Source organism: Danio rerio, chromosome 2 (genome assembly GCF_052040795.2).
Source record: "Danio rerio strain M-AB ecotype USA chromosome 2, GRCz13ab, whole genome shotgun sequence".
In the NCBI taxonomy this organism is placed as follows: domain Eukaryota; kingdom Metazoa; phylum Chordata; class Actinopteri; order Cypriniformes; family Danionidae; genus Danio; species Danio rerio.
This window is the reverse complement of record NC_141022.1, coordinates 8,210,616-8,282,704: the sequence shown is the minus strand read 5'-3', so window position 1 is coordinate 8,282,704 and position 72,089 is coordinate 8,210,616. Positions and strand designations below refer to the sequence as shown.

The 72,089-nt window shown below is 35.3% G+C and overlaps 2 protein-coding genes and 1 long non-coding RNA gene across 5 annotated transcripts in view; 1 reads left to right on the top strand and 2 right to left on the bottom strand.

The window, feature by feature from the left end:
- Nucleotides 1–1,139, top strand: part of LOC147846198 (uncharacterized) — a 5,348-nt gene extending 4,209 nt beyond the window's left edge. The window contains exon 2 of the long non-coding RNA XR_015478240.1: nt 1–1,139. This exon is cut by the window's left edge and continues 154 nt beyond it. This is a non-coding gene — a long non-coding RNA (uncharacterized LOC147846198).
- LOC100150834 (Y+L amino acid transporter 2) lies at nt 948–35,376 on the bottom strand. Of its 3 annotated transcripts, XM_087240449.1 has the most exons (10): nt 34,990–35,376; nt 31,693–32,213; nt 20,235–20,360; nt 19,282–19,426; nt 15,664–15,787; nt 15,452–15,555; nt 15,273–15,369; nt 10,754–10,903; nt 9,436–9,619; nt 948–1,696 (listed from the first exon to the last, which is right to left on the bottom strand). In XM_087240449.1, exons 2-10 carry the CDS (start codon nt 32,210–32,212, stop codon nt 1,602–1,604), a joined length of 1,545 nt encoding a protein of 514 aa, XP_087096575.1. In that variant the 5' UTR covers nt 32,213; nt 34,990–35,376; the 3' UTR covers nt 948–1,601. The 3 variants fall into 3 exon arrangements, with proteins under 3 accessions (XP_087096575.1, XP_087096577.1, XP_087096576.1); XM_087240451.1 differs by lacking the exon at nt 10,754–10,903 and having other exon boundaries at nt 34,990–35,327; XM_087240450.1 differs by lacking the exon at nt 34,990–35,376 and having other exon boundaries at nt 31,693–32,418.
- Nucleotides 35,377–41,795: 6,419 nt separating this feature from the next.
- ripk2 (receptor-interacting serine-threonine kinase 2) lies at nt 41,796–71,274 on the bottom strand. Its single transcript, NM_194411.3, is given in 11 exon segments — nt 41,796–45,420; nt 48,920–49,135; nt 51,630–51,723; nt 51,810–51,902; nt 52,896–52,981; nt 53,848–54,009; nt 58,144–58,193; nt 60,465–60,622; nt 66,023–66,178; nt 66,314–66,467; nt 70,656–71,274. Coding segments are annotated over 11 exon segments (1,755 nt in total). The 5' UTR covers nt 70,859–71,274; the 3' UTR covers nt 41,796–45,037.
- Between the last annotated feature and the right edge of the window lie 815 nt (nt 71,275–72,089).

The window sequence follows — 72,089 nt, the reverse complement described above, 5'->3', positions numbered from 1 at the left end:
AATTGCAAATGCTTTCGGACATGCATCAATTGTTTTCATACAACTCTCTGCTGTTTATAACATTATCATTTGCTTATGTCATGAACTAAACTAATAAATGCTGAATAGTCATACCATATAAAACTAACAGTCCTCAATTAATTACTTGAGTCATTACATACAGAAATGTTGAACGAGCTGTCAAAATCTGTCAAGCAAACTTTATAAAAAAAGAAACCTTAAAACTTTATTTTCCTGAAAATGTCTTTAAAATTGAACAATTTGATGAATGATTTACAGACCTGTGTATGTTGCATGTTCAGTTCCGATATGTACTGCAATATTGTGTACAGTTGTGCACAGCTCTACTCAAAGGAAGTTTCTGTTTGTTGTAAATAAGGGTGTGTTTATTCTTTTGCACAATGCTGTGAATAAATTAGGATTGTAAAGAGCAAATGCAGAGTAAAAATGTGAAACATACATATTCAGTGTCTTGTACTCAGATATCTCTCTAAATGCAGTGATGTCTAACTTTACTGTAGTTTTCAAATGGCTGTGCAAATAGTATATAGTGCTGTCTTGGGCTTTTTCAGGAAGTGTCACCAACATCTGACTTTTTTGCATTGAAATAATGTAAAGAGTAAACTCATAATGAAAACATGACTAAGCCATTTGACTATTTTGTTCATAAACAATGGTGTCAGGACTTTTCATTTTGATGATACTGACACTTTTATTGACATCAATACTTGCTTTTGAGGAATGAACTATACATTTTGAGCATGTGACGCGCTTTTGCAGGTTGTCGGCTATGTTTTGCAGTTTGTACTAATTGTTTTGAGAAATGCATTAACTGTTGTGCAGAAATGCTCTAGTGTTGTGAGAAATGCACCAAAGCGACTGAGAAAAACTGTAAGTCATGAAAGAAAGATTTAGAGAAAGATGGAAGAATGACTCAAATACTGGAGTTTTTGTCTAGTTTGATCTGCATTTCTGTGCATTTTTTATTCATTGTTTGACCTAATCTTAACTGAAAAATGAAGAGTCAAATCAAAATGACAGAATCAAAATGACTTATCTTTGAGTTTCACAATTCAATAACGAACTTTGTTCAGTTCTTTTTTATTGATTGACATTGATTGCTTTAGAAAAACTAACAAGATAGTCCCAAGAGTCTACATTAGAGTAGTTGGATGAGATGTCCAGTCTGGCGTTAAATTCCAGCTCTCTGGCCAAGTTTTTTTCTTCTTCTTCCAGGAATCAAACTGAAAAGCAGTTCCAATGACTCCAAGTATATTTAGGCTCAATCCTCTTCGGTCAGAGTCACACAAAGAGCTCTTCGTTTAGACCGTGACAGAACGGTGGACATGATTCATTTTGGTTCACAGTGCAATTAGTGATCCTTAAAATGATCAAAAACAGCAAATCAGTCGTGAAGCACTCCAGTATAATAAATCACACGCATTATTTACTGAGCAAAAACAGTCATCTCTGAGATCTCTATGAGATATTTGCTGGACGTTTTAGAAATCCATGAGGTATTTTGCTTTTTGCAGATACTTTCTCTCTTTTTTCTTGTTTGTGTAGCAGAGATGGAGTCCATGCTCCAGGCATGTAAACAGTTATTGAGTCTTCGGCTCTGCCAACTTCTCTGACTCCACATCCAAGTCAGTTAAACAGCAGTAACACATGATCTGAGTGTATTTGGTGACAGAATCTGACAGAGAGAGAGAGAGAGAGAGAGAGAGAGATTGAAGAAAAGAAGAGCAAAAAATAAAAAGATCAAAAATAAAAATGATAAATAAGTAGACACATAATAAAATACAACATAAAATAAAAGATCTTCCTGCCCTATTGGCATTTTATTTTTTATTTGTGAATTATTCATCTAAAAATATCTTATTTGATTTTAATTTAAAGGGATAGTTCACACAAAAATAAACATTTACTCACTACACTGCAAAAAAGCTTTACTTAAAGGGCACCTATGATGAAAATCAACATCTGTAAGCTGTTTGGATGAATAGTTTGTCCACAGTCTTATTGGAGTGATATTAACCCAACAAGTCTCTTTTTTACATTTCCTGACACTAAAATAGGATCCAAATCCCAGTGATTTTGAGGCCCACCGACGCATTCTCACAGTAATTCATAACTTTTTGATTTTGTGGCTAATTCGTAGGAATTTGTACGATCTAATTTGTAAAATTTAGTACGATTTGTGGGGGTGGGGTTGGCTGCCACTGTGAAAAGTAAACCACACTGAGCTGAACTAAACTGAACTTCGACTCTGAAAACTGAACTGACAAAGTTTCAATTTACTAGAATTTCTATGTTAAGCTGCTTTGACACAATCTACATTATAAAAGCGACATAGACATAAAGATGAATTGAACTGAATATATTTACGCTGTTGCAGTGGTGTAGTCCTAAAAAAAAAGTGATGTACTATTACACACCACCCAAATTTGAAATGAAAGTAGCCAAAGAAATGACGAAAGTTAATGTTTCTTTGATGCATTAGCTATATATATATATATATATATATATATATATATACATATATATATATATATATATATATATATATATATATATATATATATATATATATATAAAGATATATATATATATATATATATATATATATATATATATATATATATATATATATATATAGCTAATGCATCAAAGAAATATAAAATTACGTCAAATATATATATTTTATATATATTTATTTTATTTTTTTGACAATGATGATAATAATGACAATTTTCATATTTTAGTAAAACTATCTATTAAAAAGGAAAAACGATTTAAGTTTAGCTAATAGTGCCCCCCAGCAGACTCTGAGATTGGCTGTATGTATACAGTATGTAGCTTATTGAATCATTTTAATATTGAAAAGATAGTAACAACAATTTAGTTCACTTTTAATTAGATTAACTCAATAGGGCCTGTGCATACACGAAACAACAGCTTTTTAACTTATTTTCCTTTCTTAACTGGCTTATTACTTTACAATTAATAGGTTCCTTTAAACATCATTAAGCCATTATTTTTGATTGTCACATTCGTGCATGCTTGTTTTAAACCAAGCTATTAGGAGTGTGTCTTCTGTTGTCGCTATTATATACTAGTAGTTACCCTTTTAAATATATTGGTTTGCAATTTATGAGTAATCTTTGCCTCATCGTTTTTAGTGTTAAAGTGTCAATCCCTGTATCGGAAATACTGTTTACAGGGGCGATTTTAGGATTTTAATTTTAGGGCGGATCAGGATCAGATTTTGGGGTAAACAAAGAAAAATGTGGTGTTTATGTATATACATAGCTGTGGTTTGCTGATTAAATGGAAAACAAGCTGAAAACGGAGCGGTGGAAGTCTGCTGCCGTTTTCATATCAAATTTAATGGGGACCATGAGGCGGTCATTTAGTAGTGTACAGTTCATGAGCTAATTCGCAAAACTCATAAGGGGGCTGATAAGAAATATAGGAGGGCTAAAGAGCCCATGCTGTTTGGTCGTCAGGGGCGGGGAAGGGCACAATTTAAACAAAATTGCACCAATTGCAACAAATTAAGATGCAAGTTAAAAAAAACATTTGGTATACATTTAAAGAGGACTTGAATACACGTAAATTAGGGAAGCTTAGTCAGCAAAACAAGTGAGTATACCAAGGGTATACGCAATTATCGATCCTCAGAAGTGGTAATACCCAAACAGCTCATGGAAAAAAGTAAGCATATGGATATATGTGCGTATAGCAAGGACTACACCACTGCTCTTTTGAACATAAAAGAAGATATTTTGAAGAAAGCTGAAAAGCATTGAGTCAGATTATAGGGGAAAACAAATACTATGGAAGTTGATGGTTTTTCAGCTTTCTTCAAAATATCTTCTATTCAGTTCAACAGGAGAAAGACACTTTTAACGGTTGGAAACCAATAAAGGGTGAGTAAATGTTGACAGAATTTTAAGTTACTTTATTTAAAGGTAGATTTGGATTGCAGTCTAGAGTGCTCATTTCATAAAAGTGCCACACACACAAAAAACCTCACATAGTGACCACAACAAATGGACATGAAGGGCCCTATCATACACCCAGCACAATGTGGCGCAAGGCGCGACGCAATAGTTTATTTGCTAGTTTCAGCTTGGCGCAAGAGTCATTTTGAGGCGTTGCGCCACCCTGTTTAAATAGCCAATACATTTGCGCTCATATGTGCGCCCAGCGTTCTGGTCTAAAAAGGAAGGCATTCTGAGGCGTGTTGCTATTTTGAGAAACTACAATAGATTTTTCAATAGACCAAAACAAACCCGGTCTAAAGTCCAGCGCAGAGTTGCACCTCGCTTACGCACTGCTTAATACACACAATATGTAGAGCAATACGCAAATATCTTTACATATGAAAAAATTTTTATATCAAGGATATATATATAGGATATAATACGAATAGATATGGGATATAGATATAAATTATTAAAATATTACAAAACATATTATTTTCTAGCCTACATAAATATGAAAAATCACTGCTTTTATGTCTTCTTCATCTCGGGAGGCTTTTTTTTAGTTCATTCATAACATTTTGCTTTTGTTTAATGTTATTATTATTAGCAGTATTATTTATTATCTCCATATTTATATTTGTTTTATTAAAAACAAGCTTAGATTTGCCCACCTGCAGGTTTTAGACCATATGAAGCACAGCATGTTTTAGGATATAACTCAGGTTTTTGAACACATTTCGTTATTGTTGTTCATTTATTCATTTGCTGGAAATTAAAACTGAATTTAGAAATAGTTTTGAAACAAATATTTGGGCTTAACAAACAAAATTAATTATTCATAGGCTAATTGATTTCTGTGAGTAAAGAGCGAAAGTGAAAGTAGATCATTTATTTCTCATTGTCGCGCGGTAGATGCTCTGTTTAACTGTTGAGAGGCCTTATCTCTCATTCTTGCGTTGTTTAACTGTTTTCTTGCTTGTGAAATGCTTAATTTTTCCACTTACACTTACTTTAAGTCATGTAAATAACAAATGCGCTTATGGCGCGACGCAACTGGCTCTTAAAGGGAATGAGAGATGAGACTCTAATTGGTTTATTCTCAAAACACACCTATAACTCATTAAGAAAATAAACTCAACCCTTTTAGATCATGCGCCACGGCGCAAAGCATCCTTATATTAGTAAAAATGCATTCTCACACGCCCTGAAAGTGTTTGTACCTTGCGTTTTGCGCATGGACTGTCAAAATTGAGCCCAAAGACATACAACATAAATTGCACATGAATATATTTAAAATACTATCCCATAAACAATTAAAAAGATAAGAGCGAACACATAAAGCTTAAAATGTAACAACAAAGTTTTAAAAAACAAAAGACAAGGACTCTAGTCTCCCATGCCAAACTCTCCCTGCTGGTCGCTGCATGTCTTTTTACTGGAACTCATAGATATACATACTGTACATTCTGACTGAGAAAAGGTGTTTTGTACGGTGTGAGCGGTTCAGGACTGAAGTAAGAAGAGACTAGATGTGCAGCTCTAGCGTAAACATGAGACAGCATTTCAGTCACACAGCCCACTTCCCTCCTCCAGGCCAGAACTTCTTGTCATAGATCTGGTTGTGACTAACATTTACATAACTTTGTCTCTGGTAAAACATATCTGAGTCTTCTTGGCTTCCATTCAATTCATAGAAATGTATATACGGTTGAAGTCAGAATTATTAGCCCTTCTGTATATTTTGTTTCCCAATTTCTGTTTAATGGAAAGAAACACATTTTTTTAACACGATAGTTTTAATAACTCATCTCTAATAACTGATTTATTTTATATTTGCAATGATGACAGTACATCATATTTTACCTGATATTTTTAAGACACTTCTATACAGCTTAAAGTGAGATTTAAAGGCTTAACTAGGTTAATTAGGTTAATCAGGCAGGTTAGGGTAATTAGGAAAGTTATTGAATGATGTTTTTTTTCTGTAGACTATCCAAAAAATATAGCTTAAGGTGGCTAATAATATTGACCTTAAAATGGTCTTTAAAAATTTTTCTTCTTTTATTCTAGCTGAAATAAAACGAACAAGACTTTCTCCAGAAGAAAAAATTATATAAGAAAACTGTAAAAATTTCCTTGCTTTGTTAAAAATAATTTGGGAAACATTTCTAAAAGAAAATTCACAAGAGGGTTAATCATTTCAACTTAAACTGTGTGTCTAAATTAGGCAGAACTGTGAACTTCCATGGATGATAATCACATTTGTGGAGGTGAAATGCTTTGACCACATGACTATACATGGGTTGTGGACATGACACTGCATTTTCACTGTGGCATGTGTCAGAAATTCATATAATGAGCGTTGTCATCATTTAAAAGGCATTAAACGGTTCAATATAAATTCATATTCCATGGACATGTTATTAAGATGCTGCTACTAAAATAGCCAAATCTATGGTTAGATCGGTTTAAGCATAGTTTAATACATTTCAGCTCTTATAATTAAAATAAAAATCATTCATTTCCTTGTCGGCTTAGTCCCTTTATTACTCCAGGGTTGCCACAGTGGAATGAACCACCAACTTATCCAGCGAGTCTTTACGCAGCGGATGCCCTTCCAGCCGCAACCCATCTCTGGGGAAACTTCCACACACATTCACACATACACTCTTACACTACGGACAATTTAGCCTACCCAATTCACCTGTACTGCATGTCTTTGGACTGTGGGGGAAACCGGAGCACCCGGAGGAAACCCACGCGAATGCAGGGAGAACATGCAAACTCCACACAGAAACGCCAACTGAGCCGAGGTTTGACCCAGCGACCTTCTTGCTGTGAGGCGGCAGCACTACCTACTGCGCCACTGCCTCGCCAATAAAAATCGTTAAATCATTATTAAATACCTGAGGCCAAAAAACACTATAAAATGTAACTATGTAAAATGGCATAAAATAAAATGACAAAATAGAATAACATTTAAATAAATTAAAACACTGAAAAATAATGAATAAGCTGAAGGAAAGTGAGTGAAAATAAACATTTCAGTGAAATATTACCATTTTATATGGCAAAGGTCCTTTTATTTATGTTTTTATTTAGAGGTTTAGTATAGATTATTTTTGTGACCATTTAACTGTTTTGCTTTTAACTGTTTTTGTCACATTATTTCTTAAAACAAGACAATATGCTTTGCTTGTCTTGAGAATGCTTCTTGATTTAAGAGTTTTTTAGATATTTGGACTCGAAACAAGGCAAAATCTCCAATTAAAAAAAAAAAAAACTTTTTTTGCATTAATAAAGATCCGTTGAACTTGATCAGCCATTTCAAGTTTAGTTCAATCCACTCAATTCAATATCTAATATGATTATCCCTTATCTTAAGAAGTAATATATCAAAATAATCTTGTTTTTCCTTTTGATGCAGGATTGTTTTGCTGACCCCATTGGCAGATTATTTTGCATATTTTAAGGAAAAACAAGACAAAGATTTTTACTTTTTGCTAAAAAATCGCATTTTGATTTAAGAATATTTAGATTTCTGGACTAGAAACAAGACAAAATCTCTAAGAATTTTTTTTTTTACTATTAAAGTTTTGTTTAACTTGATCAGCCTATCCAAGTTTAGTTGGCTCCACTCAATTTAATATATAACATGATTATCCCTTGTTTCAGGAAGTAATACATCAAACTGGAGTCAGTTTATCCTTAAAACAAGCAAAACAATTGTATTTTTCCTTTTGACAAAAAAAAAAAAAAGCTTGCCCCATTGGCACCTTATTTAGCTTGTGTTAAGAAAAAGTCACTTAATTTTGACATATTACTTCATAAAACAAGCCAACATGTTTTACTTGTCTAGAAAATGCTTCTTAATTTAAGAACTTGAAGATATTTGGAGTAGAAACAAGAAAAAATCTCTAAGAAAAGCATTTTGTGCACTATTACAATCGATTTAAATTGATCAGTCTAGCCAAGTTTAGTTTGATCAACTCAATTTACTATGTAACATGATTATCTCTTATTTTAAGAAGTAATACATCAAAATGAAGTGAGTTTATCCTTAAAACAAGCAAAATTATAGTATTTTTCCTTTTGACAAAATAACAATTTTGCTTACACCATTGGCACATTATTTAGCTTGTTTTAAGGAAAAACTCACGTCATTCTGACATATTATGCCTTAAAACAAGACAATATGTTTTACTTGTCTAGAAAATGCTTCTTTATTTAAGAATTTTTAGACATTTGGACTAGAAACAAGACAAAATATCCAAGTAAGAAAATCATTTTTTGCACTATTAAAGATCCATTTAAAGGTGCAGTATGTAAGTTTGACACTCAGTGGTTGAACTAGGTATTGCACACCTGATTCAAAGCATACGCAAGAGCAGGTTGCCAGATTGATGAAATCGGCAGAAGTGTGCCTAACCATCAAACCTAAAGGCTGATTTACACAATTTTCTAAATAAAAGCAATGGCACGTGATAGAAGGAATATTTTCTATAATAAAAAAGTTTTTGTCCAAACCAACACCTGGAATTTATATTTTAGAAACGGCTTCTATTTCTTGCAACAGGATAAACTAACAGTGATCATCTCAGAAACACCTCATGTGCTTTATTCAGTTTTAAGTGCTAATAATGTGAGTCTGAACGCCTTTTTACATGACATTTATTACCACACCACTGAAAGCAGCAGGAGATAGTTCACCTCTGTGACTCAGCGCAAGCCAACACATATCAGTGATTCAGGATGTACTTTTTAGAATATTAAAGAGGTTTCATTTGCATTAATTTGATTATAAACCTCACCATTTCGTTGGAGTGCAGTAAGTGCACTATTCAGTGCTTCTGAAAGGCTTTGTTTAAATTTCTGTCGTGTTTCGTCTGGTGCAAACAGACCAATTTCTTATCACTTCAGATCTTCTCACATGTTGTCAGGACACGGGGGTTACAATATACAACCTTCTCTCCTTACATAACGTTTGTATATTTATGTTATTAGCTAATTAATAACCACTTCAAAAGTTCATGTGGAACTCTGAATCTGCGTCACATTTATGAGTCTGCTACTGTCCACCAGAGGTCACATTGGGTCACGGACGCACACTTTAAGAGCCTTCCTGACTGAATGATTGAAATACGCTGTTTTCTACCAAAGCAACCCGGGGTGCCTGGCATCGGGCAGGTTGAATGACCAAAACAAAGACCGATGTTCCGGCATGTAACGCATATTTTCAAAGCAGAATATCTGAATTAGGCATTGTTATTTAGATAAACAAGAATGTTCACTTAGCATATTTCTTAAATATCTGCAAACATATTAAGGTATTTTCTATGCTTTAGCAGAGTCAAACACTTACATACAGCACCTTTAACTTGATCAGCCTATCCAAGTTAAGTTCAATCCTCTCAGTTGAATATGTAACACGATTATCCCTTACCATTTAGTTTCCCGATCCATTTCGGCCTTTTCTCTTTGGGCAGGTAGACGCACAGGTAATAAACAGGCACTCCGGACAGTGCGATGGCGATTCCTATGAGAGAGTTGATGGTGTCGCTGTACAGGGGAACGATCACCAGGAACACGCTGCACAGGCAGTAGACGAATGGGAAAAACAAGCTGAGCTGATGGAGGAAAAAGAAACATGTAAGAATGGCAGATGGTTTGGATTCTAACAAATTAGCAGATATGAATACAGACCCTTTTCACAAAACTGGTATTATGCGTTTAAAGGTCATCAGCATTTTAAATCCTTGAAAGTTTTTAATAAAAAAAAACAACAACATATGAGCATTCATATGTATTTACCAGTGTTGGGGAGGTTACTCTGGAAATGTAATAGATTACAGATTACAAATGACCCTATTTAAAATGTGATAAGTTACACTACTTTTCGATTACTTTATAAAAGTAAAGTAACGAATTACATTTGATTACTTTTTGATCACTTTTAAGTTTCTAATGTACATTTTCAACTAAATCATTTTCAAGCATTTATACGGAGGACATGTTCCCTCCGGGATTTATGCCTGTGGGTGCGCCGCAAATCAAAAGCATCAGAATAGCAGCGCTTTAATAAATGGCCTTAGCATAAGGCCTCGTGCATATCAAAAACAGGCAAAGCAACAGATTAATATTCAACATATCCCAGATTTTTAAAGAAAATTTTTAGAATGTAACCCATTTGTAATCGTAAACATTTTCACAAGTAACTGTAATTTAACATTGTTTCTCAGTAACTGTAACGAATTACTGTTACTTTTATTTTGTAATTAAATTACGTAACGCCGTTACATGTAACTAGTTACTCCCCAACACTGGTATTTACATATGTATTATATCATTCTTGCACCAAATTACAAAAAACGAATTAACGCTTAAAGGGTTTCTAATGCAGTTTAACAGTAAATTTGTCGTTGTTTTCTCTCCTGGTTGCCGTTATCAGTCTTGCACAATTTTTTTTCCTTTCTCTGACGCTCTTGATAACACCATCCTGGAGTTTTTCTTCTATTATTTCAGCAAATAGGATTGTAAAAAATATACATTTGTTGTACTCTCCCATTCACTGCGCTCTGCACTGTAAAATATATCGGTAACACTTTACAATAAGGTTCATGTTAAGGTTCATTATTTGATAAGTACTTAACCTAAAATCTTTTTGTTTTATTTTTCATTTATTTACAGATATTGTTATTGAAAATAAAATATTGATAAACCCGAAAATGTGAAACGGGTCCATTGATGGCTGGAGGAGTCACCTTGACGGGTCTGTGTCTGTCAGGCTGTGTGATGCGTAGGTAAATGAGTCCGGCCACTGACAGACCCACAAACAGCCAGTAACTGAAGCTGAAGTAGTTGATGAGTTGAAACACGTCCTCCACACACAGGAAGACCAGACCCATCACACACTGCAGCACAAACACATACAAACACAATTTCTGTGTATGTAAGTCTTACGATGACAAAATGAGATCTTTAATCTTAAAAGAAAATATGTCTATGCCTTGTGTTTTTTTTTTTACTGGAACAATATCTTCAATAATGTAAACTGGACTGAAGGTCATTACCTCAAAGATTTTAGGCTAAAGAGATGTTTTTTTCAATGCTTTAATAAAACTATTTCTAATTAATTTTGAGTTAAGTTTTGCTAATATAATCTGCATTTTTGGATTAATGTTGAACCTTTGATTGCTCATATTATTTTAAAAACCTTTTCCTTCTCTTATAAACCTGATTATGTTAAGGATCGATCTTTAAAAGTTGCTGGTTTCAGTATAAACTTTATGCTATGATTATGTACATTTCACATACTCAAATACAAGTTTGCTCTCTTCATAGTGCTAGAAAAAAAGAGATTTTTTTTTCATTTAGTTTTTCATTGCAGTTTCCAAATTCACATACAGATCTGGTTTTCCACAATGTATTCACAAAACAATCAAAGATTGGATTCCCAAAATTGTAGAAATAAATAAAATGATAAAATACAAAAAATTCAATTAATGAAAATGGAAGTTACATTAATGATTTAAGGACATTATAAGAAACAAGAAAATCAATACACTTAATTGTTTTGTATATCATCAAAAAGAAACAGATAAAATTAACTTGTTGCCTTTCAATTGTGTACTTTTTTGTCATATTGTAGCACCCAGTTTTTTTAATTACCTAAACTATGTACATATGGAACTACGACGATGCTACTTTTAGGATCTTAAATGTATAATATTTAAAATAGCTAGTGTTCTTCTTTCTATCTTTCTGTTATGTTTTCTTTTATTACTAGAAATAATACACAAAATAAACAAAATAAATTTCACGTCTTTCTAACTATTCATTCATTCTATAATAAATCTGGTCTTAATGGCAGAATAAATTCTACCCATTTTCTCCATGTCTCATTAAACACCTCAGTCTGTAAACGATGGTTCATTGTTAGCCTCTCCATCTTACAGATTTCATAAATTATGTCAAACCAGTCACTAATTTGAGGTATTTCAAGCTGTAACCATTTTTTTGGTTATAGCTTTTTTACAGGCTATCAGCAAAATTTTCAGCAGTTTTTTTTTTTTTGTCAGATTTTTCTTGTAACATAGGATTTTTTAGGCCTAAGTATAGAGTTGAGAAAGAAAAATTGATGGGGATATGGAATATATTTTCTAAACATTTAGGAATTTCAAAATGCCTGAATTTTTAAACATTTCCAGAAAATATGTGAATAGAAAAAAAAGAGATTTAAATGTTTATAAAATATAATATTTCTGTACTAAGAGTCCATTTAATAACTTTTGTTAATATCTCAATTAAAAAAGATACATATTTGTATGTATATTGATAATAATGTCCCCTCTCCTCCTTTTTATTATTATTAAGGAATGTGTTGAGTTTGTTGTTTAACCCTTTAACTGCCCCACCAAGAAAACTAATGTTAACTAACTAAAAATCCCAGTGTCACTACTTTCACTTTTTTTTGTCAACACATCCAAAAATTACTAAAATATCAACCTCTACCAAATGGTTGAGATGTCAGTTTATGGTAAAAGTACAGAAATAAATACATTTACTATAAAAAAAAAATCTGAAAATATGTAGTGTAAGACCAATTTATTTAAAAACATAATCAAAATTAAACATTTTTAAACACTAATATATGCCATGTGATGTAATGTAATGTGTATTTATATAGCGCATTTATTGTGTATGGCCATACACCCAAAGCGCTTCACAATCAGGAGGGGGGTTTCCCCACACCACCAGTGACAGTGATAGAGCCAATTCAGCAGATAGGGATGATTGGGAGGCCATGATGGTTAAAGGCAGAGAGGGAATTTGTCCAGGACACCAGGGTTACAACCCTCCTCTTTACGAGAAATGCCTTCGGTGATTCTCATTTAACATGTTTTCTTTTTTTCTTAAGTTTACAATAAAACCAAAATAAAAGTTATTATTGTTATTCTTTGTAAACCAACAAGGCTGTGTGTAAACCATTAATTAAAACTGTCATTCTTTAAATGACTTTAACAGTCACTAATAAAAACAGTTAAAACATGGTCCAACTATTAGCTAGAGCGGGCAGTCAAAGAGTTAATGAAGCTGTACATGATGGTTCTTGTTAAAGCAAAAAACAAAACAAACATACAAACACTGTTTATCATCTGACCTGACGAGGGCGCAGTTGCACATTTAATGCGCCTGAAGGGTAGCCGGTTCTAACTTGGAGTGAGAATTTATGCCCCGCCCCTATTTATTTACAAATATATATATTAATATATTATTATTATTATTATTATTATTATTATTATTATTATTATAAATAACAGAAATCGATTTTGAATGAAACGGGAAAACACTTTAAAAACAGCTGGAGGGATATGCTAAGATCATTTACAAAAATCATTATACAACAAACTCACTTCATGTTCCTTAACAAGAATTCAAAGAGAAAAGAACATTTAAATTAAAGATAATATAATAATAAAAAAGAGGTTGGGACATATATCATATACTGTACATACAATTATATATATATATATATATATATATATATATATATATATATATATATATATATATATATATATATATATATATATATATATATATATATATAAACAAAAGTTATTAGACGCACTTTTAGTACAGAAAAATCCATGTATACTAACATTTTATGCAATAATGTTAAAGAAGGAGCATGTATTAACTGTCTTAGTCATCACTTTTATAATTTTAATCTCTGACTGTTTGGCTAATGACTGTTTTAATTAATAATTTACACACGCAGCGTTGTTGTTGATTTACAAAATGATCAAACAAATATAATCCTGTTGCAATACTACACTTGATTTTGGTTTTATTGTAAAATGAAACAAGAAAACATGTTAAATGAGAATATGGCATATATAAGTTTTCAAAAATGTTTTATTTTGATTATGTTTTGGTCTTACACTTCATATTTTCAGATTTTTCATAGTATATGTATTAATTCCGGTGCTTTTACCGACATATCAAACATTTGCAGAGGCTGATATTTTAGAAATTAGAGGATGTTTTGAAACAAAAATGCAATGAGTGTGTTAACTAGTGACATTAGGAGTTGAGAAATGCAATCCAAACATTTTTTTATTGGTGGTGCAGTTAAAAGGGTTAAACAAAAAAACTCACTTGTTTATATTTATACACATTTATATTCATGTGCAGTTTCATTACACAAGAAACTCACTTCACATTCCTTAACAAGAAGAGAAAGACAAAGAGAAAAGAAAAATTAAATAAATAAAAACAATAAAAAGCAGAGGTGACATTATTATTAATATACATAAAAATATATTATACTTTTTTCTAATTTAGTTATTAACAAAATAATTTTTTTTAATAACTTTAAATTAATTATTTTTATCTCTTTTTTTCTAGCACCATGAAGAGAGTGTATTTGTGTATGTAAAATGTACATAATAATAGCATAAAGTTTATAAACGCAAAAGTTTTTAAAATATTATGAGCAATCAAACTTCAACATTAATCCAAAAGTGCAGATTATATTAGCGAGACCAAAATAAATGTGAAATAATATCGTTAAGACTTATTTTTTTATGAAAACATTTTGAGGTAATGACCTTAAGTCCGGTTCACATTATTAAAGACACTGTGAAGATAGTGTTTATTGATTTATTTATTTATTTATTGTTATTCATCAAATACAGCTGGGAAGAAATATTTTGTAGGGCTGATTTTTCTGCGTGAGAAAATGGACGTGTGGTGTGAGAGCGTGAGAATACACAACTGTGTGACTCTCACGCATGGCAGACCTGTATAAAAATGACCTCATCATTTCCACACACTCATGTGAACTCACACATTCATTTCTTTTTTTTTATCTTCTATTGAACAGCACAAAACAAGATATTCTGAAGAATGTTTACATCCATAGCACACTTACAAAAAGTATTTTGCTGTTTGTTCAAACTGCTCAAAAAATAAAGGGAACACTTAAACAACACAATGTAATTCCAAGTGTTCCTGTTATTTTATTAGAAACATATTTCTGATAATAGTATCTTTTAAAAGGGTGGTCCACCATGATATCATATTTTAAACTTAAGTTGATGTGTATAAACAACATCTCTGAATGTAATATGCTCAAAGTTCAATGCAAAGGGAGACTTCGACGGTCCATGCGCAAACACCATGTCATGCTAACACCATGTCATGCTAACTCTACCAACTATTTGTATCATCGTGGATAATATAAACCAATTACAACTCTTTAAAAAAGACACTTACATTGAAAAGGAGTGCTGGTACAGGAGTGTACCGCTCAGTGTGGATCAGACTTAAGCTGATGGGAAGGTGGCCTTCTCTCGCCCCAACAAAAAACAACCTAACACCCAGATTAGAACATACAAGACGCAAATATCAACATTTGAAAGCCTTCATCGATTAAAACTGAACCAGAACATTACCTGGAGGCGGCAATGATGGAAGCGTTGAGTCCTCCATAGCAAGACATGGCCACGGCGATTGGGACGATCCAATTTATAGGCCCAAGCACTTGATTTCCAAATGTCTACAGATTGGGACACAAGCTGAAGGTTTAATTAAATGGCTGTGCAGTAAATACACTGAACGCATACAGAATAAACACTGCATATTTGATACTCTGAAAGACTCTTACTACAGCCACTGCATCACTACCCATGAAAGAAGGCATGTCCAGAACTGCGTAGTACGCCACATTGGTCAGCAGGTAGATGATGGTCACGATTGGCATGGAGACGGCTATAGCGATGGGGAGATTCCTGTCAATGATCAAGGAGAACATTTAAAGAATAGCTCACCCAAAAACTACAATTCTGTCATCATTTGCTCACCATTGATCTGTCAATTTGAGTTTTAACAAAAGATTATATTTTTGAATATGTTGAATATGTTGATAACATGTAACCGTTGACATGAATAGACGGGGAAACAAATTCTATGAAAGTCAATGCCTAGTGGTAGAGGTCTGCATTCCTGCGGCTGTCCCGCGGGCGTCGCGGGACCCGACCAGATTTCTGCGGCACGGGAATAAATTTCCAAATAAATCGCGGGAGCGGTCGGTAACGGGTTTAATTTGGGACGGGAGCGGGCTGTCTAGCAATATCGCTGCTGACTCCCGAGCGAGCACGCGTATGTATGTGTGTAAATGAAATATTGTGTGATATTGTGTTTAGCTTGTTTTTTGCTGTGTGTGTGTGTGTGTGTGTGTGTGTGTGTGTGTGTGTGTGTGTGCACGCGCGAATGAGAGAGAGAGCTTTGCCTGTGTGTGTGCGCTTGGTGCTTATGTGTGTGTGTGTTAGTGCGCGCGCGAATGAGAGAGAGAGAGCTTTGTCTGTGTGTGTGTGCTTGGTGCTGTGTGTGTTTGTGTTTGTACAGACAGCTTGTTATAGGCTGTCTGGACTGTATAGCTGGGTGATTTTCGGTTTTGTCCCCCCCCCTTTAGCGGGATCAGGTGCGGCGGGTAGAAAACGAGGAGGGTCGGGCAGCCGGACAACAAATGGTTAATATATGCGTGGGTGGCGGGGTTCGGGCTAAAACCTGGTGGGTGCGGGCAGGAGCGGGATTCAAAATTTAGTCCCGCGCAGATCTCTACCTAGTGGTTTCCAACATTCTTATATATCTACATATCTTATATATCATATCTTACATATCTACTTATATGTTTGGCGAAGTAGCACTTTAAAAACTAGAGTATTTGGAAAGTCCTGTCAGCTAAGTAAATAGATAAATATGTAAACGCAGAGGAAGAAATAAGCTTAAGAATGTTGCTATTCGCTTTAGCTATTGTAAAAATGTTATGTGTCCCTAATATGCCATCACAGAATTTAATAATAATAATAATAAATAATGATAATAATAATAATAATAATAATAATAATAATAATAATAATAATAATAATAATAATAATGGGGAGACGCGGTGGCGCAGTAGGTAGTGAAGGTCTCTGGTTCGAGCCTCGGCAGGGTCAGTTGGCATTTCTGTGTAGAGTTTGCATGTTCTCCCTGCGTTCGTGTGGGTTTCCTCCGGGTGCTCCGGTTTCCCCCACAATTTCGAAGACATGCGGTACAGGTGAATTGGGTAAGCTAAAATTGTCCGCAGTACAGCATAAGTGTGTGAATGAGAGTGTATGGGTGTTTCCCTGTGATGGGTTGCAGCTGGAAGGGCATCCGCTGCGTAAAACATATGCTGGATAAGTTGGCGGTTCATTCAGCTGTGCCGACCCCAGATTAATAAAGGGACTAAGCTGAAAAACTGGCGACGCAGTGGCGCAGTAGGTAGTGCTGTCGCCTCACAGCAAGAAGGTTGTTGGTTCAAGCCTCGGCTGGGTCAGTTGGTGTTTCTGTGTAGAGTTAGCATGTTCTCCCTGTGTTCGCGTGGGTTTCCTCCGGGTGCTCCGGTTTCCCCCACAGTCCAAAAGACATTCGGTACAGGTTAATTGGGGAGGCTAAATTGTCCGTAGTGTATGAGTGTGAATGTGTGTATGGATGTTTCCCAGAGATGAGTTGCAGCTGGAAGGGCATCCGTTGCATAAAACATATGCTGGATAAGTTGGCGGTTCATTCTGCTGTGGCGACCCAGGATTATTAAAGGGACGAAGCCGAAAAGAAAATGAATGAATAATAATAATAATTTAGTATAATAACGTTGCCATACTTTGAAAGATTTGAAAAGATTCAATAATCAAAATGGAGTAAAAATGGAGTTGCTGTTTTTTATAAGAAAGAATTGATTCAAAGCAGCTTGAAGCAAGGTAATTCCTTACTTCTTAATTCATGCACAAACCTGTCAAGGTTTTGAATGAATTTGCAAAATGCCAGACTGTGGTCTTGGCATTCCCTAATCAATGCCTACTGTTGTGAACCGATCCTCTGAGGAATTAACACACGTCCACCTTCATGTAAAGATTGTACTTTATAAACAGCGCACTTGTTAACCGGAACATGCTATAACATACAACCTCGTGGTATGTTCCTCATGCATAACTAATGAGGAGTGCATTCTTAAAGGAGCCAACACATTAAAGTGCAACACTTTAGAAACACATAAATCACTTATATTTATAAGACAGATCATCTGTCACAATGATCTACACCTACTTTGACCCTTAAATACCGTAGTTGTAGCTGATGACTGAAAGAACTTGACTTGCGTTGTTGCTACTGTAGATGCTACTGTATTGTCTGTGCTATGAAAGCACATACAGTACAACCACTAGTCAAAGCTGGATTTTCTATATAGTGCTCAGCATAAATCAGTACACTGTCTTTTGAAATTAAATATTTTTTTAATCTATTTCACAGTGAATATAGCCAAAAATATGGGGTGCATTTAAACAGTTTTATTAAACCAATATATATATATATATATATATATATATATATATATATATATATATATATATATATATATATATATATATATATATATATATATATATATATAGATTAATATAACAGTTTGGTCACCAAAGACCTTAGTTAATGAAAAAAAAAAATGACAAACTACACAGTTTCAACTAAATGTGATAGTTTTTATGCTTTTCTTGATTTTTCCAATTTATTCCAATGTAATTACCCCCCCTCCCCATTCATCACTGATTCATCAGTTCAAATCACTGATGATTAATGATTTAACACACACAAAAAAAGAGTTTGTTAAAAAAATGAAGAGTTCACATGCAAAATCCTCGTGCTGTCTTAAATTTTCTTTTAAAATTAGCATTTTTCTCAGCCTCCAATATTTTTGTTCAGCTATTTCACTTTAAAGGCAATGCAAAAAACTTATTTATTGACATAAAAGTGGATTTACTGAACATACACACAGGAGCTTGAGAAAAATCCTCACTTTAGAATAAAATTCAGATGGCATTTAGAGTTTTTTTGCATCTGAACTCTTCAAATGTTTTTATATGCTAATGTGACAATATCCAGTAAAAATGGATAATTCTCCCAAAATTTTAACTTTTGCCACCATTTACTTATTCCCTTGATTTCTTTACAAATCAGTTTGAGTTGTTTGTTCTGTTGAACAAAAAAATGTATGTTGAAGAGTGTTGAACCATTGACCAAAGTATTTGTTTTTCCTACTTTAGAAATGAACAGTTCCCAGCATTCTTCAAAGTATCTTCTTTTGTGTTCAATGGAAGAAAACAATTCTAACTGATTTGAATCAAATCAAGGATAAGTAAACAATGAAATAATTTTCATTATTGGGTCAAAATTCCCTTAAAGCATGAAAATGTAAAAATGGCACCTCTCAGGATTCTTGATCTCCTCTGTAACAAAGTTGAGCGTGTCCCAGCCTGAGTAGGAGAACAGCGCTGAATAAAGAGCCAGAGCAATGCTGCCCGCCTCAGTCGAGGAGCCCTCGAATGCATTATTTAAGTTTTTTGTTTCTCCTGTTGTGCACATGAAAAAAGAGGGAAAATTACACAACTCAGCAGAAGAAACAACCTGAGATCATTTAGGTATTAGTCTATACAAACATCAAAAGCTTTTTAGGTGCAACCTGAGCAATGATTGAGAAGTACTTCCTTGTTCATGCAATCCCAATGTCATTTACTGTAACAAATCTGCCTGAATATGATCAGTGTTAAGCAATTAAATGCAAATGTAAAACTTTCCATGACAAAAAAAAAGTAAATTTTCACCATAATAATGAAAGCCTTTTACGTTTTTTTTGTGTAGGCTTGTGTTTTACAGTACTAAAAAACTCAGAAATGTCTTTGCCGATATTTTCAAACTATTTGATTTACCAAAGTCACACAAGTGCCAATGTCACACCTGTCACTGAGAGGAGAGGTGTCAAATCCATGACAGAGAAGTGTAACATTCATAACAAAGCTTTTTCCTCATTAACGTAAAAAAAATAAAATCATTTTTGGTCTATAGTGAGCTAACTCTTATCCTTTTCATTAGCATTAATTCTTTTGGATTGCTCAGTTTAATTCACAGAATTTCTACAAAGTATGTTGTATACTATAAACTCGCTAGCTTTTTAGGTCTCATCTATAACGCATGGTTATTATCCTCATTTAAAGTATAAAAAAAAGTTTACATATTGATATATCTCTGATCCAATAACTTAGTGGGTTTGGAAAATATGATCAGATGTTTCAATATAATGTTAACATAGACTTTCTATGTGAGTTTCTGTTGTAAGATTGTGCAAATGTTACATCCATGACATTGGAGTTGCTTTGTTACCGTTAATGATCTTAATGATGCCCACAGTGATGACGAGGAGCAGAGACATGATTTTGGCGTATGTGAAAACATCCTGAACCAAAGTGCCCCACTTTACGTAAGCACAGTTTATGAAGATCAGAATACCTGTGGAAAGAGGAGGAACAGATTAAGCACATTTTAAAATGAGCCGAAGGAGTGTAAACAAATTTGACAATACACTGTAAAAAATGCCGGGTTCTGTCTGGTTCTCAAATCTGATTGGCTGATAGCTGTGATATATTTAAGTAATATCAGCACCCGTACAGCCTCTTTACCCTTTGTGTATTACTCCACCCACATACAGCCAGCAGAAAGCAGACACTACATATCTAAAGTTTAAAAGATGCTTGCTCAGCTGTTTAACTGTCAGCTTATGATTTGAATCCAACGCGGAAGAAAGTAGTTCCTCAAAAGGGTTTTTGAGACTTTCCATATTTGATTTTGTTTTTATATACACTATTATGCCATCAAACTGTTGTATAAACGCAGTGCTATATGGCTGTATATCGGCACTGGTGGGGCCACTAAGGCACTCAGCTTGTGGCCTCCTGCCAACGCACGCCTCCCACCAGTGCCGATATACAGCCATATCGCACTGCTACTTGTGTGATTTTGCTCATTTATATATATATATATATATATATATATATATATATATATATATATATATATATATATATATATATATATATATATATATATATATATATATGTGTGTGTATATATGTGTGTGTGTGTGTGTGTGTGTGTGTGAATTAATTACACTGTAAATAATTTTGGGTTCCACACAATTGATTTGTTTTGAGACAACAGGAATTAATGGTGCTGTTTGGAAGTTTTTGTCTCTTCTAAAGCACAGAAATGCCATGTGTTGCAGATATTGAAGAAACATGCCAAGTGAACATTCTTGATTTTCTGAAAAACAATACTGAAGTCAGATATTCTGCTTTAAAAATGCCAAAACGTCTGTCTTTGTTTTGGTTCTTTTAAACTACCGAATGCTAGCTTAGCTATTATATTTCATCCCACAATTGTATTTCAGCCCAAACTCTGGGTTGCGTTGGTGGAAAACCGAGTATTTCATTTATTCAGTCAGGAAGGATCTCAAAGTGTGCATCGCAACCGAAATGCAACCGAAATGGAACCTCTAGAGTTCAACATGAGGTTTTTAATTAGCAAATAATATAAATATTACGAGCGTAAACATTAGGTGAACAGGTTACATTGTAACCCTGTGTCCTGACAACACGCTACGTGATGAGATTTGCAGTGATAAGCAATTTGGCTGTTTGCACCAAACAAAACACCACAAAAATTTAAATACAGCCATTCAGAAGCACAAAATAGAGCACTCACTGCACACCGACAAAATGATAAAGTTTATAATCTAATTAATACATATTAAACCTCTTTAACATTATTAAATGTAGATGCTGAATCACTGATATGTGTTGGCTTGCACTGAGTCACAGATCTAAAGTTCAATTTCAAACGGTTTATTTTATTTCCAAGATCTGAGGTGAACTATCTGCTGCTGCTTTCAGTAGTATGGCAATAAATGTCATGTATAATGGCATTCAAACTCGAATGATTAGCTTTTAACACTGAGTCAAGCACATAAGGTGTACCTGAGGTAAGGTAGGTTTTCTGTTCAGCTGCAAGAAATAGAAGCCGTCTCTAATATATCAATTTCAGCTTAGAACAAAAACTCCTTTTAATATGTGAAATATTGGCATTTCTGTGTGGAGTTTGCATGTTCTCCCTGCTTTTGGGCTTCCTCCGGGTGATTGAGTGATTGAGTGTGTATGAATGTTTCCCAGAGATGGGTTGCAGCTGGAAGGGCATCCGCTGCATTAAACATGTGCTGGATAAGTTGGTGGTTCATTCTGCTGTGGCGACCCCAGATTAAAAAAGGTACTAAGCCAAAAAGAAAATAAATGAATGAATTCCTTTGTGTGTTGTTGCTTTTATTTAGTAAACAATTGAAATCTGCCTTGATAGTAAGGCACAGTTCTGTTGATGTCATCAATCTACAGTAGTAACCTGTGCTTGGGAGACCAATTGATGTCAAACATACATACTGAAACTTTAAGTTAGCTTATTGGTTCTCATGAATTTAAGTAGATTGAACATAAAACAACTAAGTTGTCTGGGAAAAAAACAACAATTGTGTTGTTTCAGCTTATTTAAAAGTAATATAAAATATTCAGCTCATAAAAAAGTAATTTGAACAAACAGCAAACATATTTTTTTGAGTGTATACAGTTCGTTAGATAAAAGTATTATACTGTGTAAGATTAAAAGTAGGTCATTCAATATGAATCAAGTGTCTTTTTATTCTATCATTGGTGGTTTTGGTCTCATAGATATTTGTAATGATGAAAATAATCACTTTTTGTACTAAGGTTTTATATTCTTGGAAAGAGCCAGGGTTAATCTTAGGTTTGTGTGTGTTTTTACAGACTGTCCTCATGCAGTTAGATCATGTCCCTGCTTTCTGAGAACACATTTAGCTCTGTCTGGAAACTGTGTGAAAGCAACAGCTGCTTAGAAGGAAAGGGAAAGAAAAAAACATCTCCTGTGTCTCGTCTGTTGGAGCAGTGAAATCTGGGCAAATCAGAAAAATAAGTGCCACATTCACCTGTTTCACTTTCATTTTGATCAAACTTAGTTTGGTTGAGCAAGGGATATGAACCAGTCTTTTTTCTATGTAAAAACAAATGTAATTATGCTATAGAAATATGTTTTTTTTTTTATTGTTGTAGTATGCTTTACAAAAAAAAAGAAATGTTTAACTACAATTCCATGTTTATTCAATGTGTTATTTCAAAACAATCTCACTTCAATTCTTAACCTATTGATTTAGTGGCTAATTAATGTTATTTTTATGGATACATTTTAGTATAAATTGTGGTAGGGTTAGGGTTTGAGAATACATCTCTTTTTAAAAAGTTAGTTTTCTTATGAATGAAATCATATGAATTTGTACAAATTGGCCACTCTTCTGTGCGTAAAAGTAGGTAAAACAGTTACGTTGCAATGGAGAGATTAGAGAAGCTGGATGTACAACATGTTACTTCATTAATGTCTCCTAATTACGTGAAAGAAAGTGGTTGTTTAACTGAAAGAAAAGAATAGAATAAACATTCTAGTATTCTAAACAGTGCGTATCTAATGTAAATAAAGCACATTTTCAATTGACACGCCTCCTTTTAAAAATCATATTTTTCCTTTCGAATTAAAAGGTATAAATTTGTACCAATTAGCCACTTTTCTGAATGTAAAAGTATGTAAAATAGTTATGTTTCCTTGTTGCCAGAATGAAAGTGAAAGAACCAAACCAAAGTCGACAAATTAATAATGAAACACCCGAAATTACATGAAACTCCAGAGGTGTAAAAAAATTTAAAAGTTTGATAAAAAAAGTGTTAAACATTTATACGCTAGAAATTGTATTTTTATGCGAAAATGTAACTGATTTTCTTTTTGGCCTCTTTAAATACGAGATCAATGTAGCGAATTTTGACGGCAGAGCAATACAGGCAGACAGCATTGTCACCAGGGCGGCCGGAGCGAACTTTGACGGTCTTGCCATCTTCGGTGTGATCGCACAGTTAGATAGGACTGGTTTCCATTCATTGTAATTACTTAAGAACTTAAGTAAGAACTTAAGCTAACAATTCTGAATGACAATTATTTCTACACCCATTTTGTTTAATGTGATGTTTACCCAGCAAGAGCCACCAACAAAATACACTATCACGGTTTTTGTACATGTATAAAAATGGTATGCTTTAAAATATAACATGTACTGGCAATCTTTTCATTACCATTGTATTGCCCTGAGAGTACATGTCATGTGTAAGACGCATGTTGCTGATCTTTCACCCAGATACGAGTGTCTGCAACAGTCAAGCCAGCTGAGTCACAAAAAATATTTGTGCGCAACAAAAATAGTTTGGTCTGGATCTTAAAGCGCCACAACAACGAGCAGCAACACGCAGCAGTTTAAAAATATATATCGTGGATGCCTGGACTTGGACTTGCTGAGATATGTGCTCAGAATATGTGCTCAAATAGGCAGATCATAAATAGTGGCCTACAGATATTTTATGCAATACAGATCATATGTGGTTTTCTGTGTTTCCAACACTATTATGAGGCAATTTGTAACTTTTTGATTTAGTTGCGTAATTTGTATACATTTGTAGGATTTATTTACTCTTACTATTTAATCCAGCAATGACGGTTGGGTTTAAGGGTGGGGTTATCGACTTATCTTCGTTTTAAAATCATATTTTTAAAAATCAAAACAAATTAACTCGTATAAAATAGCCACCTTTTTGACAATATATAAAATAGTTATGTTTCTCTGTGAAATTAGACTGGTTTTTCATCCATTTTCCAGGGACAGTTTACACAAAAGTGAAAATATATTTATCCACACTCAAGTGGTTCTCAACTTTTATGAACACAAAACAAGATATTCTGAAGAATAATGAAAAAAACAGCCCTTGACATTCAAACAAGAACCAAAAGTACCAATGGACATCAATTTTAGCACGATTTATTTACTCATCCCCCAATGATGTTTGTGTTAAGGGCTGAGGTTTGGGGACGCGCCTCGAATCAAATGAAATCATATGAAATGTTATTTGACTATACTACAAAAATAGTTTGTATTTTTCTTCGTGAAATTGGCCTGGTTTTTCTTTGATCTTAAAGACATAATTCATCCCAAAAGTGAAAATATACTCAGTATTATTTCACACTCTAGTGCACAGGTGTCAAACTCAGTTCCAAAAGGGCCGCAGCTCTGCACAGTTTAGTTCCAACCCTAATTAAACACACCTGATCAAACTAATTGAGTCCTTCAGGCTTGTTTGAAACCTACAGGTAACCTGTTGGGCTTCGGCCCTTTTGGAACTAAGTTTGACACCCCTGCTCTAGTGGTTTCAAACTTTTATAAACAAAAAACAAGATATTCTAACGAATGTTGGAAAAAACAGCCATTGGCATCCAAAGAGGAACCAAAATACCATGAGCATCAATGGGAGATTTTCCTACACAATCTCACGGCAGTTTGTAACAGTGATTTAGTTACGTGTCATATTTGTACGATCTCTTTTGTACATTTTAATATGATTTATTTACTTATCCCTCAATGATTGTTGGGTTAAGGGCTGAGGTTTGGAGAAATGCCTCGAATCAAATGAAACCATATGAAATTCACCTTATTCTTTGCAAATGAGCGGGCGCAGCCATTTTAATTTTTTTGGCTTGAGACAGCCGGTCTCATTCACTTCCATTCATTTTTAGAAGTTAAAAACAGCTTGTTTTGCTGCTTGATGTTGAAAACTGATTTTTTTTATATTATATTACTTTGTCTGTATAGTCAAGGACACACTTGTTTGTAGAGGAAGCAGTTTGACTGTTTTCCTCCATTTATTATTAGTAATTTAGGGAGCTGAATCATAAGTTCTAAAACAATTGGAAAAACGACACACTTCCACATTGAATACAATAGTTTCTACTTGTCCTTGTGAAATTGGCCTGGTTTTTCTTCCATCTTAAAGGAATAATTAATTCCAACAGAGAAAATATACTCTGTATTTATTCACACTCAAGTGGTTTCAAACTTTTATGAACACAAAACAAGATATTCTGAAGAATGTTGGAAAAAACAGCCATTGGCATCCAAAGAGGAACCAAAAATGTCATGGACATCAATGGGAGATTTTTCAACGCAATTACACAGCAATTTGTAACTTTTTGATTTAGTTGCGTAATTTGTATACATTTGTACAATCTCTTTTGTACATTTTAGCGTGATTTATTTACTAATCCCCCAATAATGGTTGTGTTTAGGGCTGAGGTTTGGGGACACGCATCGAATCAAATTAAATAGTATTTAATAGCCAATTTTTTGACTATACTACAAAAATAGTTTGTATTTTTCCTTGTGAAATTGGCCTGGTTTTTCTTCCATCTTAAAGGCATAATTCATCCCAAATGTGAAAATATACTCAGCAATTATTCACACTTAAGTGGTTTCAAACTTTTATGAACACAAAACAAGATACTCTGAAGAATGTTGGAAAAAACAGCCATTGGCATCCAAAGAGGAACCAAAAACACCATGGACATCAATGGGAGTTTTTTCAACGCAATCACACAGCAATCTGTAACTTGGCGATTTAGTTTCGTTTGTCATATTTATTTGTATGGTCTCTTTTGTACATTTGAATATGATTTATTTACTCGTTCCCGAATGATGGTTTGGTTTAGGGCTGAGGTTTGGGGACATGTCTCCTTTTAAAAATCATTAAATCAAATTAAATCGTATGAAATACAATACCACTTTTTCTTTTTGTTTATATTTTTCCTCACAAAATCGGCCTGGCTTTTCTTTTATCTTAAAGGCATAATACATCCCAACAGTGAAAATATGCTCAGTATTTATTCACACTCAAGTGTTTCTAAACATTTATGAACACAAAACAAGATATTCTGAAGATTGTTGTAGGAATCCATAGTAGGAACCAAAAATACTATGACCTTCAATTTTTCTGACACATTTCGGTAGATCTTCCTTTGTATTTAACAGAAAAAGAAACTCACAAAGAAACAGGAATGAAACAGGTTTGAGGTAAATAAAGGGAGAAAAAATTTCGTTTTCCCTTTAGCACATATGCAGTATACAGTCCCTCTTGCTTAATCATGAAAGTAACTGTCATGTCCAAACTGAATGAAAACAAAACTTCATCAGGGGTCATGTGAAAATCTCTTGGGAAACTTCATGCTTTAAGGAAGTGTATGCCAACTAGAACCACAAAACAGAAATTAGCGCTTGAACCTAGTCTTAATGCGCATGATTCATCGGTGCTCATATTCAGACAAGATTTTCACAATGTATGTGTTCTTAAATCAATTCAAAATGGTTAGACTTGCTTTTGAAACAACTTTTCTTTTCTTGTTGATGCTACTTACACCAAAACAGAAGAATGGACTTTAAGATGATGTACTTATTTAAAAACATTACTAATATTAAAGGTCCTCTCATTTTTTTTATTCAGTGTAATCTCAAATGAAACATAAAGACAGGGCAGGCCAAACATTAGCTCCTCCCCTTACAAAAAACAGCCAATAGCGTTTGGCATTTCTGCATTTACGCTTTACCATTGCACACACTGTAAAATTTCATTCATCAAGTTTAGGAGTCTCTTTAACACTTATGTTTATGTTACTATAAAGAGATCAGCTATTTTGTTTACATAATTTTGTTTTTGACTATTAAAACTATTTGCCTTGGTAATGTTGGTAATCCTAATATTAATCCTAATATTCCTAAATGTGTTGTAAAAAAATATTCAGTAATTATGATATGAAACACGATAGCGTGATAATTATTTTTGCAGTATTGCTCAGCCTTAGACTGACTAATCATGTTGTCAAGTTATATAAATGTCATAAACTAGACCAGTGTTTCTCAACTTGTGGGTCGAAACCCACTTAACATTTTCAGTGGGTGAAAATGTAACATTTTTGAGTGTGTGGTCAAAAAAAACAACGAAAGTAAAATGTTTTACTTATTTTGCTTATACCGGACTTTTATTTTAAAATGCATGCGCGACAACCCTACCGTTTGACATGTGAAATTTAATTTAATTATTTCAACAAATTTGTCGAAGTGCAAGTACGACTCCGTATATGTAAAGTATGGATTTATATATTGACGACAAAAAAGACTTAAAGCCTCAGTTTCATATGTGAGGTGCACTCATAAGAGAGCATGAAACCTTCTAAATTAAAACAACATTTAGAAACCAGAAAATGCGTTTTATTAACAGTTTATTATTAACAGTATTTGCCGTTTTTACTTTGTAATATTTCTATAATTTGATCCATTTTGTTAAAAGACAGCAATAAAATATTGTTTATTTGTAAGTCTTGGTGAATTTCATATGATGTATCTGTCACTACTTGTTTATGTTAACAAATAAATACAAATTAATTATAATTCCTAAAATTGTATTATAGTTCCTAAAAATTTGGGTCGCGGCTTGATGACCATGTAAAAATGTGGGTCCCATGGCCCAACTAGTTGAGAACCCCTGAACTAGACTGTTTATAGTGCATAATACATAGTGTAGAACTGATTATTTCTGCCTAGTATCCACAATCTAATTTGTTTTACCACATAAGATTATGGAGGTGTATGTATATGATGATTTTTTTTTGTTTTTCTGTAGAAACTAAAAAATTATATTCTGGATAATGCTGAAAGAAAACATTAAATATTTTATTACAAAGAAAACAGGGAAATCTTAATATTAAAAACCTAATATGGTCTTCTGTGTTTAACAGAATATCATCATATTATATCATCATATCAAAGTTAAGTTTATCTGTTAGAGTTAATTTGTTATATGAAGAAAATTAAATGCTTGATATATATAAATGAAAGGATTTCTGTAATATAATGTATGTAAATAAAAAAAAAAAAAAACTTCTTCATAGCTAAAGAAAAATATACCATAAAGGGATTTCTGCCATTTCTATACAGGTCACACATATAAAGCTGTTTGGACACAAAGTCTTACAACATGGAGCTAGAAAAATACAGTTAAATCAAACAAAAAGGAAAGTTATTTCAGAGGTTTTTATTTTCAAAAGTTATGAAGCGGATGGTTTACCTAAACTGAAAATTCTGTCATGATTTTCTCACCCTATAATACCTGTTTTAGTTTCTTTTGAAAACTGTGACCATTGACTTCCAAATTTTTTTTTATATTTTAATATTTAATATTTTTTTTATATTAGAAGTCAATGGTTACTGGTTTCTAACATTCTTAAAAATATCTTCTTTTGTGTTAAAGAGTTACTTAGATATTTAAATTGATAAAGAATTTGTATCGTATACACATTGCATATATCTATAAATAAACATTTGCTCAAATATGTATGTCTGTGTGTATTTGGATATGCATAATAATGCCAGCTATTTTTATTTTTTTGCAAATTATATTACATCACAGCAATGTTTAATAAAAATAATACAAAAATAAATATATACAGTTGAAGTCAGATATATTAGCCCCCTATTTATTTTTTCCTCAATTTCTGTTTAACCGACAGAAGATTTTTTTCAACACATTTCTAAACATAATAATTTTAATAAATCATTTCTAATAACCGATTTATTTTATCTTTACCATGATGTCTGTAAATAATATTTTACTAGATATTTTTCAAGACACTTCTATACAGCTTAAAGTGACATTTAAAGGCTTAACTAGGTTAATTTAGGCAGGTTAGGGTAATTAGGCAAGTTATTGTATAACGATGGTTTGTTCTGTAGACTATCGAAAATATATAGCTTAAAGGGGCTAATAATTTTGTACCTAAAATGGTTCATAAAAAATTCAAAACTGCTTTTATTCTAGCCAAAATAAAACAGATAAGACTTTCTCCAGAAGAAAAAATATTATCAGACATAGTGTGAAAATGTCCTTGCTCTGTTAAACATCATTTAGAAAATATTTAAAAAAGAAGAAGAAAAAAAATCGAAGGGGGCTAATAATTCTGACTTCAACCGTGTGTATATATCAAAGTCAAAGTCAAAGTCAGCTTTATTGTCAATTCAGCCACATGTACAAGACATACAGAGAATCGAAATTGCGTTACTCTCAGACCCAAGGTGCTTAACATTAATATAAAATATATATATAAAAAATAGTAGGGTTTAAGAAAAAAAGAAAATTTAGAAAATTTACAGTATATACACATTGCACATAAATGTAGTCTAAGAAATATACATATGTAATAAAAAAATTGTAAACAATACAGTGACATTAAGGGCATATAGCAATGAGTGCAAAGTAAACCAGAGTTGTGCAGATAAAAAACAGTATAGTGCAAAAGAACTTGTAAACATGATCATTGTGATAAAGTGACAGTGACATATTGGGAGGTAGTATATGTGTCTGCATAAAGTGACCAGTGCAGATGAGTGTGTGTGTGTGTGTGTGTGTGTCAGAGTCCAGAGGTGCGAGGGGAGGAGGTGCGTGGGGAGGGAGCGGGGAGCAGAGCTGGGAGAGAGTTCAGCTTCCTGACAGCCTGATGGATGAAGCTGTCTTTCAGTCTGTTGGTCCTGGCCTGGAGACTGCGCAGTCTCCTCCCTGATGGCAGCAGACTGAAGAAGCTGTGCATTGGGTGGGTGGCATCTGCTGTTATGCAGAGGGCTTTACGGGTAAGACGTGTGCTGTAAATGTCCTGAAGGGAGGGGAGAGAGACACCAATGATCTTCTCAGCTGTTCTCACTATGCGTTGAAGTGTTTTCCTGCAGGATGCATTGCAGGTTCCAAACCACACAGTGATGCAGCTGGTCAGGATGCTCTCAATAGTGCCTCTGTAGAAGGTGTACATGATTGGGGCTGGTGCTCTTGCTCTTTTGAGTTTGCGGAGGAAGTAGAGACGCTGCTGTGATTTTTTGGCCAGTGCAGTGGAGTTTTTGGTCCAGGAGAGATCCTCAGTGATGTGTACACCCAGGAACTTGGTGCTGCTCACACGCTCCACAGTCGCACCGTTGATGGTCAGGGGAGCATGGAGAGTGTGCTCTTTCCTGAAGTCAACAACAATCTCTTTCGTCTTCTCCACATTCAAAAAGAGATTGTTGTCTCTGCACCACTCGGCCAGACGGCTCACCTCACTTCTGTAGTTTTCCTCATCGTTTTTGTTGATGAGACCCACCACAGTTGTGTCATCCGCAAACTTGATGAACAGATTGGAGTTGTGTGATGGTGCACAGTCATGAGTGAGCAGGGTGAAGAGGATAGGGCTCAGAACACATCCCTGAGGGGCCCCAGTGTTTAAAGTGATGGTGCTCGATGTGTTACTGCCGGCCCGTACTGCTTGTGGTCTTCCAGTGAGAAAATCCAGCAGCCAGTTACACAGAGAGGTGTTTAGCCCCAGCTGGAGCAGTTTTTGAGAGAGCTGTTGGGGGATGATAGTGTTGAATGCTGAACTGAAGTCTATGAACATATATATATATATATATATATATATATATATATATACTAATTTTATAATAAATTAATAAATTATTTTCACTAGTTTTATTAGTATTTGTATTTAATGCATTGAAAAATAAGTTAAATCTTTGTAGACCATAAATATATATGTACTATATGTCATTTATTTAAATATGTGGCCAACAAATTATAGATTCTTTTTATTAAAAAATTATTATGTTATTCTTATTTTTTAATTCAACTATAGGGATGCGGCCAGGAAGGGGGCCTTACAAGATAATGTGCCCAGGGGCCCCTGAGTTCTCAATCTGGGCCTGTTAAGAAGCCTTGTATTATTTTCATAATAACTCATTTGAAAGGAAATTACGTTTTAGAAATCAATAACTGACACACTGTGGACTCACAGAGACAGGCGGCCGCTATCAGCCTCACAGCGTCGTACGGAGGCTGACAGGTGGGATAGAGAGCCTCCACCAGGTAGTTGGCGAATGTGAGCGAGATGACCGCCTGACTGGCCGGCTCCACCAGCAGGATGGATGTCCACAGGCGGATGAAGGCGAGGAAACCCCCGAAGGCCTCCAGGATGTACACGTAACTCGCGCCAGATTTAGGAATGGTGGTTCCAAGTTCTGCGTAACAAAGCGCGCCAAACACGGAGAATATGCCGCCGAGAGCCCAGATGACCAGTGACAGGCCGTATGAAGCGCTGTATATCAGCACCCCCTTGGGCGACACGAAAATGCCCGAGCCAATCATGTTGCCCACGATCAAGCAGATGCCGTTGGTGAGAGAGATCTCCCTCCGCATGACCATCATCTCCTCCTGCGGCTCTGCGCCATTGCAGGCTCCAGACGGTTTCTTCAGGTCCAGGTCTTCCTCTGACCCCGGACACAGTTTCTGGCCTAAAGACATCAGTTTTTTCATGCTGAGGGAAAACAAAGGGGAGAAAGCCGGTACAGCTTGTTAATTCTTATGACAATTGTGGGTTATTCAGCTTTGATGTGGATGGAGAACACAAAATGGGGGGGTGGGGGGGTAATTAACTCAACCCTTCTTTTGGCACTAGTTTTTCTGCTGTAAAACACAAAAGAAGTTAATTCATTCATTTTCTTGTCAGCTTAGTCCCTTTATTAATCTGGGGTCACCACGGCGGAATGAACCGCCAACTTATCCAGCAAGTTTTTATGCAGCGGATGCCCTTCCAGCCGCAACCCATCTCTGGGAAACATCCACACACACACACACTCATACACTACGGACAATTTAGCCTACCCAATTCACCTGTACCACATGTCTTTGGACAGTGGGGGAAACGGGAGTACCCGGAGGAAACCCACGCTAACACAGGGAAAACATGCAAACTCCACACAGAAATGCCAACTGAGCCGAGGATCGAACCAGCGACCCAGCGACTTTCTTGCTGTGAGGCGAACGTACTACCCACTGTGCCACTGCGCCGCCACAAAAGAAATTATTTTTAAAAAATATATGAAAACCATCAACATTGACTTCCATATTTGTTTTTCCGACGATGACAGTCAATGATGTGTATATGCACAGCTAACGTTAGTGTTTTCAGCCGATGATAAACCTCAGGTGAGCGCCTAATGTGACTTCTTTTAACTTCATAAGGTTATTTTTACAGCATCGATGTTGTAATGTAATTACAATACATTCAGTATAATAGACTTAAGCATTAGTTGTTCAAGCTTAATGAAGAAAGACATTTTAACCTGCTAACTTAGCGTGTTCAGGATCAGCAAGCGAGCACAGAAACTCCATTGAAAATACTGGGATAAAATCCGTTTAATCATTCATTATCTTTTAGGCTTAGTCCCTTTATTAGTCCGGGGTCGCCACAGCAGAATAAACCGCCAACATATCCAGCAAATGTTTTACACAGCGGATGCCCTTCCAGCTACAACCTATCACTGGGAAACCCTCACACACTCTGTCACACACATACGCTACGGACAATTTTTTTCAAATTCATAGGATCCAATGTTTGGGTGAGTATATGAACCTCGGAAAGTATATTGGGGGGGCGGAATGAACTGCCAACTCATCTAGCAATTGTTTTATGCAAAGGATGCCCTTCCAGCGGGAAACATCCATACCAGGGGTCATCAACCCTGTTCCTGGAGAGCTACCTTCCTGCAGATTTTAGTTGCAACCCTGACCAAACACACCTGTTTGTAATTATCAAGTGCTGCTTTAGGTACTATTAATTGGTTCAGGTGTGTTTGATCAGGGTTGGGACTGAATTCTGCAGCAAGGTAGCTCTCCAGGAACAGGGTTGGTGACCCCTGATCCATAATCACTCATTTACACTTATACACTATGGACAATTTAGCCTACCCAATTCACCACATGAGTTTGGACTGTGGGGAGAACCGGAGAAAAACCCACGCGAACACGGGGAGAACATGCAAACTCCACACAGAAACGCCAACTGACCAGCCAAGGCTTCTTGCTGTGAGGGGACAGCATTGCCTCTCCCACTTTGTATAACCCAATTTAACCAATACCCATTTATACAGGTGAAGACAAAATTATTGGCCATCTTGAGAATCTTTTTATTGTTCTTCAAATATTTCCCAATTGATGTTTGACAGAGCAAGGACGGACATGCTAACAGGTATTTTCTTTTACATTTTTCTTTCTACTTATTTCTTTTAGTTTGGCTGGAATAAAAGGAATTTAGGCTAAATATAATTAAAAGAGCTGTAATCCCTGGTAAAACTTGTTTAACAAGACTTTGACTATTGTGAATGCAGCATTAACATCTCAGACAACAGAGTATAAACAATTAGCTGAGCTCAACATTACTTTCATTCACATTTCTGTAACAAGCAAGCTTTAAAAAATGGCAAGAGTTCGGTCTATATAAATGTTCAGTTTATATAGATGTAACAAATTTGTGATTACAAGGAAATGGTACATCATACAAAAAATTAAAAATAAATAAATAATAAAATTAATAATAAAAAACTATAATTATATCTAGCAAGACTTCACAGTAAGGTACAGTTGTTAATATTATAATAAACTATAGATCCAAATGGGTTTTCAAAGTGCTATTGCAACAAAACGTTTCAGACACAACTTTACAAAGGATGTTTTTTTATGTATTTAAAGGAATTACTAATAATTAAAATACCATCTCCTATGATAAATGTTATATAAAAGGAGTTTTTAATGTTATATCAACCACAGATGCAACAAAGAAACTTAACTTTTAGTAATAAACAACATCAGCTCTTAATAGTAATTCTTCATTAGTAGTCTATGTTAGCCAAGTTGCAATAAATATTAGGAACAATGTATTAATAAATGCTAAAAGTAACATGAAGATTAATAAATGCTTTGGGTATTTTTCAATGTTACAATTACAACCTTATTTTATCATACTGTATTTACATATTAGCTTTAGAAAATAGTTTATACTATAAGACTAATTTAAAAAAAAAAAAAAGTAAACAGTTTGAATTTAATTCCGTTGTTGATTCATTTGGTAAAACAAGCTAAAAATTAATCAAGCGATCACTTCAAATTATAATTTCACAGATAAGCAATGCCCTCACTAACCCTGGCAAATATCCTCAAATCAAATTAAGTGAGGCTAATAGTTATGGGGTTCATTTAACATTAGCATAGTGTCAAAAAATAAAAGCAAAACTCACAAAATAAAAGTACTTTACCTTTAATCATGTGAGGAGCAATGCTGTGAAAAAAACTAACAAACAAACAAATGAAATGATGGCGCAAGATAAATGATGCTAATTTCCAGAGTGATGGTGATCGTGGTCAGAATGAAGAAAGCGAGTCTGTCAGGGTGGAATGGGTCAACAGGATGAGCCCTGTCGCAATCCTGGACCGCAGAGAGCTGTTTTTCCACCACGGGCGAAATGGCTTCTTGAGTTGCCCTGTCTATTTTAAGAGGTCTGTACTCAGAGATATAGTGAGAGAGAAAGAGAGAGGGAGAGAGAGAGACAGAATGCTTGCCCTCCACTATTGATGGTAAAAGTAGCTCAGTAATACCCTGACGCAGGAAAGCATGTATTTGTTACCTGATCTGCTCTGGCTCTAGAATTCAGGTTAGAAGGAACACCTCTTTTTTTTGGAAATAGACTTTTTACAAGTCCCCTAGAATTAAACAGTTTAGTTTTGCCATTTTTTGAATCCTTTCAGTCAATCTCCAGGTCTGGCGGGAGCACTTTAGCTTAGCTTAGCATAAACCATTAAATTGGATTAGACAATTAGCATCTCGCTCACAAAAAAATTAGAATTTTGATAATTTTCCTATTTAAAGCTTGACTCCTCTGTTTTTACATCATGTACTAAGACCGATGGAAATTAAAAGTTTCTATTTAATAGGTCAAAATAACTAATGTACTATACTCTCATTTTTTCGTAATAATCAAGGAACTTTGCTGCTGTTCCATGGCTGCAGCAGGCGCAATGATATTTGGCCTAGTTTCTAAGCTGGGGACTATTTTCAGCTGCTGCATAATAGCATTGCTTTTTAAATAGGAAAATCATTTAAGACGTTTTTAAACGAGATGCTAATGGTTTAATCCACTTCAATTATCTATGCTAAGCTAAGCTAAATAGAATAGAATATATAAATGTTTTTGCTACATGTACTAAGACTGACAGGAGAGGAAAAGTTGATATTTTGATATTTCCGCAAAATTATTGCAAACAATTTATGTTGAATTTAAACAAATTAAATTTGGAATGTTCAACTTAATCTGTTTGTTTAAATTCAGCCCAAATAAATGGTTAAAAAAAAACTTAACGTGAAAAAAGTGCTCCCACCAGACAGAGATTGACTGAATGGATTTAAAATTAGTAAAACTCATCTGTTTTACTCTATGGGAGTTGTAAAATGAGCCTATTTTAACAGCAAGTGGAGTTTATTTTCCTATTTGGAGCTTGACTCCTCTGTTTTGACATCATGTACTAAGACTGGAAATGAAAAGTTGCTATTTTCTAGGTCATAATCAAGGAACTTTGCTGCTGTACCAAGGCTGCAGCAGGCGCAACGATATTAGGCCTAGTTTCTTAACAGGACTGTTTCCAGCTGCTGCGTAATAGCATTGCTTTTTAAATAGGAAAATCATTTAAGTCATTTTTTTTTAAACGAGATGCTAATGGTCTAATCCATTTCAATAATTTATGCTAAGCTAAGCTAAACAGAATAGAATATATAATTAGATGAATAATTTTTTTAAAATAATTTTCCTATTTAAAGCTAGACTTCTGTTTTTGCTACATGTACTAAGACTGACAGGAGAGGAAAAGCTGATATTTTGATATTTCTGCAAAATTGTTTCAAACAATTTGTTGAATTTAAACGAATTAAATTTGGAATGTTCAACCTAATTTGTGTTTAAATTCAGCCCAAATAAATGGTTCACAACAACTTAACGTGAAAAAAAGTGCTCCCACCAGACAGAGATTGACTGAATGGATTCAAAATGAGTAAAACTCAACTGTTTTACTCTATGGGAGTTGTAAAATGAGCCTATTTCAACAGCAAGTGGAGTTTATTTTCCTATTTGGAGCTTGACTCCTCTGTTTTGACATCATTGTACTAAGACTGGAAATGAAAAGTTGCTATTTTCTAGGTCATAATCAAGGAACTTTGCTGCTGTACCATAGCTGCAGCAGGCGCAATGATATTAGGCCTAGTTTCTTAACAGGACTGTTTTCAGCTGCTGCGTAATAGCATTGCTTTTTAAATAGGAAAATCATTTAAGACATTTTTTAAACGAGATGCTAATGGTCTAATCCATTTCAATAATTTATGCTAAGCTAAGCTAAATAGAATAGAATATATAATTAGATTATTTAATTTTTTAAAATAACTTTCCTATTTAAAGCTAGACTTCTGTTTTTGCTACATGTACTAAGACTGACAGGAGAGGAAAAGTTGATATTTTGATATTTCCGCAAAATTGTTGCAAACAATTTGTTGAATTTAAACGAATTAAATTTGGAATGTTCAACCTAATTTGTTTGTTTAAATTCAGCCCAAATAAATGGTTCACAACAACTTAACGTGAAAAAAAGTGCTCCCACCAGACAGAGATTGACTGAATGGATTCAAAACTAGTAAAACTCAACTGTTTTACTCTATGGGAGTTTTAAAATGAGCCTATTTCAACAGTAAGTGGAGTTCTTTCCTATTTAGAGCTTGACTCCTCTGTTTTGACATCATGTACTAAGACTTGAAACGAAAAGTTGCTATTTTCTAGGTCATAATCAAGGAACGTTGCTGCTCTACCATGGCTGTAGCAGGCGCAACGATATTAGGCCTAGTTTCTTAGCAGGGGACTATTTTCAGCAGCTGTGTAATAGCATTGCTTTTTAAATAGGAAATTTATTTCAAACATTTTTTGACCGAGATGCTAATGGTCTAATCCATTTCAATTATCTATGCTAAGCCAAGCTAAAAGTGCTCCTGCCAGACCCAGAGATTGGCTGAATGCATTCAAAACTGGTAAAACTAATCAGTTTAACTCAAGGGGAGTTGAAAAAAAAGAGTCTGTTTCCACATTAAGTTGAGTGTTCCTTTTAAGACTGCAATCCTTCCCCATTATTAGAGGTGTTTGCTAAGCAGCAGCATAATTACTATTGTATATTGTATCTGCTCATTTTGAACCCTTTGCCCCATGTATTACATTTTGTGCAACTTGTTCTGCACTGCTTATACAACATACATGAATGACACCTCAGCTTGTGCATTTTGCTGAGAGCTCGAACTTCACAAGGGACATTTTTGTCAGGCAGAACAAAACACTTTACTTAATGAGGGTGTTCATAAGACATAATAATCATGTCATGACACATTCTGAATATAAAGGAGATTTTATGCATGGTTGTGTGAACTAAAGAAGTTGTTAAAGAAGACCTATCATGCAAAAATCCCTTTTATTAGGAGTTTAAACACAGTTTTGTGGCAACTGTCTGCAAATATAACCAGCTTCTAATGATAAAAATAAAATTTTCATAATCACACTTCATAGAAGCCCCGCCCATTAGCAATGATCTCTTCCTCATTAGCAAAGAACTTTAGTCTTGTTTTTGAATCTGCCACTATGCTGACACACAGGCATTTGTAGCTCCGCCCTATTTTGAAAAGAGCACAGTCTCATTTAAATTTAAAGCGACAGTCACCAAAACGCCACAATTAGGATCACAGCCTAAAAAGGGCTTCAAACAGCTGTAAAACATTATTTGTGTGGTATTTTGAGCTGAAACTTTATAGACACCCTCTAGGGACATCATAGACTTATTTTACATCTTGTAAAATGGGGCATAATAGGTACCCTTTAAGTGTTGTTCACTCAGTTATGTCATTTTAAATGCAAAGCTGAGATTGAGATTCATTTTCTTTTCGGTTTAGTCCCTTAATTAATCTGGGGTTGCCACAGCGGAATGAACCGCCAACTTATCCAGCACATTTTTTACGCAGCGGATGCCCTTCCAGCCGCAACCTATCTCTGGGAAATGAGATTGAGATGTCTTTTCGTATTTCTATAAGAAAACAAATGCAATTACTTTGAGAACTGCTTATTTATTGACAGCATGTAAGGGAAGTGTAAGTAACGGTAATTACCTAAACATTAGCAGTAATCCCTTGGATTTACTTTTTTAACAGTTAAATTTAATAACGAATTTATTTGTAGCTCATTACACCCAACAATGATCCAAATAAACACATTGGGTTAACAGTTCTGGCATAGAAGGGCTCAGGGGTTCGTTCTTCATACCTCATTTACATAATCTAAAATGATTTGGCAGATGCTGGATCTTTTAATCATGATAACTGATCTCTGGCTTCTTTGGGTCTTTAAAGACAAGCAGATTAAAATATCTGGATGTATTGATTTAAGATCACTGCATACATACACTACCTGACAAAAGTCTTGCCGTCGATCCCAGTTGTAAGAGCAACAAATGGACTTCTAGTTGATCATTTGGGGCAGAAGGTAGTTTCTGTTCTCAATCATCACAAATACTGCAAAAGACCCAAGATTCTTACAGAAATCAGTCAAGTTTGGTGATGGTAAAATCATGGTTTGGGGTTACATTTAGCATGGAGGCATGCGGGAGATCTGCAGAGTGGATGGCAACATCAACAGCCTGGGGTATCAAGACATTTCTGCTGCCCATTACATTACAAACCACAGGAGAGGGCAAATTCTTCAGCCATATAGCACAGCTTCTCATACTTCAGCCTCCACTTTAAAGTTTCTAAAAGCAAAGAAGGTCAAGGTGCTCTAGTGTTGGATGGGCGACAAGACTTTTGTCAGGTAGTGTACGTTTAGTGTCATTTTCAAATTATAAATAACACACGCACGCACACACACACACACAAAGAAACGAGAAAACCCACACATTCAGGAAACTCTACACATTTTATTAACACTTCAAAAAATGATTGTTTTTGTGGAAGTTCCTCACATAGTGCCAGAGCACAGATATATGCTACTTGTACACTGCTACATACGCTATACATTATTGTCATTTGTATTTGATGACATTTAAATCTTGACTCTACAGAGCTCCAAGTCAAACAAATGAACACTGACATATCAGTATGAGCCATTTTGAATTCTAAATAACATTTTTAACTGTGACATGAATGCAAATGCATATTTAGCATTCCAAACAATCCATTAGGCAATTCAGTATTCGGCTGACATATTGCTGAGACGTGTGCTAAAGACTATTCAGCCTCTGGATAATCTAAAAAGATGTACTGTTGAAGTCTGAATTATTAGACCCGTTTATTTTTTTTCCTTAATTTATGTTTCACAGGTTTATTTTTTTTATTTATGTTTTTCATCACATTTCTAAACATAATAGTTTTAATAACTCATTTCTAATAACTTTTAAAATAACTTTTTTAACTTCTAATAATTTATTTTATCTTTGCCATCATGACAGTAAATGATATTTTATTAGATATTTTCAAGAAACTTCAATACAGCTCAAAGTGACATTGAAAAGCTTAACTGGGTTAATTATGGTTAACTAGGCAGGTTAGGGTAATTAGGCAAGTTGTTGTATAACGATGGTTTGTCATGTAGTCTATCAATATATATATATATATAGCTTAAAAGGAGCTAATAAATTTGTCCTTAAAATGTTTTTAAAAAAAATTAAAATTGTTTTTATTCTAGCCAAAATTAAACAAATAAGACTTTCTCCAGTAGAAAAAATATTATCAGACATACTGTGAAAATGTCCTTGCTCTGTTAAACATCATTTGGAAAATATTTAAAAAATAAATAAAATTCAAAGGGGGGCTAATAATTCTGACTTCAACTTTATCACTGGATTGGCAAAGCAAAACTAGTAACAACACATTATAAACAAACCACTTAAGATGCATGGAAAATTTATACTTCATAAATAAATACAAAACAAAAGCGGACCATGCTCTTCATACTGTCATAGTGACTCAATATGGTCCCGAATCCAGAAGTCAAAATATATCTGAAAAAAAAAAACCAAACAAACTGAAATAGTACCTACAAAATCTCATTTCTGCTTTGAAACAAGTCAATAACATCAAACCCCAACTTTTCAAGACGGGTTTTGTGCTTTGACTCGATTTCCACTCAGCATTCATAAGCAAAGTATTTACATCCACTTAAAAACCAAAGCATGACAGAGTTAGAAAAGGAGAAATAAAAAACAAACAATTTTAGGGAATAAAAAAATGAATCGGGGAAAACACCTCCACAACAATAAGGCCTCTAAAACAACGCCGGTTTCCACAGAAGGGAAGTTTACAGTGCAGACGCATGCAAAACCCAACGCCACAGATATCTAATGCCTGATAACACTGATGAAAATAAAATGCTTCTTATGTCAATCAAATTGAATTCGATCGCCACAAATTGAATTCAGCAATTTGTGTTCTGCTTTAGTCTATATTTACAGTGCTATGTCAGAATTGCCTTTGATTTGGTTTTTAAATATCTTCAAATTTACAACAATTCATCAAATTTTCCTTCATGCTTTAAATCCTGTTTGTCTAAACTGGCAATGGTTGCATTAACAGTAGTCAATTGGATAAGATTTGTTCTTGGAAAAGCATCTATCCAGGATATTTATTACAGTTGTTTCCTATTCGAGTCTGTTTTATGTATTTAAAAAAAACAAAAAAGCATTCTGCTTCTGCTACATCTGGAGTCAACAATAAGTTGTATAAGCAGTATAAACTAGGCTACATACTTACTAAGAAGTAGCTTTTACTGAAAACTAAATGTGAACGACTTTTTGGCGCATGTGGTCAGGTCAAGTAGGCCACTGATTATCTAATATTTGAAAACAACCAAACATAATGGAGACAAAATGCATGTAATCCGTCATTAAGGACTCCAGAGTACCACCCCAATCGAAAAACCCATCATCCAAAATTTTGAGTAGTATTGCTTGTGAACAGAATGCTACAGTACTCACTATACAAATCAAAGACGCAGGGGAAGAATGACACATGTTTAATGGCTGATGGAAAACCAGTCTGGTAAGAAGCGCGGCTTGTTTGGTTTGTCGTTGGCATCTGCATGAAAGAACAAATCAAGTGTACAAATTCCTCATAAGACCACAGACATGTGAACATGTCGAAGCAGATTTCTCTTGGCACTCAGGATTGTTTTAAAAGAATTGTACACCCAAAAAAAATAATTAAACTCTCTCTCACGTCCTTCCAGACTTTTATGACTGACTTTGTGCGAAAAAAATACTATTGAAAGAATCCGAGAGCGCATACAGTGAAATTTAGTGGAGTTAGATGGTTTTGTTTTGGACCCAATTGCCTTTATTACATGAATGTTGGTTGCCATTTAATCAGAAACTCATACAGATTTCGAAGGACCTTGAGGGTGAGTAAACGATGGGTGAATGAACTCTTAAGGACTGTGCACACTGAGACTTTTTTGCTTGCGTTTTCCTTATTGCACTGGTAAACATTAATCATTTCTTCATCGCTAGAGCTGGAGCTGCTGCTTGAACCATCCATGCTTGTTCGAGTCACCAGTAACTTTAACAACAAGCGTGTCAACTTCCTCTCCTACCCTTCTTCTGTGTCATAAGTGTGTGTCAGAAGCTTAAAGTTGCGTAGCGCCATCTAACGTTTTAACGATTTTGCATTCTTTTCTGCTCGACGCCAGTAAAAAAAAAAAATCGCTTGGCTTTAAATACGGAAAAACGTCTCGTAAAACGCTGACGTTAAACGCAAACGAAAAGCGTCCCGGTGTGTAGGAGCCTTTAGTTAATTAAAAACTGACAATGTGGTTATTAATTAGTCACCCTGGTGTCATTCCAGCCACCAGAGACCTTCAATTATCTTTTGGAACACTAATAATAATTGAGATATTTTAGATGAAATCCAAGAGCTCTCTGACCTTCCATATACAGCAAAGGTCGCAAGATGTTCGAGTATACACTTGTCAAAACATTCCATAAGACTTAAGTGGTTCAACTTTAATCATACGAAGCTCCAAGAACACATTTGTACACCAAACAAAAATAAAAATAGTTAATATTTATATGTACAATGTAAAACCCAACAGTCAACTTCATCAAATGAAATGAGTGTAGTTAACTCAAAATTGACTAAAACTTAATTCTACTTATTTGAAAAGAGTTATGAACTTAGTGTTGAAGGTAATGAGTTCATTTAAGATGAAGTAATGAGGTATTTAATTAAGTTCACAGTACTCATATACATTCGTTTTTTTTTTTTTTAAACTCAAATGGTTTCTAGAAATTGGTGAGTTGCCTCAACTTTTGGGGTTTTACAGTACTCAGTTGGTTTGAGTTTTCTTCATTTGTTGGGTTTTACTGTGCTCAAATTGCTTCATTTACTCAATGGATTAAGTTCACAGTACACATGAGGATAAGATTTTGAACTTAAATGGTTTGTTGCAATCGGTTTCCTCAAACGGTTTGAGTTACCTTAACTTTTTGGGTTTTAAGTGTATATGTAAATATGACTTTTTTGCCTACAGGTAAACATTTAAAAGATGATGTAAGTGGGTCATCACTTCAGAATAGACCATCAAGATCTCCAGTGTAAATGCAGGCAAAATGTGTTTTAACAACAGATATTTTTTGTGTTACTTTGAGTAATTTTAATCAGTTAATCAGGTTTCAACTAAATATTTTTATTTACATAAAGTTTTACTTAATATTTTTAATCAGTTTGACTGATGTTGAGATGACTAGAAAAAGTTCATTTGATTTAACTAAAAAATTTTGGGCAGCAAGACTTTTTTACTATTATTTTTTTTACAGCACATTGTGTTTCCCGTATTAAACACACACTTATATGAAGTGGGAAAACTTAGGCAAACAAAGTTGTTTTGGGCATTCTGTCTATGGAGAATGAGAGAGCTCTCTGATTACATCTAAAATATCTTCATTTGTGTCCTCAGTATGAATAAAGGTCTCAGAGGTTTAGAATGACGTGATGACGAATGGTTAGTAAGAAAAAAACAATCATTTTAGGGTTAATTAATCTTTTAAAAATCAAACCATTACACAGCTGATGTGTTAAGTGGACATCCTAAATGTAACAGAAAAAGCTTTAAGGTATGTAATATTTATGATCAAACTCAACGGGGTATGATCAAAAAGTTGTACCGCCATAAGTGTACAGATCATGTCTAATCTTAACACAGATATGAACACTATACCATCAAATTTCAGCTCTGTGAAATGGTCAACCCTTACTAAGGTCTACACAAATGGTGTCAAATTCAATTTCTGGGGCCGCAGCACTGCGTAGTTTGTCTCCAACCACCTCCAACTCACACCTGCCTTATAGTCTCTAGTAGTCTTGAACACCTTGATTAGTTGGATCAGCTGTGTTTGATTAGGGTTGGAGCAAAACTGTGCAGAGCTGTGGCCCTCCAGGCATCAAGTTTGAGACCGATGCTCTAAACCAGGGATCACCAAACTTGTTCCCGGAGGTCCGGTGTCCTGCAGATTATAGCTCCAACCCTAATCAAACACACCTCAACAAGCTAATCAAGGTCTTACTAGGTATACTTGAAACACTCGGGCAGTTGTGTTGAGGCAAGTTGGAGCTAAACCCTGCAGGGGCAGACTAACCCTGACCTAGCATTAAACATAACACAATCAGCAGATCCAGTTTTGAGTGCCACTATGGAAATAAAGCAGAAAAAAAACAAGTCATGATGCTTTATAAAAAGGAAGACCGAAAATGCTGATCCACACAAAACTTCATCAAATCCGGAACCGTGACTTTGCACTAATGTGGACATAAAGCATATTTTATTAAGTTTTTTAGAACTTCAGCTCATTCAAGTCTTCAGTTTTAATGAATTTGCTGGGATGGAAAGTGCAAATGATAACAAGACAGGACTGATTGCTTAGAAGCTTCACAGCTCTCCATGTAGAAACATCCAGATTCGTGAAATGTCTAGAATAAACGTTTAAACATGACGTGCTGATACCACTCTACTGGCTTCACTTATTAACATAAATGTTACTCTTCGGATTCAACAACCACCATAGTTGCTATAAGTCATTATATCCTAGGGGTTTGATCAAAGTTGGCCTTGTTTAATGCATGTAACAACTGTTGATGGTTCAACCGCCGAGTGAAAGCACAAATGTAAAAGCGCATGAACCATCCGTAACTGTAAAAAGGACTCACAGAGCTCTGATTGGAGAGCAGTGATTGGAGATCGGGAACGCTTAGAAGTTTCTGGTGTTGTTGAAGGAGTTGGAGAGGAAGGGGGCGCTGGGGGCTACGTATGGCGGAGGTGGCGAGCTGGTGGTGCTGAGGTCTGGGTAAGGCTGCAGACCCATCTGTTTGTTGTCCTGAAGTTTCCTCACCACCACACGACAGAACTCCTCGCTGTGCCGCTCGCATGTGTCCAGGAGCTTCCGCACTTTGGCGGTACGTGTGGTTTGGTTCACGACCAACTCGTAGTCTTCACGCATCAGGAGCTCACGAGACAATAAAGCGTCTAAACTCTGATTGAGACACGCCTCGGTCATCTGGCGCACTACTTCCTCCCTTCGGGCAGCGATCCAGCGGGCAGCTGGACCTTGATCGTCAAACGCCGTGACAAAATCTGTCAAGACATAGAAAAAGGATGAGGTGGACATTAATGCTTTTTTTATTTATTTGACAATTAAGTATGGCTACACAAAATAATTCACGATAATTAGTGTTGTTAGTTCAGTATAGTGTTGGGCGATGTTGACCAATTTGGCCAACATCGTGGGCCAAATTGGGCATCGATGTCTAATGTAAAACATCGCAATGGATGAGGCATCGTTGTCGTAGGTGGCGTTGAATTAATTATTTATGAATAATTATTTAAATTATAATAAATTAATAATTTTTAGCCTACCATTTTAACTACCTGACCTGGATGGTCTGTTTTTTACCCATAACCAAATCATAAATAAAGATAACTTATACACAAATTACCACCTGTCAATCACTTTTTTCATGGGACTCTGGCATGAATAGGCAGAGTGATCGGTGTCGTTATAATGGCGTCGACAAACTTGGTTGGTAAAAAAGGTACACAACCAACTAAATTGCTCACTAAAATTACAAAGTACAAGCGTGAAAGCGAAAGATTAAAGCAGTGTACAGACGCTGTGACACGTTACCTGATAGATTCAAAAGACCGAAGAGTCACCCGCTATCTACTGGAGCTCAGACACATGCATACACTGCAGCGCATGCCTGTGTGTGTATGTGGTCATGTGATGTGCGTTTTCAGCGGTGTAGTGGACTTTTCAGAAATGCTAGGTCAAACACCAGTGTGGATGTGGATCGTTTTAGTCCTAAAATGTCATTTTAAAACGAAGACATATCAGTGTAAACGGGACCTTGTGTCTTTTAGCGAGTGGGTTGCTTCTGCGGTGGGGATGGGGCTGAGGATAGCGATGCCAGCTCAGCATCGTAATGTCTATTGGTCAACGGCGATGGACGATGGATCTATGGACCCAACCCTAGGTCAGTAGTAATTTTAGAAACGCCTATTTCACGCTTAATATTTTAGCGCAATCTTAAACACCACTGATTGGTCATCATGTTCACATGCTCAATGCTCAACAGAAATGACTGTGATTAGCTCTGAAGGTCTTGCTTCCATTGAAAGATGCAAAATAAATTTAAGCACAGAACTGGAATTTCACATAAAAGATCTGCTTATAAAGCAGCATTTCCATCCAACGAGTCAAAGAGACCAAAATAGTCACTCCCTGATTTACTGGCACTAAATATGAGAAGTGAAAATGGAATTCTAGCTGCGTTAATCTTTTCCTTATTTAATAAATTATTGGTGTCTCGGAAGACAACGCTCACGCGCAATGAACGTGGTGATATGTTTGAAGGTGTGAGACAGGGAGCATAGACGCTCTTGACAGCTCTGGAGGTCATTAATAATATAATAACACTAATACTGAAACGCCCAAGCGTTTTAGAATGACCAAAACAACATTTCAGATGTTTTACAATGTGCACAGCCTGCTGGTTTATCCATTCGCACACACCTTTATCATTACATAATCTCTTATAAATCGCATGACTTTTTTTAATGCGCATACTGGAATTTGTTCTGTAAAAGTGTTTCCATCGTAGTCTTACCTAACAAAAAGTGTTCCACTTCGTTATGCGCTTATGTTTTTTTAATACGCCTTTTCAAAATATATGTGCATCTTGGCATTTCCATAAACCGTTTTTTATGCGCATATCTAAAATGTGCATTAAAATTAGTGGACAGAATCAAAAATACAGCTGTTCACCGAGTGCAAACACAAATAAACGGACACTGGAGCATTTTAAAGTCGCGTAGATCAGCTGATATGTCTATGAACTGACATATGAACAATCCGCTGATGGATCGACTGATCCACATGGTTTTGAACTGCTAATACTTTTATAATTTTTCATTTTATAACTGGTAATATTTTTCAGAATTTTTTAAACACCATTAGGGGAAGCACAGACACATGAATAACCGCATTGTGAGAAAGTTGTAGTATTTTTTTTAAGTTTATGTAGGACCTGTAATCAATATTTTTTAAAAAGTGTTTTCTATTTTATTAATATTTTATTTTTCCACATTTGATCAAACATCTGCCATGAAGTTCTAAATAAAGCAATAAATATGATCGCATATGAATGAATACATACATACATACATATATATATATATATATATATATATATATATATATATATATATATATATATATATATATATATATATATATATATATAGTGTTTACCTTGTGGGTATATATATATATATATATATATATATATATATATATATATATATATATATATATATATATATATATATATATACACTAGAAGTCTGCATTCCCGCGGGTGCCGTGGGATCCGACCAGATTTCTACGGCGCGGGTATAAATTTCCGAATAAATCATGGGAGCGGTCGGTAACGAGTTTAATTTGGGACGGGAGCGGGCTGTCTAGCAATATTGCTCCCAACTCCCGAGTGAGCACGCGTATGTATGTGTGTAAATGAAATAGCGCGATGCTGTGTTTAGCTTGTTTGTTGCTGTGTGTGTGTGTGTGTGTGTGTGTGTGTGTGTGTGTGTGTGTGTGTGTGTGTGTGTGTGTGTATGTATGTATGTATGTATGTATGTATGCGCACGCGTGAATGAGAGGGGGGGTGTGTGTGTGTGTGTGTGTGTGTGTGTGTGTGCGTGTGTGCGTGTGTGTGTGTGTGTGTATGTATGTATGTATGTATGTATGTATGTATGTATGTATGTATGTATGTATGTATGTATGTATGTATGTATGTGCACGCGCGAATGAGAGGTGTGTGTGTGTGTGTGTGTGTGTGTGTGCGAATGTGAGAGAGAGCTTTGCCTGTGTTTGTGTTTGGTGCTTATGAGTGTGTGTTAGAGGGCGCGCGCGCGAATGAAAGAGAGAAAGCTTTGTCTGTGTGTGTGTTTATACAGACAGCTTGTTATAGGCTGTCTGGACTGTATAACTGGGTGATTTTCGGTTTTGTTCTCCCCCCGCTCTTTAGCGGGATCGGGTGCGGCGGATAGAAAACGGGGCGGGTCGGGCAGCTGGACATCAAGTGCTTAATATAAGCGGGAGCGGGAGCGGGTGCGGGATTCAAAATTTAGTCCCGCGCAGATCTCTAATATACACTTCAAAAAAGAAAAAAAGAAAAGAAATGGTTCTTATATTTATACAAAAGTACTGTACGGTCCTCAAATCTGATTGGCTGATAGGCGTGCGATATTCAGCAATATCAGCACTCTTACAGCTTCTTCACTCTTGTGTATTACTCTGCCCACATTAGTCATGACAAGCAGAGGAACAAGCTCACTACAGTTTGACCAATACTGCAAGAAAGTAGTTCCTTATACAAACATGTTTAAGACTCTCTGCGATTCTTTTTAATATACACGATTATGCAGTTGAACGCAATATTACACCTCCCACCAGTGCCAATATACTGTACAGCCATATCTCACTGCTGCTCCTGTGATATTGCTCATGTATCTTCATATATATTATTAATATTAGTAATAATACTTGAATTGACAGAATATAGACTGTGTTTACCTTGTGGGTGTGGATGCAGTGTGAGGGGTTGTATGGCAAGAGCCAGCTCACTTTCACTCTGAGGCGCATGAGCTTTGAATGGTATGTTGAGGTCTGACACGACCTGCGCTGTCTGATATTCAGGACTCAGGTTGTTGGGAGAGCAGTTGTCCATAAGAGGCTTTGGGGGATCCAGTGGAAGAGACATTAATGATGACGGCAGACCCGCATAAGCACCTGAAGATGAAGATGTGAAACAAACAATATTACACCAACCAGAAAACCCCAAGTAAAAGATATAAATGAGATAGATTAGATGCCAACATTTTTACTCCTCTTCCAAGCTGTCTTTACCACTAAGTTATCATTGTTCTCAAATACACTTTTAACCCTGGGTAAAAGAATAGTAAAGAGCTAAAGAAAACCTCCAGAGTTCGCATAAACATTGCAGTGCCAGTGTGAAACAATCAGGTGGTGCAATGTTTTTTCTTTAGATTAGCAACAGACAACCATTTTGGTTGGTTTTAGTTTTATATTCCAGGTCAGGAAAGAGTTGTTAGTACAGCTGGCTGACTACAGGGATGGTTCAACAAATATGTACATTTTGTCATCATTTGCTCATCCATCACTTGTTCCAGACCTATTTGAGTTGCTTTTTTCTACTTAAGTTTTGAGTCACACACAATATTTTTAGTTGTCTTTTCTGTTGTTGTGGTATATACATATTAGCAGTATATAAATATATATATTATCAATATAAACAAATAAATAAATAAATTATATATATATATATATATATATATATATATATATATATATATATATATATATATATATATATATATATATATATATATATATATATATATATATTAGCGGTGTTGCCGTTGTCGACGATAATGTGCTGGATTAACGTGGACTTTTATTATAAAAAAAAAATATCACCGTTAATCTATTCTCTAATCTCAAAGTTAGGTTGGGAGCTGGGTCTATTTTACACAAGCTATGACTTTCACCTTGATATTTTAGCGCGGATGTATACCTGACTGGTGAGTTGTCTGACAAAAAGAGTGCCCTTCTGAATCACATCAGCAGGATGCCTGACTTTAACTGCAGTTTGGCAGTTTCACTTTAACTCATGAACATTTCATTCATGCCCCTGTGACAAACTGGGTTATTAGACGCAAATAAGGAGTAAGGACTGGTGAGAGTGTTATGGAATTTAATAACGCACGCCAAACAGAAAGAAAAAAAAACTTTAGCATTTTGGGATGTGTGCGTGTGCGGTCCGGTGCGGTCCTACATGACGGTAATAGTTTGATTGCGGTGTTTACTTCAATAATGCCACTAATATAAGCATATTCCATGTCTTAATTCCATTTTTGTTTAGTTCAGTTATGACTTTAGTCAGATTAAGGTATTAAAAAATATATATAATTAATTTTTTTTTTTGAAATATTCACTGTTTGGAGCTTATGTAGGCCTACAGTTCAAAATTCATGCTTAACTGAATAAACAGTAAACACAAGTACATCTTATTGAACAGCATTCATCTTCATCATCAATTATCATAGTAGAACAGTTTTTCAAGCAGTTTGGGATGCATTTTGGAAACAGGAGATGAGCCACTGGTCTAATGCGCCACCAGGCATGAGAAACCCATCCTGAAAGACTTATTATTTGAGTAGCACACATATTCTGAATGCCTTCGGCAGAATTCAAATGAACCATTTTAATCTAGATCTATATGTATTATTATTACAATTTTTAACAAACAAAAATCAGAACTTGATATTGTGTCACAAACAATCTACTTTCATTCTTTTTTGTCAAAAACAATGAATCACTTTAAGTCTGCATGAGCAGCACAGCTTTTCTGCACCGATCCTGGAACGCACTGGCGGACTACAACAGTGTGCAATGTGAATGCTCCAAGCTGTTAACATTTTACTGCAAACAAATAATGTGTGAGACTGTATAATATTAACATACATCAACGTACAATAGGGAAAATAAGTGATAAACACGTCACCATTTGTCACAGAAAACATATTTCAAAAGGTGCTGTTGACTGGAAATTTTCACCGGATGTTGATAACAACCAAAGAAGTCCATATATGCACAGCAAACAAAATGTATTAGTTTACAAATAAAGTTATGCGTAATAAAGTGAAATGACACAGGGAAAAAGTATTGAACACATGAAGAAAGGGAGGTGTAGAAGGCAGTGAAAGCCAAGACAGCAGCTGAAATTTCTCAGCAGTTATTTAGCAAACCTCTGCCATTCATCATTGTAAATGAATATTCGCTACTACTGTCCAACATCTAGGATGAAGATGAAATCAGAGTGGACATTTCAGCAAGACAACAATCCAAAACACAGCCAAGGAAACAATCAAATGCTTTCAGAGAAAGAAAATCAAGCTGTAGAATGGCCTTGAATCCAATACAAAATAAAGATCGCATTAGATAGACAAGACTCACAAAACCATCAATATTTATACATTCTGTTGAAATCAGTGGAAAAAAATACGACTGAGCAATTAATGTGACTTTATTCTCCATATGAGAGGCTTCTTTAAGCTGCCATCACCAAAAAATCCTTTATATAAAGTATTAAATACATTTCAGTAGTTCAATACTTTCTCCTTGTGTCATTTCATTGTTATTACACATAACTCATTTTTCTGATTTTTTCAGATGTCTCCTTATGAGAAGAACTGAGTCTTGCCTTGAGAGGGAGTTGATATGGTAAGGAAGCCAGGCTGGGATATTTCTGCTTCCTGGGAAGAGCAGGAGCCTGATCCAGATGTGGAACTGTTGTCCTGTCAGGTAAGAAGAACCAGAAAATAAGACACTCAACAGAGCTCTGGTCAATTACGATATCATCAACAACAATGCAGTAACTCACTGGCCATGGGACATTTAGCTCTTTCACACACTTTTCCTCAATTTTCTTTCCGTTACTTTGAGTCGATGAGCAGCAGCTTGACGGCCTCCTGTACTGAAGGATAAAAACCAAGAAAATTTACTATACATTTAATAATTTTGACCGCACAGACATAAGATATATTCAAACTAATCCATCTACATCAAATAAAAGCACGGTCGATCTTAATCTCGATTCCTGGAGGGCCACAGCTCTGCACAGTTTTGCTCCAACCCTAATCAAACCCAGCTTATGCAACAAAGTGTTCAAGACTCTTTTAGGCCGTACTCACATTAGGTACAGTTGCCTCAAACCGGGCCTAAGCACGCTTGTCCCCCTCCCGTCTCCCCCGATGGCTCGCACTCACACCATGGGCCTGGGCACGCTTACGTCATCGCTGCTGCGCTGTTCAGTGAGAAGCGCTCTCTCACTCAGCAGCACAGTGGAGATTTCTCTATTTATATCGTTTCAGTCGTTTGTTATGCAGTGACATGCAGTCAAATATTTCACCAAACAGTCCTTAGGGATGCGATGACACGCAGTCAGATATTTCGCCGAACAGATCTGCCACTTTTGGCGCTCATAAACAATCATAAAGCCCTCGTGCTGCAGGAATGAGGAGGTCTGCTGAAGCCGTGCAGCTGTCGTGCAGTGAGGAGTTCTCGTCTTTAATAAACTACGGCAGTTTGCGTTCACCGAACAGTAAGAATGATTAATAAATCCATATGAAACAGCCCCTTAAAAGTCACGTCTCGCTTTCAGTTTCGGGCTTTGGTGCGTTTTGCACTCACACACACAAGCGTACCGTGCCAAAGACCAAGTGAACCGCGCTCAGGCACACCTCTTCCAACCGGGCCAGGGCCGGCCAAGTGAATCGTGCTTGAGCCCGATTCAGCGCACTCACACTTCTCAAACAATCCGGGAAACGGGCCTGGGCACGGTACGGATGGCATAGTGTGAGTAGGCCCTTAATCACCTCGATTATTTGGATCAGCGGTGTTTGATTAGGGTTGGGGCATAACTGCAGAGCTGCGGCCCTCCATGAATCGAGAACCTTAAAAAACATACCTTTATTCTTTTGACCTCCAACACTGCTTCCAAGACATCAATCTCATCAAATCTTCTCAACATGGGCTCCAGTTCAATAAGACAATCTGTAAGGTGCAGACAAAGATGCTGATAGTTTTATTTATTTAGTATTACGCTTTTATTTTAGCCAAAATAAAACAAGTAAGACTTTCTCTAGAAGAAAAAAAACATGATGGGAAATACTGGAAAAAATTCCTTGCTCTGTTAACATCATTTGGGAAATATTTGAAAGCTAATAATTTTGACTTCAACTGTAGGTTTGGTATTAAACCTGATATAGCGAATGCTACAGGAACCAACACCCATATCGACAAATCCTTGATTAACTTTAAACTTTGGACAAATCCTGTTGGGATTGTGTCCAGGAAACCAAGCCAATGCTAACTTCTGGGTTGGGCTATAAAAATCATCACCACTGCAGCGTACTATTGCAAACCCCATCAGAGCATATGATAACTACAGACCAAACCATAATTTCAGGTCCATTCTAGTGCGTTTTGAGAGGAAAACCACTTTCAAATCAATATATACTGAACTTAAATGAACTAAAAGCTGCCTGCCAGTTACCAGGAAGTAAAACATCTCATGTCAGGAAAAAGAAAGATCAATATTTAGACATTTTCCCACATTTGATTTAATTTTATGGTTTTATTGAACCCATATTTGGAGAAAAGCTTGTTTGGATAAATGGCACTCCCGATAAATGACCCCGCTGTTCCCTCTCCCTGTCATTTCCTCATTCCTCTGATCTGGGATTGCAAAAGAGAAACCTTCAAACTGAACAATAATGACTCTGCAGATCTTACTAGATTATGATGCTGACAAATGTGTGGCTGCACATTTGAAATATTTAACAAACCCCCACTGTAACACAATGAAGTAAACTGCTTCACAGTGACTTGAAAATTAGGGAAAGGTCAAAGACACTTACGGAGAAAAGAAGGCCGTTCATCTGGGTTGGCGGTCCAGCCGCTGGTCATAAGGTTAATGAGGGTCTCTCGACTGGGAATGTCTACCGGCAGACTGTCCAGGCCTGTGTCAGGTCGAGCGCCTCGGAGAACGCTGAACATGATCTGCATGGGATTGGTGGCCTCTATTCAGACAACATGAGGAGGACAGTGTCAGAAGATGGATGAATGATGACAGATGCAGTTTGTGAAATGAAGAGGAAGTGACTAAGAGGAAATGTGTCATGATTTTTTAAAAGATGACACAGTGAAACGTGCTTGATATTGTGTCCAGCTATACAATGAATCAGACCTCACTGCTTGTCGGTGCTATTTTAGTGTCAAGTGTTCACACTGTGCGGAATGTGTCTGTAAAGTTTCTAGTGAAATCAAATCAAGTCACTTTTATTGTCACATCATTCATTTTCTTTCCAGCTTAGTCCCTTTATTAATCTTGGGTCACCACAGCAGAATGAACCGCCAACTTATCCAGCACATATTTTACACAGCGCATGCCCTTCCAGCCACACTGGGAAACAGACACTCTCATTCCCACACATACACTATGGACAATTTATCTTACCCAATTCACCTGTACCGCATGTCTTTGGACTTGTGGAGGAAACTATGATGTTCTGATAGAGATATTGCTCTTTTTAAATCGTTGCTATGTTAGCCTGTTTTGTTGCCATGGAGAAAATTGACAGCTTCGTGATGATGCATCAAAGCTTCTTGCCAATATGGGTGATATAAATCAACCACAATGTCTCTAAGAGAGTCTCTATGACAGTTAAAAATTGGACATGGACATTATGTAAAAATGGTTGACATATCAATAAAAAATATGGAATTTAAGTAAAAAATGACTTGCCATATTTTAAGAAAAATAATGTTTCAAGAGTTCCCACTTAGATATGCTTGACATTTATAGCAGGTTTTGCATGCTGTCCTGGTAGAGAACCCTGAGCTCGGAGATATTTGAGCCCAGGGCTCCCGCCCGGTCTAGAAGCATATCAGGGGATCCGAGATCAGGTAGGTCTCGATCGCTCCCCCTTTAGAAGGGATAAAGGAGGAGATGGAGTGGAAGGGGGGATTCTTCCAAAAAGAAGATAACAATAGATAGCAATAAGGAAAAAGTGATCTATTTATATTAAGCTAGGATCAGTCTGATTGGATTATTACTGATTACAGATGAGTGACCAGCAGCGCACAATCATATCACATGCTCCTCTCGAAATTAGTTTATGAAACTTCACTTAAAGTCTGATAAACCTGAAAAAAAATAGAGCAACAAAATCTAATACTGAACATAGTTTTTGGCCAAACTTGGGGCTTGTATAATTTTTTAATATGTCTGGATTATTAAAACATATTTACATTTTTTTTTAATTCAAAATCGATAAGCCTGTTTGGCATGGGGAGATATACAGTTGAAACCAGAAGTTTACATACAGTCTTCAAAAAGGAACATAATAATTTTTTTAAACATCTGATGGTAAATCATACTAAACAATTACTATTTTAGGTCCGTTAGGATTACCTAAATGATTTTTTTTGCTAATTGCTAAATTTTTATTTATTTATTTATTTATTTTTTTAGAATTTTTAATACATTTCTAGACAGTCAAAAATTTCACACAGTTCCTTGGTATTTTTTTTTTAGCTTTGCTTTTAAACTACTTTTAAACTTTGGTCAAATGTTTTGGGTATCCTTCCACAAGCATCTCACAATAGTTTAAAAGAATTTTGACCCATTCCTCCTGACAGAATTGGTGTAACGGAGTCAGATTTGTTGGCTGTCTTGCTCGCACAAGCCTTTTCAACTCTGCCCACAAATTTTCTATAGGATTGAGAGCAGGGCTTTGTGATGGCCACTCCAAAACATTCACTCTGTTGTCCTTTAAGCACATTTTAACTAATTTGGCAGTTTGCTTAGGGTCATGGTCTGTTATAAGACCCGTTTCTGGCCAGTTTTAATTTCCTGTCTGATGCCTTGAGATGCTGCTTTTTTTTGTTGATTCTGGTTTGTTGATTTTCCCATGTTGTCACACAAGGAAGCAGTGTGTTTGAGGTTTTCCTTAAATACTATTCTACAGTTGTGCCTTCAATTACCTCAAAAGTTGTCAATTAGCCAATCAGAAACTTCCAAAACCTTAGCATGTATGTAAACTTGACTTTCAAGAAAAGTTAACAATTTCTCAAAAAATATCTCTCTCATTATTCTGCTGTTAAGCATAACAGAAACAAATTTGACAATCCCAACTTACCTAAAAGAATAAAAGTTAAGTCACATTAACATCTGACTTTTTAAAAAATGGTTATGCATGCCTTTTTATACAGTGTATGTAAACTTCTGGTTTCAACTGTAGCAACAATCTTGAATGCAGAAGGCACATTTTGACCAAATTTGGGCCTTGTCGTATAAACGGCTTAGGAGGAGAAACGTTTGGCTTTGAGGACAGAGTAGTATAACAGTATGTTGGTTTTCTCAAGCCAACATTATTAGAAACAAACCTCATTTTGGCATTTTACTAAACAAATGTTGGTATTTTACTAATATTTTGTTATTTATTTTGTAACCGATGATGATGATGGTGATAAATAGTTTATTTAATGCCATGTCAGCAACCAAGGCTATTTTCATGGCAACATTATTATATGGGGTCCCACTTTATATTAAGTGGCCTTAACTAATATGTACTTACACAGGAATTAATAGTTTGTTACAATGTACTTGTGTAAATACATGTATTTACTGTGTACTTATGCGTGATTAAATACATGTATGTAATTACATCTGTAATTAACTTCTGTAATTACATTTGTAAATACACTGTTGACCATCCCTTACACCTTAACCCACCCTTAAACCTACCCACACCACCAAACCTGTCCCTAACCCAACCTCTATCCCAACTTAAAAGCACCACAAGTGTTCTCAAATACATTATAAACACAGTAAGTACATTGTATTTATTTTTTTGTTGCAAGTACATAGTAGTTAAGGACACAATATAAAGTGGGACCATATATGGCAAGAACATTAATAAATGTACAAGTAAAAATAACAAACAAATGAAAATAACATAAATAAGATTTGATACAAATTCAAAAGAATTTACCAGTGATACTTTGCTAAAAATATCCTTAGAGTTCATTTAATTAAAAAAAAAAAACACCTTCTGCAGTCATTAAAAGCAGGACAGTCCAGTAGAATGTGTTTTTTTTTATTCTGTAACCAAACACATATTCATTGTGCTTTCACAGATCCGATGAGGGTTTCAAATAAGCTATAGGCTATCAGTAATGACAGTAACTAGTCTGACAGGTTTTACACCGTCTGACTGACGTACGCTTTTAGAGGCGGTTTCTTGAAAAACTTCATGAAGTGTTGTCGTTTTATAATACAGACCATTGAAACCCATTTGTAGATACGCACTGGAGTCATTTTCTTAATTTAAGAAAGCTGTTGTTTGCTTCAACTCTAATTGGTAATAGTATTTATGGTAGAAACACAATAAACCCAATTGCTACATTTAGACCTCAACATTAGAGTACTTAGGCACACACACCCTTAAAATGTGCAGCTTTATATGATGTCTGACATAATCTCAGCCGAAATATGAAGAGAGGGCAGGACAATGTAGCTCCTCCCCTTTTAAAAAAATACAGCCAATAGTGTTTCGTTTGATCACTGCTCTGCCATTGAAAGTGATTGAGCTCAAGCGCATCAAATGTAAAGCATTTTAAAGAGGGCTGGGCATGTCAGATACTAGAGAGCATTTGATTAATCAAGATTTGATGCTAAACTGAAGTATGGAAGAGACAATCTACATATGTTACATGTTTATATTAGCTTTATATCTCCTAAACAAGAATTTTGACACACACTAGCTTATAGACATCCTTAAAACTAACGATACTGATACTGACATTTAAAAAAATGCTATTTTAATTTCTTGGGACCTTTAAAGCACAGATTCAACTTAAAATAAAGTAGTTTCAACCCTAACCCTAATCATTTAATTGAATAATAAACATTTTAAAATCATGTTTTAAGCTCATTAAGCATTATCTTGAGACTGTTAATCATATGAGCCTTATTAAAAGCCATTAAAACAGACGCTGGACTGACCTAGCTCACATTCATCGAAAAATGTCATCAAAAGGATCATTTGCTCACAATTTATGATGTTAACACAATTTTGAGAAGTCCAGAGAGAATTTAATATAAGACTGACTATGTGAATCTCACTGGTATACTCTTCCGCAAGCCATACCTTCAAATGGTATTCGTCTCGACAGCACTTCCCACATGATGATGGCGTAACTGAAAGAGGAAACACAGAACAAATGTGTGAATGGTTTCACTGCTGCCCTGCAGTCTCTACATCCACATCTGGCATTCCCCCTGTGTAGATAAAAACCCTCTCCTATCGGTTCAGTAATTTCAACATGCCCCGCTGACTAAGATCACCAAACCTCAGACCTGGCAATGATGACATTTAGCTAAAAATTCACTTCTCTTTTTTTGGCCAGGCAGGCCAGTCGATTAACAAAACAAAGGCCTCGCTCAGTAGTAGTTTTAGTGAGATACGAGTAAAATTCCCACTATAGGGACTAGGACTGCATGATATTGGAAAAAAAACAAACTGGCATTGCATTAATTAGTTATATATTGACATTGTTATACACTCACTGGCCACATTATTAGGTACATCATTGCACAGATTCAACAGGGTACTGGAAATATTCCTCAGAGATTTCGGTCCATATTGACATGACAGTCAGCATCACACAGCTGCTGTAGACTTCATCGGCTTGAATCTCCCATTCCACATCCCAAAGGTGCTCTATTCGATTGACATATTCAGGTAGACTGTGGCGTTGACACAATGCTCAATTGGTACTAATGGGCCAAAAAATATCCCCTACACCAGTTGTTCTTAAATATAAATGTAAGGAATTATTATTATTATTATTAAAATCCCAGTGGATCAGCAGTTTCTGAAATACTCAGACCAGTCCGTCTAGCACCAACAACCATGCCACTTTTAAAGTCACTTAAATCTTTATTTTCCCCATTCCCATGCTCACTTTGAGCTGCAGCAGATCGTCTTGACCATCGCTGCGTCCGAAACCGCCTACTACTCAGTAGGTACTGCATTTGAATTTAAACGTACAACTCGGCCTTTAGAAAAGTACGTTCTATACAGAATGAATGTGAGCAGCATGAATGGAATTCGGACGTACTACATCCGCCATTTTGTCATGGTCACGTGACCTACCTGCGTCAGTTACGTCGCCTCACTTCCATTCATGAATTCTCTCACGGGGCATTATGGGATAGCACAGCGTGCATGGCATGCGCACTCCAGAATCTCGCCGGAAGTAATAAGTCATCCGGGTACTTCTCACATACTAATTTTCGAATTCTATGAATTTGGACGCTACTTGGCTCGCATACTGATTTTAGTGTACTATATAGTATGGAAGTATGCGGTTTCGGACGCAGCCCCTGTCTACATGCCTAAATGCATTCAGCTGCTGCCATGTGATTGGCTGATCAGAAATTTGCGTTAACGAGCAGTTGGACAGGCGTAGCTAATAAAATGGCCGGTGAGTGTATGCACACACACATTATATATTTTGTATTAATGTAATTTTACAAGACTATATAAAAAAAAGCATAATTTTACCATGTGATAATTTTGTAGGGAGTGTGTTTAAAATAATAATGAACTATTTACAAGCATAAATGAATACAATAGAACAAAAATAGATATGAAATGGTGCTTTATGATTTTTCTGGATAATCTAACAGTATTACATTGTTAAACAACAATGTAATGTAATGAAACAATGTAATCAAATGTAAAATACACTTCATTGTAATGAAAAAATACAATTATTCTTTGTTAAAGCAACACATTTTATCATTTCTTGTACCCAAATGGTTTAAATTAGCTTGAAATCTTACATGTGCCTTAAAAATGCATTTGTAGTAGGGTTAAACTTTGCTATTTATATCACTGTTAAACAATTTTTTACTATCCTGGTTAATTATAAATCACAACTAATTAAAGTCACAACATTGATTTGACTATTGCATATTTCCACGTTGTAATTTCGATGCTGAAACGAGCTATTGTGCAGCCCTAATTCACTGCCCCTTATCTTACTGCCATGGTACACTTCAAATAAAAATGAAAGAAGAAAAATTGCTTATTATTTAATTACCCTGAAGTGGTTTTAAACCTTAACAAACTTCTTTACTCTGTTAAACACTAAACGAAGATATTTTGGACTGAGGCGAAAACCTGTAAACGTTGACTTCCATAGTGGGAAAACAAACACTATGGAAATCAATGGTTATGCTTAAAACTTACAGTATTTTTCTAAATATCTTCTTTTGGGTTTAATAGAAGAACAAGTTAATGATGACAGAATTTTCATTTTTGTTGAAATATAACTTTAAGGGGATGTCCCAAAAAATTGGGAACTTAGAGGGCAGTAGTTAAAAGCCTATAGTAGAAATCTGGAAGGAAGTTTACTCATCCGGTTTAAACTGGAAGCTTTATAGAAATGTGCAAATGCTGACCTGTACATGTCATACTTGACATCGGTTCTGCGGGTTTTGGAGGGTTCGTACTCCTCAGGTGGCATATAGATGACTGTGCCTCCCATTTCAGCAGGTTTGGAGCCGGAGCCTTTGGTGATCGAGAGCTGACGCCATTTAGACAAGCCAAAATCGGCAATCTGTTCACAAAAACAGACCAGATAAACTTTAGATAAAGAAGATACAACAAAGTATGCAAATCTTAAAAAACAAAAATATACAGTTGAAGTCTTTTTTCGCCCCCCTGTTTATTTTTTTTCCACAATTTCAGTTTAACAGAGATAATATTTTTTTTCAACACATTTCTAAAAATAACAGATTTAACTAATTTTAATAACAGATTTATTTGATCTTTGCCATGATAACTGTAAATAATATTTGACTAGATATTTTTCCAGACACTTCTATACAGCTTAAAGTGACATTTAAAGCCTTAACTAGAGTAATTAGGTTAACTAGGCAGGTTAGGGTAATTAGGCAAGTTATTGTATAACAATGGTTTATTTGTAAACTATCGAGAGAAAAAATTAGCTTAAAGGGGCTAATCATTTTGTCCTTAAAATGGTGTTCAAAAAATAAAAAACTGCTTTTCTTCTAGCTGAAATAAATCAAATAAGGCTTTCTCCAGAAGAACAAAATATTATCAGACATACTGTGAAAATATACTTGTTCTGATAAACATAATTTGGGAAATTTTATTTTTTTTTAAATGTAAAAAAAAAAAAAAAAAAAAAAAAAAAGGAAGGGGGGTGGGGTGTAACAATTCTGACTTCAACTGTATGTTTAAAATGTACGCTGATTAATGGTAGAGTTGTATTAGCTATAAGGTTTTCGTTTGCAGGTTTAAAAACCACTTTTAAAAACAATTGTGTCTTTTTAACATTGTTTCGTTACTAAAAATACTTTTCGAAATTACAACTACAGTGAAAGGAGATCTGAGTGTTAAAAGGCTGGAAATCTGAAAGGTTTTTAGTAAATAAGGAACCAATGTTGGGTAAAGTTACTTTTAATAGATAAATAATAGATAATATTATATAATATATAATATAATAGATTTTGCGTTGGTCTGGCCTTGCCTGCTGATGTTTGTAATAATATATTTGTAAAAACTATTAATAATTTTAAAAGATTTAAAGCCCTTTCACACCAAAATTCTAATTTGAAGCGAAAAGCTCAGGATGAGAGAAATATTGACTGATTTTTAATATGGTATATGCAGAGCTATTGCTTCTTTCCTTACTGATAAACTTCCAAGAAATGGTTAATGTGACTTTTTTCTATTCTATACGGTTCCTTTTACAGCATCGATGTTGTATTGTAATTAAAATACAATCAGTTAAATAGACTTTGACATTCATTTAGTTGTTCAAGCATAAAACGAGACGAAAAGCCTTTTACTCGCATGTGGCTGTCAGTATTAGCAGACTAGCGCAGAAGCTCCATTGTATATACCGAGGTAAAACAAATGTTCATATTTTAAAGACATAATGGAATTTACCTCAGGGCTTCTTGTACATTCTGAGATCCACTTTATATCGGTTATCACTCAGACAGTGGAGGTTGCTGATTTTTAAAGTAAACAGACCTTAAATGCGCCGGTATTGTAACAGTATACAGTTCAACGTTAGTGCTTGACTCAGGTTACTGACTAATTAAAGTCATTCTGCATATACCTTATTAGTGCTGCTGGGCAAAAATTTAAATCGCATCCAAAATAAAAGTTATTTTTTGACTTGTGTCTACTGTTTATATTTATTATGTTTATATGAATACACACATGCATTCATATATTTGAGAATATGTTTATTTATATTTAGATATAAAATATATGTATATGTAACAATTTATTTTTATTCATTCATTTTCCTTTGGCTTAGTCTCTATTTGAGAGGTCTTCACAGTGGAATGAACTGCCAACTTTTCTATGTTTTACGCAGCAGATGCCCTTCCAGCCGCAACCCAGTACTGGGAACCACCCATAAACACTCATTTACACACGCGGTCATACACTACGGCCAATTAATTAATCAAATTCACCTATAGTGCATGTCTTTGTACTGTGGAAGAAACCGGAGCACCACGTCAACACGCGGAATACACGCAAACTCCACACAGTAATGCCAACTGGTCTAGCAGAACTCAAACCAGTGACCATGCTGTGAGGCGAAAGTGCGAACCACTAGGCCACCATGCCGCCCCTAACAATTTGTTTATAAATTGAATTATCCATGTAACAAAATTTTGTATAATTTTGTTTTTATGTGTGTCTATCACATATAGACGATTAATATATTTAACACACAATTATAATGATAAAACTTTATTTTAGATACGATTAATCTTTGATCAGCACACTTTAATTTAACTAAAAAATATAATAAATAAACTACAGTGTGTATGTGAAGTTTCAGCTCAAAATACCCCACAAATAATGTGTTGTAACCCCTTCAAAACTGCCCCTTTTAGGTTTTGATTGAAATTGTGCCGCTTTGGTGACTGTCGCTTTAAATTCAAGTGAGATTGTGGTCTTTTCAAATGAAGGCTGAGCTACATATGCCTACCCGCTTGTTAAGTGATGACGTGTTGGTGACGTATGTAATACTCTTTACGGGTCCAAGCAGCCATTCATTTGAGTGGATTATGCCCATCACGCATTAAAATTAATTTTATATAAAATCATAGTGTACACAACAATCTCTGGGCTTGCTACATAACAAATACCAAAATTTTAACAATTTATAAAAAAACGAATCACTTTCTGGCCATCGGATATTAGGCACGGACATATATATAGCGATCGTGATTTTCGAAAGTATTAAATCGCTTTGAAAACGTTTATTATTACCATTCCATGAGTCTCCCCAGTTGAATAGAGCGCTTGGACCCGGAAGCCGCTTCGCGTGACGTCACACTTAATAAGCAGACAAGACTTACATCCTATGCTAATGAGGAAGAGATGGTCACTAATAGGTGGGGCTTACCCCCTCTGATAACAAAGTGAGAATGTCGATATATATATATATATATATATATATATATATATATATATATATATATATATATATATATATATATATATACATACATATATATATACATACATATATATATACATATATATATATATATATATATATATATATATATACATACATATATATATATATATATATATATATATATATATATATATATATATATATATATATATATATATATATATATATATATATATATATATATATACATACATATATATATACATATATATATCGACATGTCACACAACACATGGACATGACCTCAATCGTTTTTGTTGATGTATACATACATACATACATACATACATACATACATACATACATACATACATACATACATACATACATACATACATACATACATATATATATATATATATATATATACACATCAACAAAAACGATTGAGGTCATGTCCATGTGTTGTGTGACAAGTCGATATATTGATTATTGTGACAGGCCTAGCCAATAGTCATTCAATCATTCATTTTCTTTTCGGCTTAGTCCCTTTATTATTCCTGGGTCGCCACAGCGGAATGAACCGCCAACCTTTCCAGCACAGATGCCTTTCCAGCTGCAACCCATCTCTGGGTAAAATCCATACATACTAATTCACACTCATACACTATAGACAAATTAGCCTACCCAATTCACCTGTACCACATGTCTTTGGACTGTGGAGGAAACCGGAGCACCCGGAGGAAACCCACGCGAACGCAGGGAGAACATGCAAACTCCACACAGAAAGGCCAACTGACCCAGTTGAGGCTCGAACTAGCAACCTTCTTGCTGTGAGGCGACAGCACTACCTACTGCACCACTGTGCCGCCCCCTAGCCAATAGAATTTATTATTATGATTCAGCTTTTCCAGCCAATAGCAGAACAGCAACTAAAGGGGAGGTGAGAATAAGGACAGTAAGGCCCTATCTGATTGGTCAAATTCAGCAAAACAAACAACCAATGCATGAAATAAGTGTAAGTTATCACACTTGTCTGTGATAGTATATGCAGTATTTGTATAATCTTGATAATGATTTAGTGCAGCCCTAATAAAGATAACACAAAAAGTGTCACTCTGCCTTTAAAATACATCAGTTGCTAGTAATTAGCAAGTTGTAGAAGAAAAAAAGAAAAATTAATTGCATATCGCGATAACGGTTCTTTTCGATATACACTCACCGGCCACTTTATTCGGTACACCTTACTAGTACTGGGTTGGACCCACTTTTGCCTTCAGAACTGCCTTAATCCTTCGTGGCATAGATTCAACAAGGCACTGGAAATATTCCTCTGAGATTTTGCTCCATATTGACATCATAGCATCAGGCAGTTGCTGCAGATTTGTCAGCTGCACATCCATGATGAGAATCTCCTGTTCCACCACATCCCAAAGGTGCTCTATTGGATTGAGGATCTAGTGAGTGTGGAGGCCATTGGAGTACAGGGAACTCATGTTCAAGAAACCAGTCTGAGATGCTTCGCACTTTATGACATGGCATGTTATCCTGCTGGAAGTAGCCATCAGAAGATGGGTACACTGTGGTCATAAAGGGATGGACTTGGTCAGCAACAATATTCAGGTATGCTGTGGCGTTGACATGATGGTTAATTGGTACAAATGGGCCCAAAGTGTGCCAAAAACATATCCCCTGCCTAAACCATTACTCCACCACCAGCCTGAATCATTGACTGAAGGCAGGATGGATCCGTGCTTTCATGTTGTTGACGCCAAATTCTCATCCTACCATCCGAACATTGCTGCAGAAATCGAGACTTATTAGACCAGGCAACGTTTTTCCAATCTTTTGTCTTCAAATTTTTGTGGGCCTGTGTGAACTGTAGCCTTAGTTTCCTGTTCTTAGCTGACATCAGTGGCACATGGTGTGAACTTCTGCTGCTGTAGCCCATCTGCCTCAAGGTTCAACGTGTTCAGAGATGCTCTTCTCCATACCTCAGTTATAACAAGTGGTTATTTGAGTTACTGTTGCCTTTCTGTCAGCTTGAACCAGTCTGGCCATTCTCTTCTGACATCAAGGCATTTGCGCACACAGAACTGACGCTCACTGGATATTTTCTCTTTTTTGGACCATTCCCCTAGAGATGGTTGTGTGTGAAAATCCTAGTAAATCAGCAGTTTCTGAAATACTCAGACCAGCCCGTCTGGCACTATCAACCATGCCACATTCAAAGTCACTTAAATCATCTTTCTTCCCCATTCTGATGCATGGGTTGAACTGCAGCAGATCGTCTTGACTATATCTACATGACTAAATGCATTGAGTTGCTGCCATATGATTGGCTGATTAGAAATTTGTGTTAACGAGCAGTTGGATAGGTGTACCTAATAAAGTGGCCAGTGAGTGTATATTGTGCAGCTCTATTAAAGATACCACTCTCTCTGTTGCTCTCAGTTGCTAGTAATCAGCAAGTTGTACTGAAAAGAAGAACAAAAAATAAGTGCTAAAAAAAATTCAGTTTGGGAAACCAAGCGCACAAACCTTAACATGGTACTCCCCATCCATCAGGATGTTCTGAGTTTTGAGATCGTGGTGTAGAAGTGGCGGAGACATATTGTGGAGGAAATTGACTCCAAGAGCAATCTCATAAAGTATACGAAGTCTCAAAGGCCAAGCCACCGCTGGGTATATATCCTTCTGTAATGTCAAAAGAAAAAAACAGATGTCACAAAAAAAGTGAAACTGCGCATTACTCAAAATGCATTGTTCATTATGCTAATACTTCAAGACTAAACAGGAAGTGTGCCATGCAATAGTAAAGTTCTGTTATACCTCATGTAGGAGCTCATCCAGCGATCCGTTGGTCATGTACTCGGTTATGATGCAAAAGAACTCGGGTTCATTACACACCCCAAAGATCTGGATGATGTGGTTAAATCGAGCTTTGTGAAGCACTTCAGCTTCCTTCAGTAAACAATTTCTTTCCCTTTAAAAAAGAAAGAAAAAAAAAATTAGACAAGAGCAGTTGGGGTTGCTCTAACAGGTTCACGTGTATTTTGATTTGGACTTTCATTCTGTTTTATTTAATTCTTCCATGAACTTGGAAATCTTCAATGAAAAATAAAAGGTAACAAAAAAACAAACAAACCAATGTTTTTAAATGCAACAAAGAATAGTACACCCAAAAATGAAAATCTACTCATCATTTACTCGCCCCCAAACTGGTTATAAACCTTTGAGTTTCTTTCTTCTGTTGACAATAACACTAAAAACAATATTTTGAAGAAAGCTGAAAATCCGTAACCATTGACTTCCATTGTAGGAAATCAGATACTATGGAAGTCAATGATTCCCGTTTTAGAACATGTTTCAAGATATATGCTTTTGTGTTCAACATAAAGCACTATCCCTTTAATGTTACAGCATACAGTCATACAAAATGTTTTTAACACATATGTGTTGTCATATTTTGTCATTACAAACCAACAAGAAACTCAAAATACATCAAAAGGTTATATGATACTCTTTATACACTTATATACACTAATACTATAACATTATATGGAAATAAGAAAAAAAATTTCTCCACTTATTTAACAAAAACACTACAAATAGTTAAATTCACATGAATTTCTGCAAGAAATCTTTATAAACTTTGGCACATCAGTGTTTGAGTGCAATGTTTTCTTGAGAGAAACAGAAATCTCACAGGTAGGCATGGTGGGCCGGTATAAGATTCTGACAGTATTGTGATTGCTGCTCTAAAATATGTTCTTTTAAATGTTTGTGTAAAAAAAACTAAATGTTTTTCCCTTTGAACGCAATATATATATATATATATATATATATATATATATATATATATATATATGGATAGATGGATAGATGGATAGATGGATAGATGGATAGATGGATAGATGGATAGATGGATAGATAGATAGATAGATAGATAGATAGATAGATAGATAGATAGATAGATAGATAGATAGATAGATTTTTTTGAGAAACATTTCAAATGCTTTGGAACAGTTAACATGTCAGGCTCGATTAATCAAACGAATCATTGACTTCAGCTGTCTTTATTAAACATAAATAAAAAAAAACAATGATACACACTCTCATTCACACACTACGGCCAATTTAGCCTATCCAATTTACGTGTACCACATGTCTTTGGACTTCTGGGGGAAACCGGAGCACCCAGAGAAAGCCCACTGGAACACAGGGAGAACATGCAAACTCCACACAGAAATGCCAACTGACCCAGCCAAGGCTCGAACAAGCGACCTTCTTGCTGTAAGGCCACATCGCTACCCACTGCGCCAACCCGCAGGGATGGATTTAGTGATTGCGGGGGCCCCCCAAGCAATTCTAGCCATGGGGCCTAAAACGCACCTTTTGTACTTTAATTTATTTTTAAATTTTATTTTTAATTTTATTTATTTTTATATTGATTTATTTTGCTTACATCACTCAATCACTCCTTTTCTACATTTTTTCTTAATGCAAAATACTAGTAACAAACAAAATGTAAATCTCTACAATTTTATATTAATTTGGTTAAGAGCTTTTTATAAAATAAATAAATTGAATTTGTATAATAAATAGAGCATGAACTTATACAATGTGAATACATTTTTAATGTGTGATGAGAACTTTTTCAATATTTTTTTTAAATGTATGTGGTGATGGAAATGACAGGGTGGTGATGGAAATGACAGGGTGTGGTGGAAATTACAATTAATCGGTGTTAATGTAGAGAAACAGTGGATATTTATTGGAAAAAATTATTACACTGAAAAAATTTATTCAGAAATGATTCCTTGGATTTACAATTTTTTTTATGTTAAGTAGCTGTAAACAATTTACTTGGGCAGAATTTAAACAAATTAAGTAGAATTTTATTAAATTAAAATTTATTTGTTTAACCACTTAAACTGCTACTGGGTACCGGGTCCGTGACATAATCGACTTTCGCTTTCAGATTAAAAGGGCTAGCGTTACACCAGACCCCCGTAAGGGGTGTCGTTTGAAAGTGTAGAATTTATATTTTATGCACATATGCATCACTTTGGTTTTTATTCTACTGTATAAAAGTTTTTTACATCTAAATACACAGTATTTTGGATACCCGAGCTGGGTATTGAACATTGGTTCATTTTCATATTTTTCATATGACACATGTACAAGTTATAGCTCAAATGAAAGCTCTTGCCGGTGCTCATACAGTTCTAGCATTCTTTTTACTGAATTATATTCATATGCCAAACAATTGTTGAATGAATAGCAGTGTTTCCATGGCGCAGAAATGTAAACAATACATTCATGATCAATAAGCAGCCCCAGATAGCACAGACAGCTGTTATCTCTTACCTTATGCCGTGCCCTTCAGGGCCATTCTCCTCTGTTTTTGAGGTGATGTGCATAACTAATCCTTTTATATGTCTGATGTAATCCAAACACAGTGAATTATGTTTGATCAAACAAAAGAATAGTGAAATATGAAAACAATGATCGGTCTCTGTGGCTTGTACAGCACCTCTCATCAGTTGGAATGCAATAACTTTTGCATAGATTATGGTAGAGACCTTTTTCTTTTTTCCTATGATTACAGACATGTGCAGGAACCACCAAAATTAATTTCAGCACGCTAGACCACACAGAACCTAAAAGGTGCACTTTCAAATTTGAGTTTAAAAAAAAATATATACAAAAAGCACCTCTTTTTTAGGTGTTTATTATAACAGGCAACATATACATATATTTTAAACACTTTCAATAGTGTTTCATGAAAATTCAAAGGGTTTTCTTTCAAATTATACCAATTTTTTGCATTTACACCTCTTTATGTGGATTTGGGAAGCTTTTAAATTTGGGTAGGCAAAATCCAGGCGGAAATCCCCAAAAAGCAGCAGAGTTTAAGTGGTTAAATTCAACACAAATAAATTGTTTGCAACAGTTTTGCAGACACCATTTTTTCCCAGTGTAGATTCTTAAACTCACGCGTATTAAACTCAATTTACAAAATTACTAAGCACAAACACACGTTTTTTTTTTCCACCACAGGGGGCAGTGTGGTGGTAATGACAGTGGGTGAAATGACATTTCTACATTTTATTGTGAAAAAAATAAAAGATTAGCATTTACTAGCTTTTCATGTATACAAAACACTCCTATTTACCTTAATTATTTTATTTTTTGCATTTTAAAATACACCTTTGAAGGTACAGTATGTTTGGAAATGTATTACGTTTTGTTGTTTTATTATGTTTTGTAAATGTATTACCCTATCAAGCAATATTTACCTTGATTTTTCTTAATCTTCAATTCCCTCAATCTTGAACATGTGCTCTGATGACACTATTCATTTCCATAAAAACCACCTAAATAATCTCAAAAACTTTTTAAAGCGACATTATAGCGTTGTGGTGGAAATGAAACTGATACTAATATTGATAACAGTCTCATATTAAAAACTATGAAATATTTAAATAATTTCACTAGTGCTTTATTAAGATACATTAATAGATACCAGATAAATAATCATTTATAATGTTATTTTCATTGTTGAAGTTTAAAACTGTGCGTGTGACAAGTGTGATTTTTACTCGTAAAAGTAGGTTAAATAATATGAAATAAATATAATAGAAAGCTAGTAAATTTTTAAAAGTAAGTTTTATTATTAGTTTGACAAAGAAAGAAGAATTTGAACAAAATTCTATACATTTGTGTATACATATCAAAGGACTTAAAAGTACCCATAGTTAAAGAATTACCCGATTATTTGAGGTACAGCTCATAGTAGCCAAAACTAATAGTATTTTACACTTTATAAGGGCCACAAGGCTAAAAATATATTGAAAGCTGAACAAAACGTACAGTTCCCAACTGCAGAACCAGTAAACCATGCTGTCTGACCGCATACTTAACGTATGTACGTAAGTGCAGCATAACAGTTAAGTAAGTTAACCTGATTTGCATGCACAGTATGCTTACTTACACCTGCAACTACATCCCTCTTTAGATTAGAAGCCTGAAACCATTACAGGAGTATAGAAAAAGCCCAATAAGAATGCTCTCAGATTTGGACAGTGTTCAAATGGCTAAAGTTGGCTTTATATTCGCTCATTCTGACTTTCACCTCAATGATCAGAAGTGCACTGAGTGAACTCACCTCTCACCAACCGGTGAATCCAGTTTCAAGCACTTAATCGCCACTGTGGTGCGCCAGTCACTGTGCTGCGCCCTGAACACCGTCCCGAAGCCTCCCTTGCTGATGTAGTGCAGGTCCGTTAGTTTCCGATACGGGATCACCGGTAATGTGCTGGTGAGACTGCAGATGTTGACGCAGCCGGTGTGCTCCATGTTTCTGGACATTAGGAGAAGACACGGGCCCGTTTTTGCTTCACTAAAAAGGGGAACTGAAAGCGCACTGTTACGCAGAGAGAGAAAGAGAAATCACGCTTGTATCTACATGTTGTGAATGCGGTCCAGCCTACGTACTAGATCCCCCAGAGAAGGGTACATGTCCGCTGACACCTTGTTAAAAGTGTCAGTGAATAACAGATGGAAAAGAAATGAGTGCTACAGCTCGCGCTTGGAGAAACGCCCCCAGTCCGAACAACGCATTTTACATCACGCCAGAACACACAATCCGATAATTAACAAGAGTATAGTCACGGTTTGAAGTTTATCGATGATAAAGAGTTTTTGGGATAGTAGCCAGACGCTCCTCATGTGTATGTGTGTGAATGAATTGGTCGTACTAAAACCGCAATGTTAAGATTTTTTTTGGAACCACCCGTCTAGCCCCGCCCTTAACCTGACGGGTGTTTGAACGACAGCTGAAGTGTCCAATGACAGAAGTGTTACATATCACTGATAGCCAATCCAATAGCAGAGGGCGGAACTTCTCGGAATACATTTAGGGGGGTGGAACATAGGTGGAAAACAACGCCAATCACAGGATTGCATGACTTCAGCTTCCGGGTGTCGGAACATTTATTGAAACATTTAACATTTGTTTGCAGTATTAACACTATATATCTAATAGTGGGCTAAGTACCGCAACATTTATGTTTTTACAATTTTTAACGCTTAGGTAAATGTAAATTTCCCCACGCCTTTTTAAATTTACATTATAAAATGTTTGTTTAATAGACTAAATAATTATTTAGAGTAAGAATAGAGTTTACCAAGAGTCCATGTTGAAGTTATTTTAATTTGACGCAATGCTTTAACAAATAAAACCTGTCAAAGAAGACGTTTGTCTGACTTGTGTTTTGAGCTTGACCCATGAATGGGGGATCCCATTGTGATGTAACAAAGGGAATTCCCATCATAGGACTTTCTTAAAAAACAAATCTATTCGCTCTCTTTTTTTAAATCCAAGTTGATTCCAAACTTAGCTCTATTACCTATTGGAATAATTTTGTAAGAAGTCCTAAATAGGAGTATCTGGTCATTACCTCACAAATTTTTGGTTACAAATAAGATAAAATAAATATATTTTAAACTAATTCATAAATTCTACCCGGTTAAACATTTTCTCTGTAAATTTAAAAAGGGATATTGATATAAATTGCTCTTTTTGTTCTTTGCGTTTGGG

Excerpts from the sequence above, each read along its gene's own strand:
- LOC100150834 (XM_087240449.1), bottom strand. The coding sequence starts at position 32,212 with ATGAAAAAACTGATGTCTTTAGGCCAGAAACTGTGTCCGGGGTCAGAG. Across the intron at positions 15,556-15,663 it reads GTAGTGATGCAGTGGCTGTA|ACATTTGGAAATCAAGTGCT; the intron begins GTAAGAGTCTTT and ends CCCAATCTGTAG. Across the intron at positions 15,370-15,451 it reads TCCATCATTGCCGCCTCCAG|GTTGTTTTTTGTTGGGGCGA; the intron begins GTAATGTTCTGG and ends TCTGGGTGTTAG.